This window comes from Peromyscus leucopus, chromosome 7, assembly GCF_004664715.2.
Source record: "Peromyscus leucopus breed LL Stock chromosome 7, UCI_PerLeu_2.1, whole genome shotgun sequence".
Classification (NCBI taxonomy): Eukaryota; Metazoa; Chordata; class Mammalia; order Rodentia; family Cricetidae; genus Peromyscus; species Peromyscus leucopus.
Genome location: NC_051069.1, coordinates 37578082 through 37648925, shown reverse-complemented (window position 1 = coordinate 37648925; position 70844 = coordinate 37578082). Strand labels below are relative to the sequence as shown.

Genomic DNA, 70844 nt, shown 5'->3' with positions numbered 1-70844 from the left:
GGGTGACCCACCTCCTCCACCAAAGCCTCACTTTCTGATCCTTCCCAAACAGTTTCACCAATGTGGACCAAGTATTCAAACATATGAGCCTATGGGGGCCCTTCTCATTCAAACCGCCACAGATGGTCTTGCTAGAAGACTGCCCAGAGGCCAGCTCCACAGAGCGGCAGGGCTGGAAGGCTCTGGCTCAGATGGGCACTACTCTAATAAGAGCCTATGTGTGCCAGAGATGCTGCCTAGTAAACTAAGACATTGTTAAAGGATTATTGCTGTTAAATGTTGTCTCAGGCATCTGGTTCATTTGCTGTCTGAAAGAGTCACATAAAATTGCAAACAACTGCACATAGTAACTATTACCTATGTCTCCCCATCCACTCTTTAGTTTTTTTAAATACAAATGTAACACATGGCCATTGTAAAAGATCCCGTTCAATCACCCTTGAGCACTGTTATGCCATCTTTTTCTTTGTAGCTATTTATTTCTAGGCTAGTGGTTCTCACTAGGTCCCCTAGCGGCATCTGGTGGTGTCTGGAGACCTTTGTGGTTGCCACAGTGGTGAGGGATGCTAGCCTGAGTGAGCAGAACCAATGATTCTACAAAGAGCCCCACACCAGGAAGGATCTGGTCCAGAGCAAGGGAAGCCAGACTCTCACCTGGGCCTTCTGACAGTGAACATGGAGTAGAGTTGTGTATATAGTTGACATGATAAAGTTCATGCAAAGGCAGCCCTGTAAATAAAGAGATGGAGCTGATGGAGCACAGAGTTCTAAACCTGTAGAAAGGGGGAGATGGTCCAGACTCGTAACCTCAACAGTGGGAGGTGAAAACAGGGGGGTAAGCAGTTCAAGGTCATCTTGTTACAGTGAGAGGCGGAGAACAGTCTGGAATAACCTGCCTTCAAGCATCTGTAAAGTCACTGTGGACCATCTCTCCAAGGCTCAGCACTAGGGAGTACTGGCAGGGAAGCCCAGACAGGCGGCCATGTGAAGGGCTACCTTGCTGCCGGTAGGGTCTCTCTGCCTAGTGAATGTTTCCAATGCAGAGCCACATAGGGTACCCTGCAGGAAAGGAAATATCCTCAGAGGAGTCCCCAACCTGTGTGGGTATGCATGTACATGGTCAGTAGAAGTTGTATACATGCATTGTATGTGTGCGATGTGCTACATGCTGTGATGCATGTGTGCATGTGGTATGTGTGATGCACATGTGAAATGGCGTGTGTATATGTTGGGATGTATGTGTTTGCATTAATATGTGTCCTTGGTATGCGTGATATGGTACGACTGCACAATGTGTGGTGGTATGTTTATGTGTACATGCTTGGTGGAATTCAGTGTCTGATGTGCGATTGTGTGTCATGATGTGTGCATATGTATATGTATTTGCGGTATATGTATGTGCAGTATGTGATTGGTGATGTATGCATAAAACATATGGATGTTTGTATATGTGGTATGTGATATGGTATGATGAGCATATGTGGTATGGCGTATGTTTATATGGTGTGATGTATATTTATGTATACTATGGTGCATACACACGTGTACATTGTGATATGATATGGTATCTGAGTCCCTCTGAATATGTGGCTTGTGTCGTGTGCACATGTACAACAGTGATTGTGATGTGTGTGCTTATGTGCATACATGCATGTGATATGTTGCACAAGTGTATTTTTTTCATAGCATGTGGTATAGTGTGTATACATGCTGTGTTTGCCCATGTTGATATGTGTGTATTGAGCATATGTGTTTTATGATGTGCATGTGTGGGTGTGTTTGTAGTGTGAGGTATGTGCAAGCACACTTACCAGTGTGGACACATACTGGTCATATGTTTGATGTGGTGTCTATGTACCTGTATGATAATGTGCTCGTGTGGGTTGTTTATATTTGTGACATGTGTTTAGGCTGGTGATGTGTGGCAGTGACTGTTAACATAAACCTAGCTATGTCAGCATCTTGGAGGGGTGACACCATGGTCCTGGGACCGACTCTCCTAACCCTGCACAATTCGGCAGGCCTGGTCCTGGAAGGAGAATGTGCTGGAATCAGGGACATCAGGGCGCTACACAGTGGAGACGGTGAGCACCGAGGAGGGTGTCATCTCCACGCTGACCATTAGCAACATTGTGCGTGCTGACTTCCAGACCATCTACAACTGCACAGCCTGGAACAGCTTCGGCTCTGACACAGAGATCATCCGACTCAAGGAACAAGGTGAGAACTCCAGGGTGCCCGGGGGACCAGGGAATGCAGGCCAGATCCAGGGATGAGGCATAGTGCTCTTCCTAAGTGCCACACAGTCTTACATAGCTACCTTCTACAGCAAGGGGCACTGGCCCCAGCGAGGGAACAAAAACTGCTCTGAGTGGTGGCCTCTGCGGCTGTTCAGGAAAGGGTGACCTCAGAGTGAGCTGGGTTCACGGCGGTGATAAACACCCAATGGCTTCCAGAGACCCTGGCTTCCACACATTCTGCCCAAGGATTGGAACATGGTGGAAGCTGAAGGGCAGCGCTGCCTAGGTGAATGGGTGGGGGCTGGGCTCAGAGCACTTGCAACCTCCAGGAGACACCTGGAGCTCTGTACCCTAGAGGAGACACTGGCCAACTCTGGAGCGCAGCGCAGCTGGATTTTGAGAGAGAGGAGGAAAGAAGTAAGCTCACCTCACCAAGACCCGTCACTATGACCCCATGTGCCCATTGCTTAGCTCCTGATCTTAGCTAAGAACTTGGTCTATTGCTGGGCCTGGTGGTGTGTGCCTGGACTCTCGGTTACGCAGTCCGCTGAGGTAGCAGGATCCCTGGAGCCCGCATGTTCAAGACCAGCCTGGCCAACACAGCAAGCCCTTCTCTCAGAACAAACCCTAGAACTCCAGGCTCCATGTAACGTTCTCAAACTACCCCACGGAGAGTCCCAGAAAATGAGAGCCGGCCCAGAGAAGTTCACTCAGCACATAGCAGCAGCCCGTTAGGTCCCGAAATGGGCTGCAGATCTTCTGTCTGCCATCATGTGCCCAGCCATGGTGTTCAGGGGTGGTGTTCCGCAGGCCTGGCCCTCCTGATCAAAGGTTGGAAGCCCAGTGAGTGGTCCCAGCCAGACCCCTCAAGCATCAGTCAGTCAGTCATGAGGTGGCCGTGATTTCACCCACAGATCGAATGTCTCAGTATCTCCAAACACCTCTTCCTAATAGGTGCTGCTTTGCATAACGCTTTGCATATAATTTGCATAATACCATCCACACATCATCCAAACCTCCCTGGTCCCCTGTTGCCTACCCTCTTTGTCTTCCCCTTGATGCCCTTACCCCTGTGCCCTCCTTTAGTAGTCTCACCCACCCCCAAAACCTCCCCTCCAGGTTTGGCTTTTCTCTGACCCTACCCTGGTTCAGAGGGCCAAGTCAAGCTGAATGAACTCAAATTCAGTTGGGGGAACCTGGATTTATGAATCAGTCCTAGAGACATGACAGAGGAGGGAATTCACCACCACCACCCCCATCACTCCTCCAGATGACCGATTCCCTGTCCCACCCCACCCTGGCCAGCCAGGCCCTGGCTGTGGACGCTTGCTTTATTTCCAAACAGGTTCGGAAATGAAGTCGGGAGCCGGGCTGGAAGCAGGTACGGAAGGAGCCGATGAGAACTGCCCGGGGATGGAGGGAGGGACTCTTGGCTAGGAGGGGAGGGGCTCAAAAGGGGGCAGGGAGGCTGCTAAGTTCTCTGTCCTCCCCAGGTCAAGCAAGGGCTTAGTGAAGTCAGCAATGGGAGAAGGGGCTTCCAGCAGCTGGCGTCCAGGGACCCCAGACACCTGCCTGATGCCCCAGCCCAGGGCTCCTTCCTCCCCAGGACACAGCTCCTGCTCCTCTCCCACCCTTGTCCTCAGAAGCCCTGGTTCCCACCCCTGCCCTGGCCTCCCTCTGCTTCCAGGCCCTCCCTGACTCTGCTCCTCAGCATCATCACCAGCTCCACACTGCTTCCTGGGGGCCTGGGACCTGTTTCATCCATGCTTGCTAGCTCCTCACCTTCCCTGCTCCCTGGATCCCCCATGGAAGCATCATCTCATCATCGAGCCACGGCTGCTGGACACTGCCCCTTCAGGGCTCCCATGGCAAAGTGGTCATCAAGCTCCATGGGTTGATTTGCTCCATCTCGACAACCATCCCCTCTGTGCCCCCAGGCAGGACACCAGAGAGCAGCAGGATGTGGTGAATCCTACTCCACAGGGCTGGCCCAAGGCCTGAGGGTTCTCTGTCTCAGTTCTCTGCCCACACTGGTTGTCTGGCCCATGTCACTCCTTTAATTAGCTACATACGGAGCCCACATCTCCCACTCCCTGGACACACATGCCCTTCTCAGGGCACCAATCTAGGCCGCAATCATCCCACAGAGGCCCCTGTGGCCCATCCAGAGGCAACATGTAATTATATGCCACCTAAATCTTCGGACTCTCTAGACGTCCAGGTCCTGTGGAGGTACTGACTCTCTCCTATCTCTATTTCATGCTTCTTCCTCCTTCAGTGGCTAAGACTCCCTCATGCCCAGTCCCCTTCCTTAGATGGAAAGAACCAAGCAAGGGAACCCCTCCCCAGTCCCTCTCAAAGGAATGCTCTGTCCAGAAAGAAGTAGCCTTAAAGGATGACCTGAGTCAAACTTCAAGAGGCCAGAAAAGGAGGAGACCTACTGGGACCTGGCGAGGGATGCCACCTGGAGGCACAGATCCCTTCTCCTTTGCCACTGCCTACCCAGAATGCTCTCACCCCCTGCTGTTAACAGCTCAAGAAAATATGGACACAAATCAGCAGTGACCGTCATTCTGCTGCCTCAGCTCTCCGAGTCATGGATGAAACGTTGAAAACCTGGGGGTTTTAAGAGAGTATGTGTTGGTTCTGAGCTGGGATAACTAGCCCTGAGTTTTCCCTAGTAAACCCACTAGGAATCTCAGGAGTGCTAGATCCAACACAAAACAAAGAAAGGCAAACCACAGAACCAATGACATTTCACCAGGAACATCTGCTTGTGAAAGCCAGCTTGACTGAGATCACATTTTTTTTTTTTTCCTCAGTCCTGATTTCTGAGCCCAACCCCAAAGCTCCCCTTTCAATCCTTGGGGTTTGCCATTCTTACCTCCTCTTGGTCACCTCCTGTCACCTCTGCAGTAGTCTTGACCACTAATAGGTAGGGAACAAAAGAATTCATGCGTGAATCCCGGGACGGTGAGATACCAGGTCTGTCTGATAGGTGCCCCCCACTTCACAGCAACAGCTTGGGGACCAGAATTTTAGTGTTTCCTTCTCTTTGGACAAACTGGGGTCAGGGAAGCAGAGTACTCTCACTTAGTATGCATGGAACCCTGAGTTTCATTCCCAAAACAGCAAAAGAAATAAAGAACAATGATGCTCTAACCACAGCTCCTGAACAAACACCTCGCCTTCTGCGGGTCATCCAAGCTGCACTGATGGATGTGGGTGGGGAAGGCGCTCAGGCATTCAGAGGAATTTCCTCTCAGTGAAGGCTTTTGTCTGCTACTGTCCTCCCCACACACAAAGCGACTGGGGCAAATCCTTGATGAGAGCTGAGGCCCTGGCTCTGCTCCAAGACCTTTCCCCACATTCTTTCACCTAAAGCCTACAACAACCTCTGAAGTCACACCATTGCTACTCCATGTTACAGATAAGAGACATGGAATAAGTTGCTTTGGTGTGATGGAGCAGGCGGGCACAATGCAGTCTGGAGCACGTGACATTTGGAGGATGCCATGTGACACAGAGAACAGAGCAGGATGGGCTTGGGAGTAGTATGAGGAGACCTGGATTCACGCACAGTAGCAACACATGTCCCTGAACAAGTCACTTGACTTCTCTGGACTTTAGTGACAAGCCGAAAGAGAGGCTTGGGTTCATAATCACTCTGCCTCAGAATTTCCTAGAGCTGGCCGACTACCCAGGGCCTAAAATCATGTGCTCAGGGCTCGTTCGCATCCATAGAAGGGGCAGAGCTTTTTGGAAAAGCAGTCTTCCTCCCCAACATCTTCACCTGCCATTCTTGCCTGTTCGGCAAGAGCCAGAGACAGGCAGGGGAAAGAGCAAAGTGAGGGACTCTGGAGCCTTTGGGGCTAGAACAGGTGGTGGCTGTCTGTCGGAGGGCTGGCCTTGAAAAAGGAGTTGGGTGTGAAGGTCAAGGAAAAAGAAAGGGTCTTTCTCCTGAGCACCGTGGCAGCAAAGATGCTGATCGGACTCCCTGGTCCCAACACTTGGACATGTGGGTCATGGGTCCTGATTCCCAGTAGGCCGGAAGGGGAAGTTGCTTCAGAGTTGGTTGTCTGTACGTACCCTCCCGGAACCACAGAAAAGGAAGTAATGAACAGAATAAACAAGGGCAGGGACCATCACCATTTTTTTTTTTTTTTTTTCAAAGAAAAGCCATGGACTTATGACTCACCAGTCACTGCATGCATAACAGATCCCTTCCTTAATGCTGAAGAGAGCTAAATTAGCCTAGCCTCGCCCTGCATCTCCAGTTTCACCCACCCACCCCGGCCCTCCACTGTCTGTTCTAGCATCTGCCCCTTCCCCTGGCTCCTCTCTACTCTCCACCTACTCTGTGTCCTCTATCGAGTCTCAACATTCCTAGCCAGAGCTGACCCTTGTTGGACTGTCTGTGCCTGCCCAGGCCCGACCAAGGCATTCCCAAGAGGGGCCCACATGGCAGTAGTCTGGCCCCAGCTTGGCAGGGGCTGCACCTGGGGGACTGGGTAGGATCCCTAGCAGGACAGTAGGCTTCTTTGTCCCTCATCAGCCTTGTCTGTTTCTTTCCCACAGAGTCTGTGCCAATGGCCGTCATCATCGGGGTGGCCGTAGGAGCTGGTGTGGCCTTCCTCGTCCTAATGGCAACCATTGTGGCCTTCTGCTGTGCCCGTTCCCAGAGAAGTACGGGAGGGAGACCCGGGATCTCAGGGAGGGGGACAGAGAAAAAGGCCAGGCTTAGACTGCCCAGGAGAGCAAGTAAGCAGGAATACGATGAACAGGGGCCATAACAGTGTTGTGAGCTCCCGGGGCAGGGATGGGTATGATGTGCTGTTATGCACCTGGAGGGTGTCTGGCAGCAAGTGGGAACTCCACTGAGGCTGAACCAAACTCAGCTGGCCTCCATCTAGCAGGACAGGCCACTAGCACTTTGGGTTGGGCACATAGCACTCTTATTTGGGGTGGAGAGAAAAATCTCAGAGGGAATGGGGTGGTTTGACCCTCCTTGCTCTGCAGACTGGAATTTTAACCTAAAAAGCAAGTCACCCACACAGGGCACAAAAGCATGTGGAGAGTTGCTCCAGACACACTTTTAAATATCTCTCATGATTAGCAATACAGTTCTAGTGTCAACACACTCTTAAAGAACTGTTTGAACACAGGGCTTCTGCCCTGGGCTCAGCTCTGGAGTTACATGTGATTGGCAGGTGTAAGGGAAAGGTAGGATGGCTGAGTTGAGCTGAAGATAGGAGAGGTATAATCTTCTACTCTGTGACCCTGGGCAAGTCACACACATTTAAGACCTCAGTTTCCCCATTTGTGATATTAGATGGTCGGATGGCATGACTTTTATGACTCCCACCAACTCTGAGCTTCTAGGATCAGAATGCACTGAGTCACCAGAACAAGTTACAATCACCTGGCATCCTTTACTGTTAGAAGGAAGTCACTGCTTCCTCTCTCATATTCTCTAGCAACCTTACCAACAACCTTACCCAACAAGATGCAACCTCCCTCACTTCCTCCCCATGGAAATGATAGGAGAGCATATTCCAGTAAGACTTATCAAACAGGCTGCTCCTGTAGTTCAGGGAAGCTAGACCTCTGTGTGCTCCGGATTGGATGAGAGACCTTATGGTCGTTTTATCATTAAGATTTGTGGTCCTAGAAATGGAGAGCTCAAATCCAGGTGGCAAATCCAGGACAGAGAAGACTTCTTGAAGGGAGTGGGGATTCAAGATGACAGGTCCTAGGTAGGTGAGGTGAAGGGATGATGAGGACAACCTCTCCAACCACAGGAGATGCTGAAGTACCTATACCAAGGAGCTAGGCAGTCTGCATGGCTAGCCTTTAAGGCCCATCCAGCCAAAAGTAGATCTCTATGGGTGGGGAACCCTCAAAACTACAAATTCAGAGTCTGAGGGGAGGGTAAATCCTAAAGTGGGGTGGGGGAAGGGGGCAGCAGGGGGCCGTGGGGAAGTTGATGTCTCTTGCCTGAGGACAAGAACTGAATTTTTTGTCTATGCTTTCCTATCTTATGTCCAGATCTCAAAGGCGTTGTGTCAGCCAAAAATGATATCCGAGTGGAGATTGTACACAAGGAGCCAGCTTCTGGCCGGGAGGCTGAAGATCACGCCACCATCAAGCAGCTGATGGTAAGAATGCCGCCTGGGCCCCACTCCATTCTGAGAACAGAAACTCTTTGATGCTCTCCACACTGCCCAGAGGCAACGCATTCAGGCAACCCCATCCTGCTCCAGGCATACGCTCAGCCAATGAGCATTTATTTGTGCATCTGTGAAGTAATATAGGAGATTCATAGACATGTGTGATGCGGTCCCTGACCTAGATCCTGACCATTGAGGTGGGAAAGAATCTATGCTTAAATTTACATGTGGCTACATGCAGTCTTATACACACATACGCACAGCAGGACAGAGTGGGGGGCATTATAGATATTCAATGCATTTTTCTTCTCTTCCCCCTTCACACACACACACACACACACACACACACACACACACACAAAGGCATGCACGCATGTACGCACATGCGCCTTCCAGAAGCACTGGTTCCTTCTTGGGAACTGGATGTCTACCAGAAGTAAAAGCAAAGCTTCTCCATCAACGCCAAGCCGGCACCTCCTCTTCCTGATCCTCCCTTCAAGGACCAGAATCCTCCTCCCTGTCCAGGCAGAAGCCTGATCAGCTATGCCAGAAGCTTGTAGAGCACACTATGCATGATGGGACTATCTGGAAAGAGTGACAGAAAGCAAGGAATAAAGCACACAGGCTTCTCTGAAACCTCAGTCTGTGAAATGGATCTGTGAACGCAGTAATATGCAGGGTCGTCAGCAGGATCACAGGGGGAACAGCCTGAGAACATCTGTGCGGAATGTGGTCCCATCATTCCCAGATACCCAAATCTGAGGATGTGCAAGTCTCTTGTATAAAATGGCATATAACATTTACACAGGAACCACCCGTATTCTCTCATAGACATAAATCATCTCTACTTATAATATGTAATGTAATATAAATGCAATGTAAACAATTACTGTACCATATTGTTTAAAGATTAATGATGAGTAGAATATGCATGTTTGGTACAGGCAATTTTCCCTAAATATTTTTAATGTATGGTTGGTGGAATCCGCTGTGCAGAATCCAGGAATGTAGAGGCCTGTCTGCAAGAGCCCAGAAATTGCTAAATATTGTGTTGCTCTAAATCCACCCACTAGATGGGGAGCAACTGCTGCCTGATTCATCCCTTGCAGAGGCTCACGAATGCCTGGTAAATGAAACTGTCTTTTCTCTCTGCTACACTCTCTCTAGCCAGTCGATTTTCAGATTCACAGAATTCTGCTTCAAAAATATGTCTCAGATATATGAACCACCTCTCCTCCATGCTCACTTCCTTCTTTGGGGTCTTGCCGGTGCTCCCCGGGCCACTGCAGCAAACCCCTCATGGGACTTGGCTTTGGCCACTTGTCACGATCCAGCCTCTGGGGCCCTGCAAAAAGTGTCTTTCTGAAAGACAAATCTGGCAGCACACATCTGTAACCCCAGGTTACAAACAAACAGTAGTAGCTCTGTGACTTTGAGGCCAGCCTGAGCTGGTTAATGAGACTCTGTCTCAAACGAAATAAAATATTAAATGTAAATCTGCTCCTGTGACAATCTACTGAAGTCCCTCGGTGGCTTCCATGCCTGCTGGATGAAGTCCAGCTGCTCAATACGTCACCATGCCCTTCGCTGCAAGGGACCTGCCAATCTTTCTAGTTCCATCTTCCAGGCAAACCGATCTGACCTTCCAGACATAAGAACGGGTTGTTCCTGGTCTGGAAGTCCTTTATACATCAGAGACCCATGTCCCCTTACCCTGTTGACCTGTCTGCTGAATTTCACATCCTGCAATAAGAAGGGGTTCAAATGTCATCCACTCCAAGATTTTCTCGGCTGCCCCCTCCTCACACAACGGCGAGCTTGCACCCTCTGCGGCAGCCCCCTTGAGCCTCTTGGACGGCCGCTGCTGGGGGACAAGGAAGCCTCCCAAGTACTCCGGAGCTTGTCAAGGGCAAAGGTCCTGTATCTCCCCTGGGGCCTCCCCTAACACAATACCAACATAGCAGAGTGTTCCTACACACAGGAGGGAACCCACAACCCAGACCTGAGAAGGAACGATGCTCCTTAAGCTTCATCAGGTCTACCCCTCAGGCCTAATGGATCCTTTAGCTCTCTCTCAAGGAGGCATTTCTTTTGTCTCAAAGTCAAGCCCTCAGGAAGAGGGCAGGTGTCCCTGAGTATTTTGGGATGAGCAGAGGGGGTAATTTGGCAGAAGGGACTTTCTGAGGCTCTGCAACTAGTCTCTCCCTTGGGAAAACATTCACTGGTCCTCCTTCTCCACATTGGGAGATCTTATACCCTATGATCTGGGGAATACTCCATTAAGGGGAAGTAGGTTTAGTTGTTACATCTGTGGAAAAAGAACAACAATCTAGATGGAGCCAAAACATTGATTGGAAAAATAAAGGAAAAAAAAAAAGGAATGCAATTAGTGAGGGAATAACAGGATGAAAGCACATTGGCCCGTTCTGTGGTCCTCCAAGACTGAGATGTAAGAGAGACAAACAAAACACTCCACTCAAAGAGCTGGGTGGGAGCCTGAGCTGGAGTACTGCTGCTGGAGTGATGATGCATCGTATGTGTCCCGGGAAGCCTCCCTATGCTCCCTGACCACTTTACACACTCACTCTGCACTGGGGAAGCTTTGTCCGGATCTTACACCCAGTCATTACTCTCAGTGAGCTGCTTACTTATTCAGAAATCCCAAGCACTACACTCACCCTGGCCAGAAGCATTCCAGCCAGTGATCACAACATACAAGATCCTAAACCAGGTGTGGTGGGGATTGGAAGAGAGCGACATCTCTTCCCTCAGGCTGTTCGGCATATGTTAAGACAGTTGCCCGGTGCATTCGAGTCACTGCTGTAAGGAACAGATGTGACCTACTGTATAGTCAGCTTTTTGTTGCTATGACAGACACTGAGAAAATCAGGGTCAGGGTAGGGGAATGGCTTGGTTGATATGGTGTTTTGACACACAAACATGAGGACCTGAGTTCAGTTCTCTCAAAAGCATGCACCAGTAATCCCAGTCAATAGGAGGATCTGCTGGGCTCACTGACCAGCCAGGCTAGCTAAATTGGTGAGCACTGGGCTCAGTTAGAGATCCTATCTCAAAAAATAAGATGGAGCATGATTTTAAGATACCCAACACCAACCTCTGGCCTAAACACACATGTACACACACACACACACACACACACACACACACACACACACACACACACAACTTGTTCACACAAAGATACATATACAACACACACAAAAAGAAGAAAAAAATGCACAGTGGCTCATACCTCCAATCCCACTCAGGAAGCAGGAGGATTGCCAGGTCAACTTGAGCTACAAAATGAATCCCTGTCTCATAACAGCAACAACAAAAACCAACATTGGTGAGGTGATTCAGAAGGGGAAAGCCAATGATGCTCAAGTCTGACCATCTGAGTTTGAGAAAATTGTCCTTTGATGTACACACACACACACACACACACACACACACACAGAGAGAGAGAGAGAGAGAGAGAGAGAGAGAGAGAGAGAGAGAGAGAGAGAGATTAATTAATTAACTTAAAAAATAAATGAGGAACGGTTTCTCTTGGCTCATGGTTTCAACCCATGTTTATGTGGTCCTGATGCTGGCAGACCCACGTCAAGGCAGAACATTACAGCAAAGCATGCCTCAGAGATGACTGTCTACCTTATGCTGGCCAGGGTTCCAGTGGTCTCTTCTAGGGCACACCTCCGGTGGCCTTACTTCCTTCTACTAAGCACTACCTCCCAACAGTGCCACATGATGGGTACCACACCTTGACCACATGGTCTTTGGGGGGATAGTTCAGATCCCAACCATAGCACCTATGTTGCCAGCATCTCAGCGGGGATTCCTTCCAACATCCCAGCCCTGGTTGACAGACTGCCCTAAAGAGCCTGCTCTGTACCCAGTGTTGATGTTCTGTGATTACTCACTTACCTCTGGTGAATCTACATCTATCTCCCTGAGGAGCAGAGCTCCGTCTTTCTGCATCTTGTTCTGTATATGCATGGCCTGGCCATAATTTTTCAACAAACATTCAAGTGGGAAGTCTGGAGAAGATGTCCTTGTCCAATGGAAGAAGACAAGGCTTTACAGTCATACCAATGCTTCATCCACCCTCCCCTCCTATCTCTGTCCTGGGATGAGAGTTCCCAGAGCATTGCTGAGGTCTGGCATTGTATCCTAACTTTCCCACCTGCCTTTCTGCAGTCCGGGCTGTGCGGGGTACACATACGGCAACCCTTGGAGCTCATTTCTTCGTCTCCTCCTGGGAGGAGGTGGAGTTGAGCCCACCTTCTCCACATTGAGTAGCCATTTTTGGGTTGTAGATGGACCGGGGCGAATTCCAGCAAGACTCAGTGCTGAAGCAGCTGGAGGTCCTCAAAGAAGAGGAGAAGGAGTTTCAGAACCTAAAGGTAGGAGTAGCTGCAGTGGGTTTGGACTACAGGGATGATGGCCCCATCCCTTATGTAAACAAAGCACCGCAGCAAGCAGAATGGAAGGGCTCAAGGCCAGCCTGGGGACAGGAGTCACTGTCTAAAGGGGAGGGGCTGACCTTAGCTTCTCTCCTTGCCCCGACACTAAGAAACCGAGCTAAGGCTGGGTTCCTGCAATTCTCCCCTCCCACAGCCTTGTAACAAATAGATTTTAAAAATAAGAATTCGTGTTCTGGACAAACACATAAAAACAGTTAAAGGCTGCTTTTCCAATGACCTTGCATCGCCCTGATATAAACCAGGTCTGGAACAGCTTCACCTTCCCTCCTGACAAAATGAGCACGTGCCAGGCTCTGCTAGCATCCCCGCCATGCTAACCCTCCCTGCCTCCTAGTCAGTACCCTTCCTCCCCAATCCTTTCCTCCTCCCGTGCCTCCCCCGTGCAGAGCAGGAGTGGTCAGCCCAGCCTCCGGCCACAGCCAGCGCAGACTCCCTGGTGAAATGCCTCTTGTTCTTGCCCTACCCAGGACCCCACCAACGGCTACTACAGCGTCAACACCTTCAAAGAGCACCACTCAACCCCGACCATCTCCCTGTCCAGCTGCCAGCCCGACCTGCGCCCCACCGGCAAACAGCGAGTGCCCACAGGCATGTCCTTCACCAACATCTACAGCACCTTGAGTGGCCAGGGCCGCCTCTACGACTATGGACAGAGGTTCGTGTTGGGCATGGGCAGCTCTTCCATCGAGCTTTGTGAGCGGGAGTTTCAGAGGGGCTCCCTCAGCGACAGCAGCTCCTTCCTGGACACGCAGTGTGACAGCAGTGTCAGCAGCAGCGGCAAGCAGGATGGCTACGTGCAGTTCGACAAGGCCAGCAAGGCCTCTGCCTCCTCTTCCCACCACTCCCAGTCCTCGTCCCAGAACTCCGACCCCAGTCGACCCCTGCAGCGGCGGATGCAGACTCACGTCTGAGGATCATTGCACTGTGGCGGGGATGGGCCAGGGTGGGAGGACGGGGCACATCTTCGTTCTCCAAGGACTGGGGCTACTTTGCAGAGGACCCTAGGACTGGCCGCCTCCAGGGTGACCTCTGGGCACCTCTGCCACCACCACCTTCCTCCGAAGCTCTAATCAAGCACAAATCTGTCTCCCAGGTGGGAAATAAAGAGGATGCAGCTGAGTGCATAGTGCTCAGGGCTTTGGCCCTTGCTCTCCCCTAAAGGTCCCTGAGCCACCCTGTCCTCCCACAGGCACTAGTGGCAGCTAGAACTTTGCTTTCATGAAACTGCCGTCCACTCTCCTCGTTACCTCTTGCTGCCCATAAGCCATCCTGGTGTCTGTGTTCCTTACAGCTGTGGGGAACGGAGGACTTCTTCCCAGGGCTGAGTTGCTCCAGAGACCCCAGCTTCCCCACTGTGCATAGCCCATCCCACAGAGGCTGAGGGCTGAGAAATGACCCTGGCCAGCGGAGCATCGGCCTGGGCGCCCACCCCTGATGTGTCTGGTGTTTTGTGTCTCTATTCTGTTCTTGGACTTGATGCCTCTGAGCTTGGTGGTGGGACTGGCCCGTCAGCCCGGTGTCCTCTGAGCTGAGGAAGGGAAGGAGGGAGAATGTGAATGCCTGGAGAAGACCTGGCCCAACACACCCTGTGCCGGGCTGTACAATGCGGAGCCCTCGCCCTCACCCTCACCCCGATTCGTGGTCTCCCTTCCTTCCTGCAGCACAATCAAGCTGATATAAGGAGTGTGAGAACTTCTCTGGCCAGGGTTTGGTGAGCAGTTGCCGCAGAGTGCTTCCCGGGAGGTGCGGATTTGAGGGCCTGAAGGACAGGCTGGAGGATGAGACAGACTTTTTCAGCTGATGAACACAGGGAACAATTATCCATTCTCCAGTGGACTGGACTCTCTGTGCAAGGCGAAACGTTTTTCTGCACCTCTCCCTCCCATCACTCCCCATTTAAGAATAAATGGTAGGGCCGTTACCTCCAACCAAGCTGTCCTGTGCTTTTGTTCCTGCAGAGCCACAGGAAGACCCCAAGAGTCCAAGCGCATTGTGGGAACCCAGGGGTGTTGTTGGTTTGGTTGGTTTTGGATGTTCTTCACTTAGGTTTTTCCCAGGCAGGGAAGGTCATTGGTGGGGCTGGTTATGGCCATAATAGAACCTATAGGTTGACTCTCTGTGGATGACATCATCCAAATAACAGGTCTTGCCAACCTTGGTCCTGCCAAATGCAGTGAGTCAATACCATCACTCTGGATACAGGCCAGATCCTTCTAGCATTTTGTCTCAGTAATATTCTGTAGGGACGTTTTCCTCCACTTTGGAAATAAGAAGCTGGCCCTCTTGAAAGGCCATAATCCACCAACAACACTCTAACACTCAAGTATAGGACACACACACACACAGACACACACACACACACACACACACATGAGTTACCCTTTTTTTTTTTTTTTTTTTGGTTTTTTGAGACAGGGTTTCTTCATGGAGCCCTGGTTGGCCTGGAACTTGCTTTGTAGACCATGCTGGCCTAGAACTCAGAGATCCACCTGCTTCTGCCTCCCAGTGCTGGGATTAAAGGTGTGTACCACTGCCGCCTGGCCAGAGTAAATTTCTAAACGTCTTCACAGCAGACAGGATGGATAAATGAATTAGTGTTCTAGTACAGGGAGTGGGGTTCAAATGGAACTCTGAAGAACCAAATTGTCCTCAACAGCTTTTGACTCTTCCTCTGCAACTTCTTGGAGGTCCTTACCAATCATGAGATCCTTCATCATCAAGTCTGTGCCTCTTCCACCCACAGTTTCCTTGAATGGTCCTAACCTTAGATCTTATGCCTAGCCTCCATAGCTACTCCACTCAGAGTAACTTTCTGCTTCAATTATATTTCCTATTGCTTCAAAACTTTCTCAGTTTCCTTGATATCTTCCTCTGCAGTCCCCAAGCCAGAAGGATTAGAAACCCATCAGAAATGAAAGTATTCACTGGAGCCCTGCATCCTGCTCCTTGTACCATCTTGGCTTGTCATAGATTCCAGGATTGTTGATCCCTGTCCCCTCTAGGTTCATCTCAGAAAGCTTTCCCTCTTCTCATATGCATTTACCCTTTGCCAATGGAGGACAAAGGCCCACGACTACATGGAAACTGTCTTGATGTGCTGGAATAAGAAAGGAGTGACTTAAGAGGATTGGCCCGTTAATTTCTCCCAATCTTTCCCACTTGGACATGGTGGGATAAACTACTTCCTAATCCTGACCACAGCTCACTTTACCCTATACACCCCCTATCTCTTTCTCCTCTCTCTCTCTCTCTCTCTCTCTCTCTCTCTCTCTCTCTCTCACACACACACACACACACACACACACACACACACACACACACTGAACTAATAGGGTGGAAGTATCCATTCTTTCCCAGAATCAAGGATTATGGCACAATAACCATATCAGGAAAGAAAACTGCCCCATGGAACAGAATGAGCCCAGCACCCTCTAGGACCTTGACACTCACAGAGAAAAAAAAAATGTGGATAATCATAGACAATGAAATGACAGCACCAAGAATACCACAACCAGACTAGGCTGTATGCTGCGGAACTTTCCCGTGCACAAACACATTAAGAATTGCAGAAGAAATAGGTCACCGGTACACAGTGCTTGTAAGAGAGTACAACATGGACAGAAAAGCATACAGTGAACTGGACAGTTTTCTGTAGGTGAAGCTCCCTCCACTTGAGGTTGCGGGTGGGGGTAGAGTTCTCTGGAGCATTGAGAAGGAGCCCAAACATGTTCATCTCTCAGTTGTCTCCAGCCTTGCTGACTCTCACAGGAGTGGAGGTGGAGAAAAGGTAGGAGGGGGAGGAAGTGGGAAGCCCCGAATTCTCCTGTAGGTGTTTTCCTGTGGGACAGAATGAGTGTTCTACACTCGCATTTTACTGAATCCTCCTCACACTTTGATAAAGCATCCTCATCTTTTACATATGTGGGAACGAGGCTGAAAGAAGCCAAAAGACTTGCTCAAGATCACAGAGATAAGAAGCAAATGTAAGATTTGGACACACATGCCAGTGCACGATGTATCCATGACACAGTGCAAGCTCAAAGCCACTCTCTACAGTCCTGGCGGAAGTGGCTAACAGTGCAGGTCACATGCCACTCAAGGGCTGGCTGAACAAAGACTAGCCACAACTCCATCAAGGAGGCCAGCCTCCATCCTCTACCTTAAGTCCCCAGATGACCTGGAAAGACCACAAACTCCCTGAGAAACAAAGACACTCTGTGTATCACCCCCCACTCCAGGCCAGGATCCAGTTTTCTGATAGCTGGGACTTCATTATTGGCTCACAGTCACTGGACAGGAGCCCAGTTTCTAATTCTCAGGCTTGCTATCAGTCTGCAAAGGCCGGGGTTATTTCCATCACCCTTCAACTTCCACAGACAAGGAAGTGCTCTCGAGTGAAGAGCTGAAATGCCACCATGCCGAATCTATTTCTGAGAAGCCTGTTGAAACAAGTCATTATACAGCGCGGGCCTAGAAAGCCACCCTTGACTTTCGGGAATCCAAAACGACAAACAATGTAGACAGACCCGCCAACGGCAATGTCGTAGTCGTCCTTGGATGGTTTCTCAGAACAGGGAAGAGTTAACAGGAAATTCATCCCTCACTTCCTGGATGAGAAGGAAAATATGCTGGGTATGGCATTTGCTATTATGAAGCAGGAAGTGAAACGGAAGGGTTCACATCCACCAGTTTGATTAGAACTTCCCAGGAATGTGTGATTTGTGATGGCATCCATCAAGAAAAAATAAAAAATGAAGGGAAGTTCTGCCCTTAGAATCTTGCTTACAAAATTTCCCCATAAGACAAACTTTTACTATTTTTTTCTTTTCTTTTGTAGTATGAAGGATCAAGCCCAGGGCTTTGAGCAGGCTAGGAAAGTACTCCATCACTGGCCACGCCCTGCTCTCAAACTCTTACTAACTGTATAGCTACTTAAATTTTGTCTTTTTTTTTTTTTTTCCCAGAGCTGAGGACCAAACCCAGGGCCTTGCGCTTGCTAGGCAAGCACTCTACCACTGAGCTAAATCCCCAACCCCAAATACTTAAATTTTAAAAATCTTAATTCAAATATAAATTATTTAAAGGGTCTGTAAGTTTGTCTGTTAGGAAAAAAAAAAAACAAAAAACATTTAGACCTAAGCTGATTGACAAGGATGCGAAATCTCCAATTTCCCTTCTGCTTTACAAAGGTCTTTCGGGAGCCGGGCGGTGGTGGCGCACGCCTTTAATCCCAGCACTCGGGAGGCAGAGGCAGGCGGATCTCTGTGAGTTCGAGGCCAGCCTGGGCTACCAAGTGAGTTCCAGGAAAGGCGCAAAGCTACACAGAGAAACCCTGTCTCGAAAAAAACAAAACAAAAAAAAAAAAAAAAAAAAAAAAAAAAAAAAAAAAAAAAAAAAAAACAAAGGTCTTTCGGAAGCGTCTCAGCTGGGCTGGGTTTAGAAGCGGTAAGTGCACACCAGCCATCGGCAGTTCTAGGATCAAAACCTGCAGCCAACTCCCGCCTCTGCAGATAAGGAAGGCTCGGGTCATCCATTGTGTTTTAGTCTTCCTAGCCAGGTCACAAACAGGGAAAAAGGAGAAAATGTCAAGTTGCCCTTCTCTGCTGGCAAGGATTATTTTCTCAGATGAGCAGGTGTTTGCTCCTGGATTATTGATTCTCTCCCTCCATAGTTGCTGTTCTTCCTGGAGACACCTCCCCTCATGCCTAATCCGGATCTGGCATGCACTGAAAGCTTTTGTCACAAGCCTTGCAGTTTAAATCCTACCACAGCTCTCCTTAAAAGGCCCTTTGTGGAGGATAAGGGTGTAGCTCAGTGGCAAGGTGCTTACTTAACTTGTGCAAAGCCCTGGGTTTGATCCCCAGAACTTCAAAACAAACAATAAGCAAACAAACAGCCTTTTGTGAACATGTATCATTCACAGGATACACCGTTGAGCTGTGGTGTACAACCTTGATTTTATATACACATTATGTGTCCACTACCCTATGGGGGATTTTTTTTTCCCACTTTCCACTGAGCTATATATATATATAAGGGTATATACCCTTAGCCAGCCTGGCAGTAGGTGTGCCTCTGTCAATATCCACTTGTCACGCCCTGTACCCAGTGCTCTTCTTCAACTCACAGAGCGGGGACATCCTGAACCCTGATCAAGAGGATCCCTTAAAGCCAGGCAGTGATGGCACACACCTTTAATCCCAGCACTCGGGGGGCAGAGGCAGTCGGATCTCTGTGAGTTCAAGGCCAGCCTGGTCTACAGAGCGAGATCCAGGACAGGCTCCAAAGCTACACAGAGAAACCCTGTCTCGAAAAAAAAAAATCAAAAGGAAGTTCCCTTGAGCTCTCTGACTGAGGAACAACAGACAAAAAAACAAAGCATCTCTTTCTGCTGTTCCTAAACCCTATGATCCTTGGAATGCAAGGATTCCTTATATCTTGGGATACAATGAGGACATCTGAAGAATGCTCTAATTGTAGTGGTTGTGGTGGTGGTGTGTGTCCCGGCCAGTGGGATCTTTAGCAGAGACCCTAGAAGGGGGAATGGCGAATGAAGGGACAAGAGACACAAAGAACTGACAGCAAGACAGTATTCTGATCAAGCTGCAAAATTTTATTTTTCTCAGGTGGGTTTGATAGTAAGCAGACCAGGAAACTTTCTTTGGGAAAAGATCAGGGAGCTGTTGAATTGCCAAGCAACCCAACCAAGGAACCTAACCACAAAACATTGTTACTATTGGTCACTGTAGCAGAAAGATAAGGAAATGTTAAGTTATTTTCTAATAACTCAGGACTTGTCCAGGCATGTCAAAAGTTTCTGGTTAGTGGCTCAATACTGGACAACAGAAACTTAACTCAAACAGGCAATATGGCATGGCTCTTGAAATTGTCCTCGGCAGGTGTGTGTGTGTGTGTGTGTGTGTGTTGGGGGGAACGGTGAGTCTAAAAAATTAACACCCAAAAAGATTAGAAAATGAAGTCTGGAAGCCACAACTTCATTGGGAGAATGTGAGTCCTGTGAAATCTGTCCCCAGTTAAGCAAGAGGAAAATATTATTCCACGTAAGAAGCTGAATTTAGGAAAGGACTCATCCCCTAAGAGTCACTGCCAATCAGGCAAAGAGGATCTAAAGGGGACTAAGTTAAAGACACCACCTCACCCCTTCGGCATGGAAATTTAAGGACCAGGGCTGTGTTGCCTGGGCACTGAGAAACTGCGTTCTTGACACTAAGTGGGTACTGACTTTCGGAGAAATTCCGAAAAAACGCAAGTGTAGACGAAGTGATGCCGGTGAGGGCGACAGAGGAGGTTTTCAGGTAACCTGATCTGAAAGTTTCTCTGGCTCGCCTGTCACACAAGGGCCACATCAGTACAGCAAATGCGCAGCGGAAGGACCGGCCGGTGTCCCTGTCAGACTCCAACTTCTACTCCCGAGATTCACCTCCTCAGGCAGAGAAGCTCGATGCTTAACACAGAGAAAACCTCACTTTGAGACAAGTGAAGTAAGTGTTAAAGTTCATGGGAGATGTAAACGGTGTTTTAGGAAGTCTCTGAATCACAGATGGTTCTGGAACAACCTCGGTCAGTAATTGCAACTTTGGTCCTCAAGGGGTGTTTTGACATCCGGGCCTCCTCTCATTCTCTCTGCCCAGCTCCACCCAGCTCCATCCTCTCTACCCTCCCCATCTTTCCTAGAGGGAAGACATGCTTCTGCATACTTCACACTGTCAGCCCTCCCCCGGAATCAGATATGAGCAAGCAATAACACCTGCCGCCCAGAGTTCAAGCTTCCCCAACCCTTCCGCCAAACACTAGCTGTTCTTCCTGCTGTCCCTCTAAGTGAAGAAGCTGAGGCTTCCCAGCATCTGGGCTCCTCCCAAATGGGGCGTGAGCTTCAGGATCGTTTCCCAACTTCGCTTTTTCATCCCCTTTCCTTTTTGAAACAGTTTTATGTAACCCAGGCTTGGCTTCAATCTGGCTATGTACCTAAGGATGACCTCGAACTTGGGATCATCATGCCATCATTTCCCAAGTGCTGGGATTGCAGGTGTGCGTTGACCACATTCTATTTGAGTGGTATTGAGACTCGAACTCAGAGCTTTGTGTGTGCTAGGCAAACACCTTCCAACTAAATTGCATACCCCTCCCCCACCCCTCTACCGTATTTATTGTTTTGTTTTGTTTTGTTTTTCAGACAGGGCATCTCTTTGTTGCCCTAACTGTCCTGGAACTTCTCTGTAGACCAGGTTTGGCCCTGAACTCAGAGATCCATCTGCCTCTGCCTCCAGAGTGCTGGGATTAAATGTGTGCCCACCATCATATCTAGTCAGCTTATTTCTTGGGCACAGAAATCCAAAGATCCTAATTGTATAAAGTGAGGATATGGTTGCTCCAAGGTATGATTAAGGAGAAGGTTTTTATTGTAGATATGAAGCACAGTACAGCCAGAGAACAAGGGGAGAAAGCAGTAGACTAAACAAGGCCAGCAGAATGGATGGGGTCATGGGGGGTGAGGGTGGGGGGTGGCAGGGAGGATCCAGAGAGGAAGAGAGGAGATGAGAATAAGAGAGAAAGCAAAGAGTGGAGGACCGATAGAGTGGGGTCCAAGAGAGGAAGATTGAAGAGAGAGAACCAAGAGGGTGCACAGTCGAAATGGCAGGATTCTGTGGGAATGAGAGGCTGGGGAAAGGGAAGCTCGTGACCTGGAAAAGTTTAGGGTCGAGGGCTGGGTGAGAAGAGCAGACAAGAGCCAAAGGTAGTTGTGATGCTGAGGGAGCCTGGAGACCCCAAGCACTTTGGTGTGCTAATGGGCACCACAGACAGCCATTGGTCCCTGCTTTCTCCTTCCTTCCTTCCTTCCTTCCTTCCTTCCTTCCTTCCTTCCTTCCTTCCTTCCTTCCTTCCTTCCTTCCTTTCTTTCTTTTTCTCTGTTTTTTTGAGACAAGGTTTCTCTTTGTAACAGTCCTGGCTGTCTTGAAACTTGCTTTGTAGACTAGGCTGGCCTCAAACTCACTGAGATCCATGCCTGCCTCTGCCTCCCAAGTGCTGGGATTAAAGGTGTGCGCCACCACTGACCAGCTGTCCCTACTTTCTTTGGACCTGACACTGAGCAAGGTTTTTGTTGTTGTTGTTTGTTTGTTTTGTTTTAACAAAGAATGGAACAGAAAAAAAGTAAATGGAGTACACACACACACACACACACACACACACACACACACACCTTGATTTATAATGGGTTATATCCTGATACACTTCTTTGTTGGTAATAAATAGTATAAGTAAAAACATACATTTAAGCTAGGCATGATGACACAATTTGTAATACTAGCACTGAAGAGGCAGGAGGATTGCCACGAGCTCAAGGTCAGCCTGGGTTACATAGTGAGTACCAAAACTAGCCCAGGATATACAGCAAGGCCCTGCCTCAAGGGAAAAAAAAAAAAGAAAAAAAAAAAAAGCAGTAATACACCTAGCTACAACACAGCCCATAGTAGAGCACCATGCCCCCCCCCCCATGGCCACATGAATAGCTCTATGTGCTGTGGGTCACTGTCCCTGCCCAGCATCAAGGGAATATTGTCACACACACACACATCATTAGCTAGGAAGATCAAAATTCCACTGAATGCATCCTGATTTCACAGTGGAATCCTCATTAGTTGAGGGCCATCTGCACACGCTTCCAACTTTTCAGTTCAGATCTAATTTCCTAAAACCACAGCCTGTACAGAACCAAGGTGATTTTGAACTACCAAATCATTTTCTGTAGCTATAATTAAGATTACAAATAGAAAATCAGAAGGCTTAGAGGAGCGTGTGTCAACTATGAAGCTGTGCTTCTCAACCATGTTTAGGAAGCTGCTGTTACATTCCACATACCACTAAAAATGAGTGACTTCACCCTCCGAACTTTTCTCCAAGAATCCCTAGAGGCAGCAGGGATTCTTTACTTAAAAACCACTGCTGGAAAGTGGGTTTGAACTCAGTCCACTGATTATCCAAAACCTTCCTTACACACACACACACACACACACACACACACACACACACACACACTCACACACACAGTCTCTGTATGATTCAAGACACTTTTCTTACCAAGTGGGTTAACTCAGTACGGGGGCAAGTATTTGGTCCCACAAATCTAGCTCACGGGTTCCATATACTCTCCAGCGTTTTCCATTACGCAAGGCTGCTTTACAATCCCATTATTTATAACTCGCTTTACAGTCCACGCAATGTCTTTACAATCGTGCTCCCATTAGATCCTTAGGATTTCATTGTGAGGCAGGCATGGGTAATCGGTATTTTCCAGATGGAGAAACAGAGGTTTCTTCTGCTAATTAAATGACACGGCAGGGAGGGGCCGCTTTCTGTGCGCACACTACACTTAACTGTCTCGCAGACAGTATTGTTTCCAAGTTCAAACTTTTTGCAGACTAGACAGTCTCAGGAGGAAAGCAATTGGATATATACTTATGACCTCTGAAAGTGTTAATCAAAACCTCAAGTGGAGGGGCTCGAAAAGATGGCTCAGCGGTTAAGAGCATGCAGGGCCAGACGACCAGAATTCGGTCCCCAAGGATCCATGATGGGCAGCTCACAACCACCTGTAACTTCAGCTCCAGGAGGATACAACGCTTCTGACCTCACATGTGCACACCATTCACAGATACATTTAAAATAAAACAATTTTTTTAAAAAATAAAAAAAACCCAACACCCTGAAGTGTTTAAAATTAAGACATCATTTAAGTGTGTTAGCTGAAAGACCTATACTCTGTGTCGCCCAGGACGGTGGTCTCAAGCTCCCTTCGTTTGTAGGGCCTCAGTCTCCCCCTCCGCCACCCCAAGAAGGAGGTCTTGGTTTGTAGAATCTAACACAGTGGTGAAGACATCTTTGGCTCCCCGGCAGTCGGTCTGTTCTCTTGGGCCTCGTGGGGCACGGCAAAGCTCCGAGCAGCGATTATACCCCGACTCCCCACTCCCCGAGAGAACAGGGGGACCCAGTACTCAGCTGGATGCAGCGGACCTGGGCGGAGGCCCGCAAAGCGTTTGGAGGGCGGCGGGCCCGGAAACTCAGCTCGATGGCCCCGCCCACTCAGTCCGATGGCCCCGCCCAGCCACCGACAAGGGATGGGCCGACTCAGCGCCGTCGAGCCCCCACCCCCACCCCGCCTGGGGCGTAACCTGCGCGTGCGCCTAATTTAACACCGCTCAAGGGCACCGGAGATTAGGATGGGTTTTAATTGCAAACCAGACGGGAGGGTTAAAAAGAGGCCCATGAGATCTTCCTGGAGTCCAGACTTAAGAGCGGTGGATCTGGATGCTTGTAAGATTTTGATTCCGAACCCCACACCCCTGAGACCCAGGAATCTCCGTTTTTCAGTCACCCCAGGTAACTGAAATACATGGATGCGTCCTTTGGTTTGAAGGCCAGAATTGGGATTGAAGCCCGGAGCGCATTGGCAGGAGTTAACCCGGCCCAACTTGATGTAAACCCAGCTGTGCCCCCATTCTCTCCCCCCCCCCCCCCCCGCCCCGCGCTGCCTTTTCAGGGCATGGTTTAATCAGTACCAGGCAAGCTGGCAGACAATCCATTCACATAAGTTGGGCTGAAAACTTCTTTCCCAGAACACCAAGGAACTCTATCCAACAACTCCACATCAAAGCTCCCCTCCCAGGCCTGACCCTTGCCGGGTATTGCCTCAGCTTGCACAGTTTGGAGAGAGCTAGGCCCATTCCCACCCCCAGCAAAGAATGGGCTGGGTGGATGCCCAGACACACACTTTGCTGTGTATGCAATCGTGAGGGTCTGGATGTCACCCTAAGATGATCAACTCCCCCATGTACATGAACTTGTGGAGTTGGGAGGGGCAGCGTGACCCAGTGTGCTGGCTTCTGGCTCAAGTTGAGGCACGTTCAGTATCAGGCAGTGGCCTCAGTCCAGGGCAGCTGGATCATATGTGCAGACAGTCACTTTCAAAGGCCTTGGATGGAGAAATGGATACTCCCTTTTTGGGATAAGCAAAGCGTAGATGCCTAGAGGCACTCACAAACCCCTACAAAGCCTGCCCAGGACGGAGCCTGTAAGATAGCTTGTCCCAGTGGGAGGGAAATGAGGGGGGGTTTCAGACACTATGGTCCAACTGCTTTTCAGAATCCCCTCAGACCACACACAGCTCTACTTGAGCTGTTCCTCAGGAGTGCCCTGTTGGATGAGGCTGGCTGTTCTCCGTACTGTTCCAATGTGGTGTCATCCTGTTCATTCCCTCCCAAGCCTTTCTGTATCCATCGCATCCCGGCTTGGCTTGTCTCAAAAACCTCAAGACTGCAGCTCTTTCTGAGCAAGCCCGGCGGAACACAGCTGTGAGTTCCAGCACTCCCTCCTGGCTCCAGATGTAAAGGAACAGCTGTGGGGGTGGCAGTGGGCCCAGCTGGCAGCAGAGCAGGGCCTGGAAGGTGGAGAATAAAGGCCAGAGAGCCAAGCAAATGGCAGGACTGAAGATCCAAGGGGCCTGGGACAGAAACAGCCTCATTCCCTGGTCCGGTGACTAGCTCACAGGACTTGCCAAGTCCCGCCAGCGCTGTCCTCCAGCCCTGCCCACTCCAGCCTTGGCAAACCATACCGCTGCACTCACAGGACCTTCCGCCGGCTCTGTTTTATGGTTCCCACTTAATTTGAGAAGAGAAATAGCTTTCTCTGTCTAACCCCACCCTGTCCTGAAAACATGCGATTCCCAGAGAAGAGGACAGGGGAGGAGATGCTGCCACCTCCATCTGGCACCCTGCACCTCTCCTCCCTTCCTAGTCCCTGGGGATGAAAGACACCAGGCTGGGTGTCTGAAGCTAGGGCTGATCTGGGCACTGCTTGCTCATACCCTCTGCCAGGGTGGCAGTGCTCACCTGGGCACCATCTCAGTACAAATTCTTTGCCGAAATGACTGTATCCTGCTATAATCTCAGGTCTGTACGCGATCACACTCCCAGCCATATTCTCCCCAACCCAAAAAGACACACGGCCTCACAGGTGCTTCCATTTTAGGAAAAAAAATATTTTATTGGTCTTTTGTAATCTCTTTTTCAGGTGAGGCCCCTTCTAGATGGAGCCCCCTTGTCAATGCCCTTCCCATGCCTGCTGGGAGGTAGCAAACCCTCTCTGGAGGACAGCCTCCCACTCACTGCCTCCATCCTCCCGGGAGGCCAGCTCTAGGTCAGGGCCTTAACAGGCCAATTTTCTGTAAATCTTATTAAAAAGTGGGCAGAACACTGTGTTGTGTCCCTTCTGTGAATGCCACGGGACCAGCCCATTGCATTTTTCTTCTCCTTAATTAAATAGCACGTTAAATAATCTCTTGTTGCTGGGGCCAGGCGTGTTCGCACACACCTTTAATCCCAACACTTGGGAGGCAGAGGCAGGTGGATCTCTGTGAGTTCAAGGCCAGCCTGGTCTACATAGTGAGTTCCAGATAAGCCAGGGCTACACAGTCAGACCCTGTCTCAAAAACAGAACAAAAGAACAAACAAACAAGCAACAACAACAACAACAATAACAAAAACCCAAACAAACAAACAAAATTTAAAAAAAAGGAGCCCCCAGAACAAACAAAACCTCTTTGTGCTGGCAGAGAGGGGATGCCACAGCAGCAAGCCCCCCCCTCCCTTGGCCAGGCTCCTGTAGCCTCAGTGTGTCCACCCTGTCTGGAGGTGGACTCCACCAGAGGAATCAGAGACACAGCCTCTCCTGAGACCTGACCAGTCCCAGGACACCCTCCCCACTGAGGGTGAGTTCAAGTGAGTTGTACTGGCACCAGGCATCCAGAAGCCCTAGACAGGGGCCACTCCCATGGCAGCGTAGGGAACTGGCGTGTTACAGCTTTCATCCAAGTCAGAAGTAGGTGAGGTTCCTGACGGCTCCCATCTCTAGCATCCGCTTGATGGCTACAGCCTCTTGGGAGACATTGTGCCCTGACCCCTGTGGAGACGGCCAAGGAAGTCAGTGAGGGGCCCCCAGGTAGCTCTCTGTCTTCAGAAAGGTCTCCCTCCCCACTTTCTGGTCCCACACTCCTTGGGAGTTTTTTTTCTTATGTGGGCTCTCAGAAAGGAGACAGAAGTCATGTGGCAAATGCAGAGGATGCCAGCTGGGGTGTCCAGAGGCCCAGGTCCCACTTCTGACACTGAATGAGCACATCCCAGACCACTTTCCGTCCCCGCACCTCCCCCGCACCCAGCATCCCTCTCGATGTGGCTCACTGGACTCCCAAGCAGGGAGGGCTGCTTACCGCCATAGACTTCAGAGTGATCTGTTCGTAGTAGTGGATGGTCTGTTTCTTGTTGTAGGCGTCCGGGTAGCCGAAGCCAGCGATGTGCACTAAGTCGCAGAGGTGTAGGGCCAAGGTGATGGCTAGCAGACCTGTGGTTGGCTTCTGAGGGCAGAGTAGGAGGGCATTTGAAGGAGCCCAAATCCTCTCCTCCACCACCACCCACCTCACACACACTCAGGCTCCGTGCTCTGCCATGGAAATATCCTTTGCCTTAGCTGTCCAAAGGGGCAACGGCTAACCAACTGAGCACCTGAATGCAGCTAATGCAGCCGAGGAAGTGATTTGCTACCCTATGAAATTCTAAACTTTTTGCTGTGCAGGAGCTAGAACCTGGGCCTCCTATATTCTAGGCAAGTGCTCTAATGCTGCTCCACACCCCTGATTATTAAGTTTTAAATTTAGAGATTTAACTATTTATTATTTCTACGTGTACGCGCCTGCTTGAGTTATGGGCACCATGTGCATGCAGAAGCCTCCAGGGGCTGGAAGAAGGCATTGGGTCCCCTGGAACTAGGGTTACAGGTGGTGGTGAATTGCCCAAAGTGGGTGCATATAAGAAAACCCAAGTACTCTGCAGAAGCAGTGAGTGTCGTGAGCTACTAAGCCACCCCCTCGGTTGCTAAGTTTTAAATTGTTGTATGTCTAGTGGCTACTGTGGTTATCTTGTCAACCTGGTTAGATTGAGATGTACCTACAGAATTATTATAGTACACATTTTTTTTAAGGTTTATTTATTTATTACATATACAGTGTTCTGCCTGCATGTACACCTGCAGGCCCGAAGAGGGCACCAGATCTCATTATAGATGGTTGTGATCCACCATGTGGTTGCTGGGAATTGAACTCAGGACCTCTGGAAGCGCAGTCGGTGCTCTTAACCACTGAGCCATCTCTCCAGCCCCCCCTATAGTACACTTCTAAGGGTGTCTGTGAAGGAGTAAGGGTTCACTAAAGAGCGAACACTCACCCTAAAGGTGGGTGGCCACTGTCCGGTAGGTAAGGGACCTGTAGGTATTTTCTCTCTGCTTCCCACGTGCCACATGTGAGTGCCCAGTTCCATCATGTCCTTCCTGCCATGACTGATGGGAACCTCTGAGACCATGAGCAAAATCCATCTGCCCATTTGTCAGTTGCTGCTGTCAGGGATGAAAGTCTGGCCGACACAGCAGCATACTGGTAATTCACCTCCACAGATCTGGGTCTCCAGGGAGGTTCATGGCAAGCAGGATGACAACAGTGACAATCGCCATGATCCTGTCTGTATAATACACCACCCCCTTCAATCCCCTTCCTAACACATATGCCCAGATACTATTATCAGCCTCATTTTATAAATGAGGGAACTGGGGGGCCTGCCCTCCTCCTGGGACCTGACGGGTTGACACTCGTGGCTGTGGGATCTTCCATGGGATGATGATATATGCCTCTGTAGGGCAGGGTCAACGGTACCTTGCCTGCCTGCCCACCTTATGGGCTGCTGTGAGGATCCCATTCCCTCCATCCCCAAGTTATCCACAGCAATGGTCAATTTAATATTCAAACTTCAGAAAGCTTGCCCTGCTAACCTCCAACGACCTGCTTTACAGAACACGTCACCTGCCCACCCACCCGAGAGTCACTTCCTGGACTCCATAAGGCCTCTTAAAGCCAATTTTCTCCCAGCATCTCTTTCAATTGTCTTTGTCCCCTCACTGCTTCTTGGTAAGCCTTCTTTTTCACCCTTGCTGCCTTGTAAGACAGGAGCTCACGTAGCCCTGGCTGGCTTTGAACTTACTCTGCAGCCGAGGCTAACTTTGAAATCCTCCCTCTACCTTTCAAGGGCTGGGACTACAGGCATCTACTGCCACCCCTGGCCACCCCTGCCACTTTAACCACCCTGTGGTCTTGCATCCAGTTTGGGGGCCTGCAGAATCACGTGGCCACCACTTCCTCAGCAGCTCTGCTCCATACAGTCACCACACTGCCCCTCCTCCTGGCATTCTCTGTATTCACTAAGTAGAGCACACTGGCCCATTCATCCAGCAGGAAACCTAGAACTGCTTAATCCTGCTCCACAGCATCTGTTCAGAGCAGGGGCACAGGTTAGTCTCCAAGCACGTGGGCTCAGGCTCACCACTAGGCAGTCACGCTGCAGGCGTCCAACGCATGGCGTTGAATAACATAGATAGTCAAGAATAAGCATATTTATTTAAAATCTGGCTAATATTAGCTGGGTATAGTGGCTCATCCTTGTAACCCCAGCACTTGGAAGGATTACCAAGAGTTTGAGGCCAGCCTGTCTCTAGAAAACGAACAGGAAGACAACAAGGGACAGATGCTGTTAGAGCAGCCACTGTGTTCCAACTTCGTTATCTTAAGTCCTGCCATAGACTTAAGAGGTCAGCACAAATATTATCCCCACCATGCAGATAAGCAATTGAAATCCCCCAGTCCTAGGCCTGCCTGATAACCACAGCAAGTGAAGAACCGTGAGTCCTGCCGATGCCTGCTGGTGACCTCCTTCTGCTTTCTCACATGCCCCCACGAGAAAGTCTAAGACACATGGGAAAACTGTCTGTAAAGCTACACTATGGGGTAAACCCTGCCAGTGACGTACCAGGACACAGAGTGCTGAAATCAAAGCTGAGACTCACAAAACTGTGACAGCTCCCTAAACTGGTTCGCCATCCCCATGACACTCAAGACATCAGATCAGTATGTTCCAAGACAGGCATCTAACAGTAACTCCTCAGTGACTCAGGCTATTCTCAAAGATAGGGCCAGTGAGTATACCGGCAGCTCCCAGTTTACAGGCTCTGACCAGAACCTGCCAAAAACATCGTCAAGTCCAGTGCCCAAGTCCAATCGAGACCTTTCGCTCACTCCTTCTTTCAGGGTGCCCCCATTCAGTTCTCCAAAGTACACACTGTCCATCAGGGCAGCACACTATGAAGCCTGTCTTCAAAGGTCAAGGGCAAGCTGCACCCTCTCAAGAGTTCCTCCTGACTTTCCACCCGGGGACCCCAATCTCCTCCCGGCTTGGTCTCGCTGTTCCCAGCTTCTTTCTCATCACCTGCTTGATCTTTCGAGGCTGCTGTATGGGCAGGCCCAGGAGCTTGTCCGCTGCAATCTCCATAAAGAAGGGGTTGAGAATCCGAATCTGTTTGGGGTTGACATCCCAGATGAGGGGAGGCTGCTTCCAGAAACCTTTGCGCACCTAGGGGGGGAGGGTCAGAAGGGAGAGATGAAAACAGATAAAGACCTGTTTCTGAACTCTAACCCAGTCGGTGGTCTTCAGGCAGAGGATGGGGTCCACAAGTCAAGGCTGATACCTCAAGCGCGCAGCAGAATTGAGGTAACGCTTGTGCCAGAGATGAGAGACCAAAGGAGGTCGAAGGGTCCCCTTATGAGGAAGGAAGGGTAATGTGGAGAGTGCGGGGTTCTGACCACTACCTGTTTCAGAGATATGCAGACAAGAAGGGGCTTGAGCCTTAGACTGTCTACACACCGGGCAAAAAAATGCCAGATCAGACAGTTCAGCCTTTAACCAGATGGCCAAGTGAGGGAGTAGGCTCTTTGTGAGGACCATCAAGAAAGGCACAAAAATACTGCCTGTTCCAAGGTGACTGTGGGACAGCTCCCCTGTTCCAGGGTTTCTCACACATTCTGACAGTGCTGCTATTCCAGGCAACCTTCCAGCCCAAAGGGCCTCTGGCTGCCACCCCAACTCCTACAGGCTCTTCAGCTATAACGCAGGGCAGCTGATCAGCTGCCCTATAAAACAATGCCCTTGGCGAGAGGCCCAAGGCTCTGGCTGTCCCTTCACCAACTCTTTCGAGTCATCACAAGGCACTCTGTGGGTCATGAAGCCCTGACAAGGATAGCATCCCCATAACCATCTCTCTCTCTCCCCCATCAGTCCCAATTTACCCGCTTCTTATCACTCAAGATGGTCTCAATCCAGTGGAAGTCCATTGCCTTGAAAGCTACCAGGACCAAGAGTGTGTCTGGGTTGTTTTCCATTTTGGGGTCGAAGTGGGCCGACTCAGGGTAGAAGAGACGTATGGTGGTCTTGGAGCCCACGTCTCCCTCGTAACCAGCCACAGGAGCATTGTTCAATCTGGACCAGGGGAAGAATATCCATTACTAGAGATGTCGGGCCTCTTGCCAGCCCCGTTTGGGACATCCAGGGCCCCAAAAGAGGCAGGAGGGATGGTCACGCACCTGATGACCACATCGTACTTGTTGATGACACTTCCCAGTGAGCTGTTGCGCAACCGGTGCCCGTTCCCCACCACAACACAGCGACGACACTCGAGGCTGCCGTGGGAAGAGGAGCGGTCAAACCCAGAAGGAGCCCCTGCTCTGCTGAACTCTCGATGCTCTGCATCTGCCTGGGGGCCACCTCGGGTCACCTCTAGGTTCTCCTCGGCCCCTGATGATCTGCATGGATCAGGCATGCTAAGTGGCCCTGCTAATGGTCTTACTGACCTTGAAGTCCTGGGCATCAAAGTGAAGTACAAACAAGCCAGCATGGCAAAGAGATAATAAGAGGAAGGGAAGCATGTGGATTACCACAGGCAACCCCGGGAACAAGAGCTGGGTAAGCTGGCACACATCTGTAACCTCAGCACTTAGGCAGTGTCACAGAAGAAAAGTGCAGAATTCAAATCCATCCTGGGCTACATAAAGTTAAAAAAAAAAAAGCACGAATAGAGAGAAGAGGAGAAGGGAGGGGAGGAGAAACCCTAGGACACAGCTCACTTGCCTGTTGCTCAGGTCTATCTGTTGCCATGGCAATACTTCTGCCTACTCTGGCATCTAGATGCTCAGGCTAGGTTGCTGTGGTTTTTATAATTTTGTTGTTGTTGTTGTTTTGTTTCGTTTTTTTTTTTTTTTGAGACAGGGTTTCTCTGTGTAGTTTTGGTACCTGTCCTGGATCTCGCTCTGTGGACCAGGCTGGCCTTGAACTCACAGAGATCCACCTGGTTCTGCCTCCCGAGTGCTGGGATCAAAGGCGTGCGCCACCACCGCCCAGCTTGCTGTGGTTTTAGAATACCTGTAGTCCCTGGAGACAGGCAGGCTAGGGAGTGTCAAACTGGCCACAGTGAACCAGCGACCGAAGGCTGGTTGACACGGTACTAACCAAGCTGATCTGACACTGGAGCGGGGAAAGGTGCCCAGACTGCAGAGAGAAGAATCCCTCCTTACCTCTGTATGCTCTCAGGGACAGAATAGCTAGTGATGGCCAACACCCGGAGAAGAAGGTCTTCTACAAAAAGAACGAATAGAAGAAACCGAGACTATGGTCATCAGCATTCTAAAGGGCTGCTCCCGCTCCACTCCCCAGATTTTCTCTCCTTGACCTAGGTACCTGAGTCTGGGCAAAGAACCCAGGCCTAGAGCCAGTGGACAGCAATGGCCAACAGTGTGGCTCACATGAACAGGATATGAACGTCCCACGTGCTTGGGTAGGACAACTCATGATTGTACCACTTCCGTTGGTCGCACAGAACAACAACCCACAGGTCGTGAGCTGCTAGTCCACTGAGCTGAGCAATAACTCACCACTCCCTTTGGTCCCAAAGGGCAACTCATAGGCCGATGGTGTCTTCACCCAGAAATAATCCTTAAGCTGCAGGAAGATGGGCTTTTCCCTAGAATGGCTACACAGGGTAGGGGTGAGAAAGAGATTAGTCTGGCTGAACAAGGTCAGGCCTTTGTCATTCCAGTTTCATCTACCCTCCAGCCAGTTAGCAATGAGGCAAAACCCCCTCCATCCTGCATTCCCCCATGCCCTGTCCCATCACCGGGTGCTTACTTGCCGAAAATCTTAGAGGCCTGCCTCTCTGCCTCACCCTGGGAGCACAGCTCTTTCTTCTCTGTGATGGGAAAATAAAAGCTGGAGAGAGGAAGAGAAGAGTCAGGAGACCCAGTCAACTGAGGCCCCGAGGCCAGCATCCCAGGCAGGGTCCACCTCCCCAGTCCCCAGTGATGGCACAGAGCTCCTGTGGTACTGGAGAAGGATTACAGAGTTAGCATCTCCTCAACCCAAGTTCCACTTTGAACCCAAACCATGGAGGGTGCAGAGCTTTCTGCCTCAGTATTTCCTCTGTGAGAGATCACAAAAACCACCTGGATCCCCACCCCTCGCCCTCCCACCCACCCTCATGAAAGGACTCTAGGCTAGCCGCTGAAGAGGAGAGGTCAGGCCGAGGGTCTCCAAAGCTTCCTGCCTTGCTAGGCGCCCTGCCCTTGTATCAGCCCATCTCTGACAAGAAACAACGGAAAGACACAGAAAGCGTACTCACAGTTCAACGTACCTATCTTCTCGGGAGATGGAATACCACACCATGACAGCGACAAGGACCAGAGCCAGCATGGCCAGGAACTTCCAGCCTGCAAGGTACATGCACAGAGGAGCTGGAGGCAGAGACAGGAAGGCACAGCTCCAGGCCACCTTCTCCTTCGCCCATCCCTCTACCCGCAGCACAGCAGTCCCTGGCGGCTCCTGTCCCAGGAGCTGGGACCCAGGTATTTCAGGATGAAAAGAGGATCCCTGGCTCCCAGTGTGCCTGTCTACCACCCCTGAGGGAATCCCAAGACACTGCTGCTGAGGATGGCTGCTGGACCCTCCAGCTCGGGAGAGCCCCTGGACAACACTCACGGGATTTGCTGGTCATGTTTCTCAGCAGATAGCAGGGTTCCTGGGGAGAAGTGTCATCCCGGCTGCCTCGGGCCACCTAGGAGGCGGGAGTTCCAGGTGTCAGTCAGTTTCCACCTGCGCTCCTACCTAGACACTAGAGCAGATCACACCCGTGCCTGACCCTTTCCTCCTCTAGGAGCAGAGAGCCACGCCATGGGGCGGCCAGCCCCAGGTGATCTTCCTCCTCAGCTCTCAGAGGGCAGTGCGAGGGATCTTGGTGGGGCCCTGCAGCAGGAAGTGGAACTGAGGCCCCAGCCCTCTTTCGGTTCCCATGCCAGACTTACTGACACCAGTGTCCAATGAGGTTCTCCAGCACTTTGACTCAAGGAAGAACCAGTTTGGGGGACAAGGAGGTGCATCCACCATTTCCGACACAAACGTTAACTATGCCAGATGTTGACTGGTACTTGGTCCAGCTGAAGCTCATCCCATCTGGGGCCACGGCTGCCTCTGGCCCCATGAGCGATCTCTGCAGACTTCAGCCAGGCAGATGCACCGGGACAGATACTGGGAGTGAGGATGCGGCTGGCTGTGAAGGTCCTCAAGGAACCCTCTTCCCAGCCCTTCTAGACTCTGGCAGCACCCAGGCCTCACCTCCTAAGATACATGGTAAACTCAGGAAGGAAGGCTGGTGCAGTAGGGGAGGGGCCAGGGAGCCCCAAGGGTATGGATTTACAAGGAGCCAAGGGTTACTTCCCTTGTCAGTGCGCAGAAGCCGTAAATTGTTCTATAGACCAACTCCTCTAAGATCACACTTCTAAGAAATCTCTGTGGCTTAACAGCCATAGGTAGATGTAGAGACGCCAAGTGCCCGCTTCTTCCAGCCTATGTCGCTGCCATCCAGTTTGTTTCTCAACCGGTCAGGAACAGAAAAATCACAGAGCCATGCACTGAGCACACGCACTCCACAGACATGGGCTTGATCAGTTTGGATGGATCCTGGGACATGCATTTTCACCTACAGAGCAAATGACTCATGGCAGACTGTGAAGGAAGCACTAGTTTGTGCTCTCCTGAGGCCAAGTAAAACATCTTAGATTATTTCTTGGAGGCAGGATCAGCATCTGGAGGAAGTGTCGTGCATCACAATCATAAATCTATGATTCTGAATACACGCCTATTATGGAGTCAAGGCTGTGACCCCAAGAGGAGACATTCCCCAGATCCCACTATGAGTTCAAGAACCATGACCAAACAAACAAACAAAAAAAACCCCACCAAAACACAAAGCAAAACCCAACAACTGAGTATAGGGTAGAAACCAGACATGCCAGACACTTCCTCATTCCTCTGTAGGGTTATTAGCAGCCATCTGCAAAACACTGAGGGACTGAAGATGCTCCTCCTCAAAAGAAAGAAAAAGACTAATTTTTGTTTTATTTTGTTCTCTTTCTCTCCCCTTCTTTCCTTTCTTTCATGTGTGAGTGAGTGAGTGTGTGTGTGTGACTGAGAGTGAGTGTGTGAATGAGAGTGTGTGTGTGAGTGTGAGTGAGTAAGTGAGTGAGTGAAAGAGATAGGTGCCACCACACTCACTCAGCCAAAAGTGAGATTTGTTATCCTAAATTTTAGTTAAAGTCACCCTTAATAATTCTTGACAGTTCTCCTCAAAGTGAACACACCTTCCCTTGCTACCCGCCCGCAACAATCTCCAAATCACTCCTCATCACACAAGCTTCTTCTTCGGCATGGCTGTCTCCCATGAACTACATAGTCTGTCTCAAACATTAACTAATTAATTACTTCATTAAAAGCATTAAATGGATGAGTCTTCTTTGAGAAACTCACACCAATGCTCCGGGGTCTACCTTTCTAAGCACCTCTCTCTAAGCCTTCATGCTTAAAATTATATTAAACTATCTTTAATAAGCCCCAACTCTGACCACCAAAAGTTAAAAACTAAAAGCATTAAATGAATGGCATGGTAGGTGACCATGGAACATATGTCCTTCTCAGGCTCTCATTCTCTTCAGCTGTCAACATAGGAAGTAAATCAATAGCTAAATCCCTGGTGCTCAAAATGCATTTGTCAGCTCAGCAACGTAAGCACCAAAGGGACCCTGATTAGCCAGGCAGAGTCTTGGGCCTCCTGCAGACCTACAGAATCAGGATGTAGATTTGCACATGGTCCTACATTTAAGTTTGAAAAGCTGTGCTCAGGGAAGAGGTTCTGGATGACAGGTGAACAGGAGATTAGTCTGTTGTTGTAGGGGCAGCAAGACGCTCAGCAGGTAAAGGTGCTTGTGGCCAAGCCTAATGAACTCCCTGTGTTCAATGCACAGGTCAGGAGGAGAGAACCAACTCCCTCTAGTCGTCCTCTGACCTCCATACACAAGTTCCCTCCCTCTCCCCCCCTAAACAAAAGAAATAAATATAAAAATAAAACCACTTAAAATTCTTAATGGGTATTTGTCTGGGTTCCACATGAAGACATTCCGGTTCATTGGTCTAGCCCAGCCCTGGAATTTGCTTACACACGGCAGGTGATTCTAATGTGCAGTCACGGTGGAAAACCACCAGATTAAATAGACAGCCTCCAAAGATGACTACATAACCTTTGATGAGCACATTTTGATTCCAGAGAGTATGGGTGAGGCCTGAGGATCTATGCTCTTACCAGCTCCCTTGGGCCTTGTTAGGACCACACTTCAAGTTGTAAAATTCCATGCCAGGATTCTTCATCAACTGCCTCCTCTCCTACCCTCCTTCCTCCAGAGTTTCCTAAGGGGGAACTTTCCAGTTAAAGCTGCCTACACAGTGCAGTGACCTGAGGGGTTTAAAATATCTAGATGTCCAGGTCTGTCTCTCTGTGACTTTTATCACATTAGTTAGAGGCCAGGCATCATTAGTAAAAAGGAAAGCAAACAAACAAAACAACAGACCCACTTTCTCTGTGACTCTAGCATGCCGCCAAAATGGAAAATCCTGCATAGAACAGGTTCCGGAGTCAATGACAGACAACTACTCAGCCACACTCTGGCACTGACCTTTAGGGAAGAGACTTTGGCAGTCACTGGGAAGTAGCTTGGAGCAAACTCAAACAACAAGACAACTACTCCTTCATTGGCCTCCTTCCCAATGCAGGTCTACACTGGCACATCTTCGTTCCAAATCAGAACCAGGACAGTTGTAAGCAGCCTGGCTAGTCTTAGGGTTTTCTCCAAGGTGTCCAACCTAGGACTTAAACATCCTATTTCCTTTCCTTGCTGGGCCAGGCCCAGAGGATTGTTCTGTGTCCCTGGGTATCCCAGGGGGACAGGGCTTCTTAGACTGGTTGCTACAAGGACAATCTGTTGAGGGGAAACCTGCAACCCAGTCCAAGGCTCAGCAGCGTCTCCTCTGAACCAGCTGCCAAAAAGAATCTATTCACCCAACCTGCTAGGCGAAGCTAGCCGACGTCAGGAAAGCTGTCTGCATCGCTGGTATTCTTCCATGAACCAAGGTGTCCCTGGCTTGAAGTGAGCTGATAAGCACAGTCAGGGGACTCTCAAAATGGCAAACAAGGGACACAGGAAGAAACGGCCCTGTAGAAGCTGGTAACCAGCCAGTTCCTGCTATCCAAAAAGTCCTATTGATCAATATCCCCCAAGGGCTGAGGTTACCCACGGGACTCAGCTTAGTGATACTGCTGAGAGGGAGGGTCTAGGACTGTGTGTGTGTGTGTGTGTGTGTGTGTGTGTGTGTGTGTGTGTGTGTGTGTGTCCAAGGCTTGCTGTTTTGGTTCTGTGCTCTTTAGCTCTTGAATTTCCGTCCCTCAGGATTTTTCTGTTTGGATTGAACTCAAGGCCTTTGGCATGCTAGGCAAGCGCTCTACCGTGGAGCCATATCGCCGATGGCTCTCAGTTCTATAAGAAAAAGAAAACAACAACAACAACAACAAAACTAGATCAGCCTGCCCTTTTAACACCTCTAGACTCACCCATCACTTCTCTCTGCAAACGCTACCACCTGGATGAGGGGTCCCCTTCTATCACCTTCCCAGAATCAGGTCCAGCCAAATTCCCCACCCGTCTGCCCTTCCCACCTCTTCTGTTCTGTCTCTGCAGACACCTGTGTTTGCTTCATCCCCTCCTCAGGCTATCCTTGCTTCAGGCTTTCCTCCAAAGGTCAAACCTCTACACTTCACTTCCGTACTGCCCACTCCACCTCTTGCCGAGAAACGACACACGGCAAACCTTTCTCTGGCTTAGAGGGCTCCGTTCCAAAACCATCTCAAAAGTCACTCTCATAAATGGAAGGATCTCCCATGCTCATGGATAGGTAGGATTAACATAGTAAAAATGGCAGTCTTACCAAAAGCAATCTACAGATTCAATGCAATCCCCATCAAAATCCCAACACAATTCTTCACAGACTTGGAAAGAAAAATACTCAACTTCATATGGAAAAACAAAAGACCCAGGATAGCTAAAAGAATCCTATATGATAAAAAGTCACTCTCATGACCACAATGTTGGCACTGAATCACCAGGAAGCTACAAATGCAGGTATACCACCAATGTATGTGGGAGGATTAATAAATGTCAACTTGACAGGACCTAGAGTCACCCAGGACATGTCTGAGTGATCTTTCAGAATAACTTAATTGGGAAAACCAACCATTCCATTGGCTGTGGCCAAAACTGACTATAAAGTGAGTGGAGAACCAACTCCGAGGGCTCTCTGCTTCCCCAGTCTGAATGCAGTGTGACCAGCCGCCACCTCTCACCCTGGCTGCTGCGCCTTCGTCACCAGGACGGACTGGACCCTCCAACTGTGAGCCAGAACAGATCCTTCCTGCCTTCAATTGCTTGTTCCAGCTGGTTTGTTCCATCAACCAGAAAAGAAACTAAGATACACGGAGTAGCTGTACCCCAAGCACACTAACAGAACACCTACTTCCACACCCCCGACTCTGCCCAGGTTGGTCTGCATCAGGATGCCTCCTATGGTTTAGATGTGAGCCCTAAAGTTCATGCAGTGCACACTTGATCCTGAATGGGGTGGTACTCGGAGATGGGACCTTGAAGAGGTGGGAAGGTCTCCACAGTAGAACACTTGGCTAGCGTTCAATTCTCAGGACTTTGTGGAGAGAGCTCTGCTCTCACGAGTGCTCAGTGCTTTAACTCGGGAATGGACTCCATAAGATGGAACTAGAGCCAGTGTGAAAAGACAAATTCAGCCTCTTACCCGCTCCCCTACTCCCACTCTCTGCCTTTGGTCTGGGGATGAACTAGCCAGAAGGCCTCACCTTGGACTTCACACCCTCCAGAACTGTGATCCAAATGAACTTGTTCATTATACATGATCCTGGCTACAGAATGTGGTTAGAGCCGCACAGAACAGACTAAAAACGACCTAGTCTTGATAAGTGGGGCTATCACTGTAACAAATACCTGAAAATGTGGACTTCCCTTTGGAACTGGGGAGAGCGGAGAGGCTAGAAGAATCGGTATGTGTGGGCTAGGAAAAGTACTGTTAGGATGAACAAAGGTTCGGGTAAGGGCTCACACCAGAACCGCAGGCAAAGTCTGGACTTTCTGATTACACAAGTGTTGTTAGAAAGAGAAAAGACCGTCCTGGTAATAAAGTGGCTGACAACTTGGCTGAATTGTCTGTGCCCTAAAACTTTGTGGAAGACAGCAGGATGAAAGAGGATATTTGGTGGACCACAAAGCACCTGGGATGCTGTGTGGCTTGACTGTAGACTGTGAGTATAAAGACATGATTTTAAAATGGAATCTATAATTAAAAGAAAACAGAACTTAGGGATTTGGAGGATTCTCAGCCTGGACTCTGTAGAGAATTAAATGTTTCATGGGAGGAAAATGCAGGTGTGGCCAAGTAATCATCTGATAAGATTAGTATAGACAGAATGAGGTCTGAGGCTATTCATCAGGACAATGGGAGAATGACCCCAAAGGCCCCTTGGAAAAGCCTATTGAGGTCCCTCCCATTTCACACCCAGAATGCCAAGCTTAAGAGAAGAAAATAAACAGAAGAGAGGCAAGACCTTGGGGGCTCGCTGCCAAGGGCTGTGATACGCCTTTACTCCCCACATTCTTGGGCAGCCTTCTGCTGTCTCAGCCCCCACTCTCTGGAGCAGCTTGGCCCATCCCTCCACAGGCGGCAGCAGGAGGCAAGCAGCGGCAGTGCCCACAGGGTGCCAGCCCTGTAGGTACAGCATGTAAGAGCAACAGGACATGACTTCCTCAGCCTGGATTTCAAAGGATGTCACGGCAGCCTGGGGCCAGGACCTAGGTGGAGCCGGCAAAGAAAACTCTTACAGAGGCAAGGCCTGGCGGCGGCGGAACTGTGGAGTCAGAACACAGCGGGGTCCTAGGAGGCCTAGTGGGACCATCTACATGTGGGCAAAGCCTTCCATTGAGATCCCAGAATGGAGGGCCCCAGAACATAGCATCAGTCTGAGAGCTGAGGGCAAGACTTGAATCTGCAGGCCAAAAAACATCATGGGGCAGGGTGTCTAGGGTACCAAGGCCCAACACCTCTAACCACTGTCTAGAAACAGGAGACGGAGTTAAGGACAATTATTCTGGAGAGTAATTGTTTTCCTTGTAGGGTTTTAGACCTCCACAGGACCAGTTATCACTCTCTTTTTTACCGATTTCTCCTCTTACCCTATCCCACTATTCTAATTTGGAAGTGGCTTGTGTAATTTCACAGGCTAGTGACTAACTAATTCAAGGGTCAAAAATGAATTGCTATGAGAATGAGGGAATATCCCAGAGTTAAACAACAGAAGCATTTTTAGTATGCAGCTACAGTGGGAGCTAGAGGAAAATGTATAGACAAATTCAAATTAGTAAAGAAAACCTATCATTAACTATTCCACTCAAAATATTATTAGTGTGTGTTTGAGACAGGATCTCATTGTGTGGCCCCTGGATGGTCTAGAACTCACTACATGGACCAGGCTGGCCTCAAACTCATAATAACTCACCTGCCTCTGCCTCCCAAGTACTGGGATTAAAATCATGTGCCATCACACCCAGCTCAAAAATACTATTTTTAAGTTATAAAATAAACCATGGAAAGAAAGGAGAAGAAAATACAGTAGAGGAAGAAGTGAAGAGAAGAAAAAATACAGTATAAAGAAAATCAAACACATAGTCTCTGACTAGATAAATCTGCCTTGACTAGGTCTCTACTCACACCTGATTTAGAGACTCTAGACTTTGGATTTTTAAGATCCAAATTGAGAGGTGGGACCTTTAAGATGTGTTTAGGTCCTGAGAACCCTTCCCTTATGGGTGGAGTTATGGAGGGAGTGGATGCCTCATTATGAAATATGAGAGAATGAATCCTCGCTGTCCCCACACATTTGCCTTTGCACCTTCTACTATGGCATGAGGCAGCCCCCGGCACCATGAGCCAAACAACTTCAATCCATCATGAACAACCCCACCTATTGTATGCTATTACAGGGCCATGACGGTACTAAGACAATAACCTCACCCCTCTCTAACCTGAACGGCTGGACAATTCCATTCCTATGACACCTAGCTCAAATGGCCCTGCTCTCTCTTATGAATCTTTGCAGGTATCTCTGAATAACTGATGCTTTGTTCCCACAAACTACTGTTTATACATTGATTCAAGCACTAAACAGATCATAGAATCTTACGTCTTATAGTTACTGGTTTATGTTATATAGTTACTAAATGCCTTGCTCAATATCCTTTGACTTCTGAAACTGGAGATTTAGAACGCCTGAATTATATATCCCAAACTGTAATTTCATATTATAGAATTACAAGCTTTTATATTTTTGTCCATGAAATAATAACTTCTGATCAGAGATTTCTTTGTGTCTCCGGACCATATTATCACAGCTATCACACCATATTATAGAGTAGATGTTTGACCAAAAAAGTGGTAATAAAAAAATTAAAGACTGTGTGTGTGTGTGTGTGTGTGTGTGTGTGTGTGTGTGTGTGTGTGTGTGTTTTCAGGGGTTCAAACCCAAGCCTCGCATATGCTAGGCAAGAATTTTATCACTGAGATACATTTACAGACTTTGATTTTTAAAGCTGGTCTCATCAGAGAACCTTGCAGTAGACAGTGTTAGCATAGAGGCTCACAGTGGTCAAGGACCAGGATTGCAGAATCTCAGCCCTAAATGGGACATCTGCATCACATACCCTCCTACCAAGGCCCAGGGATTATTGAGGAAGAGCAGGTAGAAAGGGGATAAGAAGCAAAGAAAGGAAATGACAAGATGTCTTCAGGATACATCAGGCAAGGTGCACAAGAAACTCAGAGAGACGGTGACAGCATGCATACGACCTGTGCAAGGTCAACACAGACCGCATCCCGGTGTCAAGAGGTGAGGTGGGCATGGAGTCCTGCTCCTAGCTATGGAGATGCTGGCAACTGACCGCTACTGGGCGAGGAAGAGTCCATTTTCTTTTCTTTCTGTAGCCCCCGGTAACTCAACCGCATCCCAGTGGAAGGCCACATATCCAAGAATATGCGGAGAGTATAAATTGGATGTGATGGATATTTTTTTAAAATGACACAAAGTTTGGTGCAGGGAAGGAGGAGTGGATCTGGGAAGGGTTTGGGGAAAGGGTGAAAATGATCAAAACACATTGTATGAAGTTCTCAAAGAACTGATTTGTAAGAAATTAAACAAAATTTAAAAGTAAAAATAAAGCCAGTCTTACTACTTTGCTGTGGCTGACTTTAAACTCACTAGGTAGCCTAGGTTGGTCTGGAACTCCTGACCCTTCTGGAGCCTCCAGAGTGCTGAATTATAGGCACATGCCACCATGTGTCTATGAAAGATGTTCTATGTCTTTTATTAATAACTGAAATTCACGGCTACCAAAGGCAGGATCTGGTTCTCTCAACCTCTGCACTGTTGGTTTTAGGAGTCAGGTAACTCACTGTAGCAGCATCTCGTGTACTATGGGACACTTAGCAGCATATTTGGACTGTAACTACTAAACTCCATTAGGACCTTTCCCACTTTACCAAGGTGAGTCTCCATGGTGTCAGTTAACGCGCAGTACTTCTTCTTAGCTTAGTATGATTGCCACTATCCCACAGCGGATTCAAGGAGGACTGAATATAATGTGATTAATGCAACCTCATAGGCTCTTCTTCTCAGTAAAGGGTCAATACCCTGGTTCTGCTTTACAATGATCCCCATTTGATGACTTACCTTCCCATGCCACAAAGATCCACATGACCCACCTCTGCTGAGCTCCAGGGACCCACATGACCAGTTCCTCTCTTCCTTATCACCTAACTCTTCTCTCATGTGTCCTGCCTCCATGCCTTGGTGAGGGAAGCTAGGCATACACCTCCCTTCAGCCTCTGCACTTGCTGTATGTCAGGTAGGAAGGCTTGGACACAGGCTTGGATATCTATGCATCTAGCTCTTCATTCACCTTTCCCACACTTCCCAGCAGCAATCCCCCATAGAGCTAATGCTCACCTACCTGCAAACATTTTTAAAAATTGTTCTGCTTGCTGTTGTACCACCAATAATTAGAACTGTGCCTGGCACACAGCTCTCTCAAAACAAATTTGTTAGATTAACAAACGAATCTGGGGGCTGGAGAGATGGCTCAGAGATCAAGAGCACTGACTGCTCTTCCAGAGGTCCTGAGTTCAATTCCTAGCAACCACATGGTGGCTCACAACCATCTAAAATGAGACCTGACGCCCTCTTCTGGCATGCAGGCAAACATGCAGACAGAACCCTGTATACATAATAAATAATTAAATCTTAAACAATGGGTCTATCCATCAGGAATCACTGTCATAATGTAGGTGGTACAAGAATGCAAAAAAGAGCAGTCATAGGTCGAGTCCCTTCGGCACCCGTGGCACATCCCCCAGCAATGTCCTGGCTGGATGTCGGTCCCCATCCCTGTGTAGTGTGATCACAGGAAGCCTGCGGGGAGACTGTTCCTCCAGGCTCACTGAGAGACTGCAGAGGACAGAGAAACTGACCAAATGCTTCAAGGCGACCCGTGGAAGCGGGGGCATCCTCCAAGCCACCCAAGCACAGATGAAAAGGAGGCAGACAACCTTCCCAATGTAATCACAAGGCTCTGGTGCTCACCCTTGGGCTCCATACACATCCTAATACCCCAGCCTGGAAGACATCCGGGTAGAAGCATCGGATCATCCAACGATACAGTGTCTTGATTGATAACAGTGCTAAGTCATCATCCATTTGATGTCTTGCCAGTCACAAGACACCACAAGGAGCCTTCTGAAAATTATACTTCTGGTGTTTGCCTAGAGGGGCAGACACCAAATTCCATGAATTCTCAGCGTTGGAAATCTGAAGCCCATGTGACCAAGTGGCCACTCTGGAGGCCAGGTCAGGGCCAGGATACATAAGGGAGAAACGGTTGCCAATAGTGACCTGTCCCAGGTTTCTCCCAGCCATGGCCTCCTGAGGACAGTTCTCTTCCAATACTGCCCACCCAGGAGGCTAACAACACTGCATTCTGGGGCTAGCTCACCACCAGCACAGCCAGGCCCTTTGGCTCCCAGAAGCCTTATCTGAAAGCAGTGGGCTATGGTAGCCCTTGCCTGGCCAAACAATACCAACAAGGCCAGGTGGCTTAAAATACTGTGTCAGATGACAAGATGGCTCAACTGAACTTGATCCCCAGGACCCATACACTAGAATGAAAAAAAAAAAAACCAACTCTTGAAATAAGCTCTCCTCTGGCTTCCATGAATGCACATGCACGCACGAGCGCACATGAAAATAAACAAATAGAAAAATATTTAAAGTGATTAAGTACTTATATGGCCTATCCACACTGGCAGGGGTTCTAAGTAGAAGCATGCACTGACTTCACAGACATACCAACTTTTAAAAAGTAAACTACCACCTAACTATAGTAATTACACATTGAAATTGTAACATTTTGATAATATTGCAATACTAAAATTAACTTCACCTCTTTATTTTTGCTTTTTCAAACTGTGACCCAGAGCTTGGGAGGCAGAGGCAGGATGGTATGATCAGGAGTTTAAGGTTATCCTCAGCTATACAGCAGGTTTGAGGCCAGCCTGGGAAACACGACACCGTTTCCAAACAAAACAAAGACGGAGGAGACAGCTCAGTGGGGAAATACGATTGCCACCAAGCTTGATGACCTGGGTTTGATCCCCCAGGATCGACATAGCAGACAAACAGAATCCACTCCCAAAAGTTGACCTCTGACCGCCACACGTACACTGTGACAAAAGCATGCATACAAAGATAATACTTTTTTTTTTTTTTTTGAGACAGGGTTTCTCTCCCTAGCCCTGGCTGTCTGAGGGCTCACTCTGTAGACCAGCCTGGCACTGAACTCACAATAATCCTCCTGCCTCTGCCTCCCGGGTACTGGGAACAAAGGCGTGCACCACTTTTTATTTTATATGTGTATGTGTGTACTTGTATGTGCACTGAATGCTTGCAGGTGCCTGCAGAAGAGTGTCAGATCTCCTGGGTGGAGCTGCAAGCAGTTGTCAGCTACCCAGCGTGGGTGCTGGAAACTGAACCTGGCTCCTCTGCATCAAGCACTCTTAACCACTGGAACCATCTGTTTAGCCCCAAAAACAAATACATTTTTTTTTAAAAAGGGACTAAGGCAGATGTTTTGAGTTTTCAATTTCTGGGTGGCTTGTGATTATGGCTCCCTTTTTTTATTTACTTATTTGTTTGTTTGTTGTTGTTGTTTTTCGAGACAGGGTTTCTTTGTATAGTTTTGGGGCCTTTCCTGGAACTTGCTCTGTAGACCAAGCTGGCCTCGAACTCACAGAGATCTGCCTGCCTCTGCCTCCCAAGTGCTGGGATCAAAGGCGTGCAGCACCACCGCCCGGCTCCATTCTATTTCCATAGGAGAGCACAAGGCCAGACAGTTTGCAAGAGTTCTTCTAGTTCAAATCTGTGACAGAAGACCGTGGTGCCCACCCCTGAGGGCCCACAGGAAGCAGGACAGCCGGCTTCCTACGCTCTGCTTCAAAAAGGAAAAACGAGGGGGAGCTGAGATGTCTGGGAAGGGGTGCCATTGTCATTGATAATCCCGATGTCTCAAACACATCGGAGTTGAGAAGACCGCTCTCCCTGCCTCTGATTTCTCCTCTTGGGCCAATTCAAGGTGACATTGCCACCTTGCCCCTCAGGCTCTTCTCTGTCCCCATTCAACCTTTTTCTCACTTGGCATCTTGCCCCAGTGGCTTTTTTTTTTTGCAAACTTTCCCAGGACTCACCCTGGCAGCCATGTTTGGGTCAGACGGAGCTATCTGCAGAGGGCCTTGTGTCTTCTGGCCAAGAGCTGTGCGTTGTGGGCAGGCTATTGGGACTGATCGCTCCCTCTGCCACCAGCAAGATGGACGTGTGACCTGCAGATGAACTGGTTTCCCTAAGCCTCGGATCCCTGGTCTATAAAAAGGTGGAGTCCCTTTTCCACAATTTCCTCATGGCCATAAACATGTCTCTGTGGCCCCAAGTGAGGCACAGGGATGGCCATGAGTAGTAGATATGCCAGCAGCAGGGCCATCTATTGTAAGCCGTCACCCCGAAACTGAAGCCATGTAAAACAGGAGTGAAAGGTGAGTGAAACTACCCTTAAACTCTTTTACTTTTTATTTTTATGTTTTTATGGTTTTGGAGACAGGGTCTCACTGGGTAGCCTTGGCTGACCTGGTGGAGTTGACTGTGGAAACAAGGCAGGGCTGACCTCACAGAGATCCACCTGTCTCTGCCTTCTGAGTTCTGGGATTAAAGGCATGTGACACCATGCCCACCCTTAACTCTTTTTTTATTTGATGTGCTTGTCTGTTTTACACGTGTGGGTGCCTGGCAACCACAGAGGCCAGAATTGAGTATCAGATCCTCTGAAACAGCAGTTACAGACATATGAGCTCTGGGAATTGAACCTGGGTCTTCTGGAAAAAACAGCCAGTACTCTTAACTACTGGGCCATCTCTCCATTCCTGAGTTAAAATAGTTTGGGTTTTTTTTGGGGGGGGGGCGGTTCGAGACAGGGTTTCTCTGTGTGGTTTTGGTGCCTGTCCTGGATCTCGCTCTGTAGACCAGGCTGGCCTCGAACTCACAGAGATGCACCTGGCTCTGCCTCCTGAGTGCTGGGATTAAAGGCGTGTACCACCACCTGGCTGAGTAAAAATTGTTTGGAAAATACTATTTTCACCTTGTGTTCTTTTTTTTTTTTTTTTTTTTTTTTTTTTTTTTTAGGGATGGGCAGGGGGAGCTGCTTTTGAGGCAGGGCCTTATGTGCAGCTCAGGATGTCCATGAACTTTAGATCCTTCTGCCTCAGCTTCCTCCATGCTGGTGCTTCAGATCTACAACGCAAGTGTGGCCTAGTGTGGTGGCATACTCCTGCAACATTAGCACTTAGAGGAAGCCCAGACAGGAGAACGGGACAGGAGTTCAAGGTCCTTGCACTGTGCACCTCGACTCATCCTCACTGTACACATCTTCCTTCCCGCAGCGAGACGAACTTTGGCTGCATGCCTCCCACCCCCAAGCTGCGCACCGAAGAATGGAGGCTGGGTGGCTGCAGAGGCAGGAGTCAAAGCCGGCTGCTTCGTGTGTGGGTCTGTGTTAGGACAGGGGTCGGCAGTGCTGCACACGTGGGATCTGGAATCAGTGGTTCCGACCAAAGACCAGACTCCCCGCCCTGCTCTCTCTCCTTCCTGCCACAGCACCCTCCAAGCCACCCAGCTGCCAGCAGCCTCCTCACTGCCACATCCGTCCTCATCGCATCGGTCTGTTTCAGTTCCAGTGTGGCGGTTATACCACGCTATCTCCAGTGTCCACTAGACCAGCCTCCCAAACACCAAATGGATATACCAGGCACATGGTAAGTAATTGGCACATTTTAAAATAAACAAATGTCTAAATCATTATCATTTGTTCACTCAAGCAAATAAGCAAAAAAAAAAAAAAAAAAAAAAAACTATGAGCGGAAAGTTTCATCAAGTTAAAAATTCCAGACCCCCTTTTGTGCTGACCTGGACATCCAAGGTGCTGAGGCTTGCTAGAGTCTCACACTGGCAACTCTCAGGGCCAGCAGGAAGACCACTATCTGCTAAACGGCTACTTTCAGAAGGACACCTTTATCACCAGGCACATGTGGTTTCTGCAGATAGGGCAGTTGCCATCTTTCCCTCAACTCAACCACTACCCGTTCCAGAGTGCTGGAACATACCAGAAGCTCAAGACAGCAAACTCTGGGTGGCCCCAGGAAAGACTGGGGCCCAATGGCACCCTATTTCTCTTTCCTCCTCACATGTGCCTCAAGACGGCCAGTTTGGCACAAGATACCAGGACCCAGCTGAGGGGGAGCTCAAAGCCCTGACTGCAGATAGAGAAAAGGGCTATGGACTTGAAATTCCAACTCAGCCTCTGCGGCCACCAACTGAAAACTCAGCCTCAGATTCCTCCTCTGAAAAAGCACACCTTTAGTTCCAGCACTCAGGAGGCAGTGGCAACACAGGGCATACACAGTAAGAGTCTGTCTCCCTCCACCCCGCAAAAAGTCAGTGGTGAGATTGTGTGTGTGCGTGTGCGCGTGCGTGTGTGTGTAAAATCCCAGCACTTGGGGGGGCAGAGTTCAAGGCCAGCCTGATCTACATACCAAGTTTCAAGACAGCCAGGGCTACACAGTGTGACCTTGTCTCTAAACAAAACACAAACAAACAAACGAGCAAAAACACCCTACATAAAGACCCCAAACAACAAAATGAGAGTACCAAGGCTAAGTCCCCAGAGGTGTCACAGACTTAAGACACATCATGCCATTTAAAGCCCTCAGTGCCAGGGCTGGCCCCATACAGAGCAAGCACTTGGCAAGGCATGCAGCAGCCCCTCTCCACTCCAGAAAAGGGAAGCGGGGTTCAGCCACACCTCCCAACCCACGCCACCACCTGTGCTCACCTGTCCTCTCCGTGGCTGGTCTACTCCTGCATCTACACACAAGGCTGCAGCTGCCTCAGGAGCCAACAGGGACACCACTACCCAGACTCCACCCAGCACTCAGCACAGATCTACCTATTGGCCCAGATTCATGGGAACACTGGTGGGGTGGAGCAGGCGGAAAGGCGGCAGCCTGAGGACGTTGTTCCCAGTGTCTCCAGGCAGCACCCTGGGGCTCCAGAAGGGACCTTTCCAAGCCACTGCCTGCCTCACGGTGGTGCACAGAGCTCAAGATTCAGGCTCCAAATGAGTCACACACAATGCATGTGATCTCCGAGTATCCACAACCCCGAAACATTGGAAAGAAACAGCAAACCAAAGAAAAGCAAAGGGCAAAATCGGATCCAACAATTCCACTTCTGGGTATGCACCCAATGAAAGAGAAACCATGACCTCCTCCAAGAGATACGTATACACCCACATTCACCACAGAACTGGTCAGTCACAAGATCCCAAACGCAGAGGCAATCCGAGTGTCTATGGAAAAACAGAAGTGATCAGCAACATTCGGTACCCGTGTATCGTGCGCCATTGTTCAGCCACACCAGAAAACTCTGACAATTGCTGCACAGCGGATGAACATTGGGGACCATATGCTACGTGAAATGATGCAGTCCCAGAAAGATACACACTATACGATTCTACTTAAAGGAGGCACTCAGCAGCCAAGAGCACAGAGACGGAAAGTAGAAAAGAAGCTGAGGGGACAGGGTGGGCAACGGGAAAAGGAGCTGTTCAGGGAGTCCGAAGTTTCTGCTTCTTTGTGAAGAGTTCTTCAGTTGGATGGTGGTGATGGCTGAGCACTGTGAATGTACCTAATGCCCTTGAACTATGGTAAGAAAGGAGTCAGGGGGGTGGCTCAATCCAAAAGGTACCTGCCCTGAACCCTAAGAACCTGAGTTCACACCCCAAAAATCCATGTAAAAATCGTGGGTCAACTGGATAAACCTAAAAATGCAAATTTAACTTGTGGACATGGTAGTACACACCCAGCCAAGTATGACAGGGTGAGCCCCAGACCAATGACAGGTCCTATCTCAAAAAAAAAAAAAAAAAAAAAAAAAAAGAAAAAGAAAAAGAAAAAAAAAAGAAAAAGAAAAAGAAAAGAAAAAAAGGTAAACAGTGTTCCTGAAAGTGACCCAAGGCTATCTCTCTCTCTCTCTCTCCTCTCTCTCCAATATTTTTAAATGACTAACTAAGATGGAAAATATAATGTTATGATTATGTATTTTCCCATACTAAATCAGGGAGACAGGTTTGACGGTGCATGCTTGTAATCCTAGCCTGTAATTCTAGCACTTGGTTGAGGCAGAAGACACAAGTTCAAAGCCAGCCTGGGCTATATAACCAGAACGTATATTTTCAAAAAGAGAGAGGGGTGGAGGGGGATCAGGGAAATAAGAAGGAATACCCACTATACCTGAAAACATGCTGGTGCTTGGTGGCCATGAATGCAGATTAAACCCCAGTATCTCGTCACACAAGCATGTCGTTGGCTGGTAGAGGAGACGCAAACCGATACAAAGGCTTAGCAGAGCACTTCACAGTATGAGTGAGGTTAAAGCCATGCATACCTTCCAATCTAGCAATTCCAGTGCTGGGTCCACTCCAGAGTAACCTCCCTTTCACACAGACGCCCCTTCCAAGAGCACTTGTTTAACACTGCTGCTATAACAGCAGAACAGAGAACTAGTGCCAGGCAGGGAGCTGGCTAAGTAAACCGTGGTCTAGTTACACAACCAAGCACTACTTACACCAAAGGAATTCATCCATGTGCATCGATTTAGATAAACCTAAAACTACAAGTTTAACTTTTTTTTTTCCAGTTTTTTTTTTTTTTTTTTTTTTTTTTTGAGACAGGGTCTCCCTCTCTCTCTGTGTAGCCCTGGCTGTCCTGGATCTCGCTCTGTAGACCAAGATGGTCTTGAACTCACAGAGATCTGCCTGCCTCTGCCTTCCAAGTGCTGGGATTAAAGGCAATTGCCACCATTGACTAGCCCAAATTTAACTTTTATGTGTTACAAACAGATAAAGTACGGATCAGAAAACAATACTGCTTGTATTGTGTGTGTGTGTGTGTGTGTGTGTGTGTGTGTGTGTGTGTGTGTGTGTGTGTGTGTAAATTATGAGCATATGATAAAAGAGTAAAACAGAGGTATGCCCAACTTTAAGGGAAAATTAAATTCTGGACATATGAGAAGAATAGAATAGAAGATTGTGAGTGTAAATCTTTAGCTTTACACTTGTAATGTCCTGTCCCACTTTCCTTTTCCGCTCGCCTGCCTGCCTCTCTCCATCCCTCCCTCCCTCCATCCCTCCGTCTCTATGCTGGGGCTCATACCTGATGAGGAGTTTGACCCTCTTCCTCTCCCTCACCCCATTTCCTCCTTCTTTTAGATGGGAGCTCATGCACCAAGGACAGACTTGCACTCCCGACCTTCCGCCCCCGCCTCACCCTTTCTTTCTTCTCGGGCAGTATAAAGGAATTGAACCTAGGTCCTCCTCTATCCTAGCTAAGTGCTCTGCCACTGAGCTACAACCTTTTACTCCTCCACCCTTTTCTTTCTTAAAGGGAAAACAAAGTCTGATATAACGTGGGGAAATGTTCACTTTTACTAATTTGATGGTTTGGATGGTTAACACCGGTCCGTCATGTTTTTAAGGTAAGGGGCTGGAGATGCAGCTCAGTAGGAAGAAGTCCACCGGGCAAAGCCCCAGGTTCAATCCTCACCACCGTAGGTACCGGGTGTGCTACCTGGTGCCCGTTATCTCTGCTCGCGACACATGAGAACTGAAAGCAGGCAGATCAGGAGTGCAAGGTGATTCTTGCCTCCATAGTGATTTTGAGGTTAGCCTGGGCTACATGAGACCCTACCTCAGAAAAATAAAACATAAAATTGAAGTAGAACAAGGGTGTGAACATACAGCTACTCTGAAGACTATACACGGCACATATGGGAAGATACTCATCTGCATATAAAAATCCCAGCCTGGGTAGAGCTTGTCTCGCATACACGAGGTTCTGAGTTAGAGCCCCGGCACCCGAGTCAGAACTCCAAACTCCAGTATGCTTGGGGCACCATCTTCTCACCGATTCTAACAGAGGTCTGAGGCGCACAGTGACGGAGGAGTACAAGGGAAATGGGGGCCCCTTCAGTGGAACTGAAAACAGAGTCAACGTTGTGGGTAGAGATTGAGCAATATCTATCAACATCCTTGTTCCCCAAGAATCCACGGCCAGAAGTTCACTCTGCAGAGAAGTCTTGTGTTTGTACAGAGACCTGTCTATTAAGACTCTTACCGAGCACCTGTATTGTGTGTGTGTGTGTGTGTGTGTGTGTGTGTGTGTGTGTGTGTGTGTGTGTGTGTGTATGTGTTGGTTTTTGGAGACAGGGTTTCTCTGTGTAGCCCTGGTTGTCCCAGAGCTCGCTCTATAGACCAGGCTGACCTCAAACTCACAGAGATTCACCTACCTCTCTCTGCCTCCCAAGTGCTGAGATTAAAGGTGTGTGCCCCCACCGCCCGGCATCTGTGTGTACTTTATTATTGTTTTTCTAGACAGGTTTCACTGTACTGCCCACACTGTTATCATTATAACCACCCTTTCTCTTCATTCTTTCTGGGGCTGGAACTATAGGTACTTGCACAGCACTGGACTCCTCCCAGCACTTCATATATCAGCAAAAAGTGGGAACAATGTAAATATCTAGCCACACAGACCTGTTTAAATGGGTATGACGCCAGAGATCACAAACACTATGACAGCAGCTGAAAGAGAATCTAAATCTGTATGTTCTGCCATCAAGTGATTCCCTCGAGTCCAGTATTAAATTCCAAGAAGCAGGTAGAAGTGTTCTGGGTATCTCCAGATCCACTTACAGCAGAGGGTCATATTCGTGCATTCGTATGTCTGCAGAAGGCTCATTTAAATGGAAGGATGCAGGAAACAGTGAAGGAGGCAGCCTTGAAAGGCGGCAGCTCAGCAGAACAGTTTAGAATGGAGGACACATTTCTTCCTTTGGGTTTTTTTTCCCAGTTGTTTTGTTGTTGTTTTCTTTAATTTTTTAAATTTTATTTTGTAATTTAATTTAATTTTACATTCAGCCACGGATTCCCCTGTTCTCCCCCCTCCCGCCCCCCTGTTTTCTTTAATTTAAGTGGAGGTAGGATCTTACCGTGTAGTCTGGGGTGGCTCCAAACTCACAATCCTCCTGCCCCTCTGGGGCTACAGTTCTAGGACTACAGATGTGAGCCAGTATATCCAGTTGAATCTTGTATGTGGAGTGTGTGGGTGAGTGTGTGTCCGTCCATCTGTCTATCCATCCGTCTGTCTGTGTTTAAGGCAGGTCTCACATTGCACAGGCTGTGTGCACAGCGGACAGCTTTTACAAGGGCTGCAATTACAGGTGCGTACCACCACACCTTGCTTTCACACACCCGACGGCTGTTTAGCCTTTTTAACCTGTACAATATACTTTTAAATTAAAAAAAAAAATCAGCAGGAAGAAGACAGAGATAAAATAAAGTACTATAATTAAGAATACAGTGTTAGCCGGGCAGTGGTGGCGGATGCCTTTAATCCCAGCACTCAGGAGGCAGAGGCAAGTGGAGCCCTGTGAGTTCAAGGCCAGCCTGGTCTAAAAAGGGAGTTCCAGGACAGTCAGGACTGTTGTACAGAGAAACCCTGTCTTGAAAAACAAACAAACAAAACAAAGCAAAAATGACAACAACAAAAGAATACAGTGTTGGGGTCTCACATACCTGGACCTGAATTCCGGATCACCTATCGGTTAGGAGACTCCAGGCCAGGTCTTCTGCTATGTGACTGAGGATGAAAGCACAGCTCTGTCTGGTAGAGTGACTCAAAGTGGCAAAGAGCAGCGGCTGTTTGGGATTATTGCTGAGGTGGAAGCAGCTGACCTTAGTCCACAGGACATGAGTGCAGCTCCTGCCTTGCTCATGAACCTCCTCCTCCTGTTCCTCCTGCTCCTGCTCATCCTCCTCCTCCTCATCCCACTCCAAGGACAGACACCAGCACAAATACACACCGGGTACACGAACACTATCTAGGATGGAGTGTCCAGCCTTCTCTCCGATTGGCAGGCCATATGTACTGGGGCAGGGCCATGCCCAGAGGGAGAGGTTATTTCTAATGTGCACAACAACTCTGTATAGGCCAGTGATACCACACATGATAGCAAAGCTTTCTGCAAAGACCTGGGAGTACAACAGACCAGGAGTTTGCCAGAGCTCCCCGGGAGCAGCTGGTAAGGACAACGTAGCTATGGTTATCTGTCCTTCGAGCATCACTTCCTCATACTCTCACACTCATCAGAGGTTTCTGAGGAACTGACTCCTGCACCTGCTGACCAACCCTGATGCCTCTGATTCTAGGGCTGCTTGCCAGAACCCCCAAGTAAGGCTGTAGAAGAGCCATGAACAATGCCTCCCTTACCTGCTCCTCAGAAGAGCTGGTCTGGAACAACACTCCTGTCCCACTGCAATACCCCTAGGTTTCAAGACTGCAAGGGCTGGGAGGTGGTGGTACACACCTTTGATTCCAGCGTTGGGGGCGGGGGGGGGTGTGTGTGTAAGAGGCAGATGGATCTCTGAGTTCAAGGCCAGCATGGTTTACAGAGTGAGTTCTATGCCAGTCAGGGCTACACAGAGAAACTCTCTTAGGAGGAAAAAAAAAATTTGGGCACACAGCATAAACAGAAGCCCTCTCTTCCTACATACCACAGCTCCCTACATCCACGGCACTGTCAAGCGCTATAAACAGACAACTGACCCACACGTATAGAGTTTATACGTGAGTAGAGACAGACATGACAAATGGAGAAATAATGAAGGTACTGTAATGATGACTCATATTACGAAGCCGCTGACCAAAGGCAGTGATGCAGAGAATAACCAGGCAGGTCCTCTGCAATCGAGTTAGGACTATCCCTCTCAGAAGCTGGTTTTAACCAGAGATCTACACGGGATAGGGACAGAAGGTTCTGGAGCCCGCCTTTGTCGGGTGTAAAGAACAGAAACAAGCCCGATCCGACTCTGGTGGTCAGAGATAGCCAACTCAAGGATGCCATGGGTACCAGGTGAGCTAAGACCCTGCACAGGCCACCAGAGGAGCACGGGGTTGTCTAGATGTCATAAAAAGTCACGGTATTAGTAAAGGAGTGATAGCACGGGATTAAATTTTAAAAGATTCCTGGAACAATTCTGCAGCTTATGTGAGTAATTTCTTTTAATTTTTAAACCACCTCTTGTGCTCCTGCTCTTTCATTCTTATTTAATGACGAGGAGTGTCCATTTCCTCCTGCCTGAGATCACAACCCCAGGACCATATTCACACCCACACCTGACAACACAGTTGGTCAGTCTAGACAGTTCCCAGGCTCTACTGCGGGAGGGACGGGTGGGCCAACGCTGGGGAGGTCACCCCACTCTTTCCTCCCTCTCCAAGTGCAGCACCTCTGGCAGTTAGCTGATTGTCAGTGCCCAGGCTCTTGGCTGGTTCCAGCTGACGCAACCAGCCAGCTAGACCATGGACAGACCCTCATAGCCTGGGTGGTACAGGCACCAGCCCTCCGGACAGTACAAGTACTGAGCAGCCTCTTCTAGAGTAATGCTCCTTCTGCACTGAATGGCCCTCTCTAGCTCAGGCAGAGGTACCCTGACTGACAAAGAGGCTATGTCCTAAAAAAGCCTCCTGAGTTAAAAACACTACAACTCTAAAATGCATCTGATATCCATGATCTATACGCTGAACACCCTATCTTAACAACCCAGGGTACTGCTGGGAGGGCAGCAATGTTCATCCTGTGACTGTATGGCTGGCCGGGGTGCCGGGGCTGCCTTCTGCCAACATCACAAGACAGTCATCCTGCATATCACCGGGCTGGTAAGGGGCAAAATTCACAACTCTCAGTGGGCTTGTTTGTAAGTCTTCACACGCCATTATAATTCCCCTTTCCCTTAAATCAAACCTTTGTAAGTTGAGAACCCTCTGCGCTACCTACGACTCCAAGCAGATACAAGGTAGAGAACTGTGTAGTCCAAGAATGCCCACAGAGGTGAATAAAGGTTTGCTCAGAGCGCCACACCTGTTGCTGGCCGTCAGCTCTTATTTGGAAGTCCCCGGGAGCAGCATCTGCTGTCGGAAGCCCCTCCCCGATCCCGGTCATTTCTGTAGGACCCTTCTCCCCCCCCCCTTCCCCAGAATATCTAGTCAGCTCTAAGTGGACTAAAGGCCTTGAACGTTCTTGAACCCTAATTCAAGAACAAGGAAGTCTATATATCCATAGGGACAGCCCTTCTGAATTCCTAGGAAGAACTCAGGGTTAAAGGTACAGGGAAGTGTGAAAGGCGAGGCTGGAGAGAGGTAGTGCAGTGGTGTGCGAGCCAAGGCCCTCCCAGAAAGGATGTGCAGAATGAGGAAGGAAAGTCAAGCCCTTCCTTTCCTATATCAGCTTGTCTGGACATGGACACAGACACACAGACACACACAGACACACAGACACACACAGACACACACAAACACACACACACACACACACACACACACACACACACACACACACACACATTTTCCTCAGCCTAGAAGCAGATGATGAGGGCAGGGGATGATGAGGGCAGGGAAGGATGGCTAGTGTTCTGGGTGCTGCTGAAAACGACCAGGCTTTGAAGTCCTTGAACAACAGATCCTCTGGGTCGACAGGCTGGCTGGTACTCAGGTTTTCAGAGACCACCCAGGGTATCTCTTACCCACCTAGGCCCTTGTGGGGAGGGCAGACATGACTGTGTGAGCACCGGCGGCTCCGTCACGTCAAAGAACCCCGCGGCACGGGTGGCCCCTTCACCACCCAAACTTGCTTCAGTAACACCTACACTTGGCCTGCGTGGCAATAACTTGTACACACCTCTCGTACTAGCTGCTACTAAACACACACACACACACACACACACACACACACACACACACACACGAGCATCACAGGGGACTCCTACATACACCACACACAAGCGCTCACAAACACAGCTCTCATTCCTTCCCCTACCCTTTTCCACTGCCACCTACAGCGTCTGAGGTCTGCTGGGCCCCCTCGGCGGGGGAACTCTCTTCCGCCATGCCTTGGTGGTGCATGGCCCTCTGGTTTCTTCAGTTTCAGCCCTGACTCCTGCTGTTTGTTTGTTTGGCTGAAGGTCCCTGGAGCTAACCGCCAGGGAGCCTGGAGCTTCGAGGAGCAGGGAGGGGCTACATCTGCTCTCTGGGGACCTCTGGAAGCTGGATAAAGGGAATCCCTGATCCTGCTGCCTCTGTCTTTCCAAACCCAGCTTTCAAGAGGAAAGAGCACCTCCTGTCATCCTCAGAAGCAGCGGGAAGGGGGATACCAAAGGGGGGGGCTGCAGGAATATAAACAGAAGGAAGACACAGGGCAGAAGTCCTGGAGAGGCATTTCAGCCACACTAATGGAGTCCTTGGGAGTGTCCCTACAGGGCTGGAGGTGAGCCTGTGCCCACAGCCCTGCACAAGGCAGAGGTTGCTGTTCAGTGGAGGGCTCTGCCTGGCCTGACACCCACCGTTCTCCAGGACTATTCAGTCCTCTCTCTGTCTGTGCCTAATCTATATGAAGGACTGACCTCTCAGCTCCCTGAACACCAAACCTAGAAAGTTCCAGGTCCCCTAGGTTTTCCCCATTTGCCTCCCCCTACTCTCGTCCCCACCCACCCCTGCTCAAACAGAGTGTGGGCTCAAGTCTGAGGCTTCAGCATTTCCAGGATCATGCTGGCACCCAGGCCTGAAAAGGAAGCAGTTAAGGCATAAGACTCCAGCCAGTCAGTGCCTGGGGAGAGGATTCTAGAGTCTTCAGCAGATCTAGGCTATCCCACCCCCCCACCCTCACCCCCCACATACACACCATACTTCCCCCTGGAGCAGCAGGCCCAAGTTTCCTCCAGACTACCTCTGGGCAGAGACGGATCAACATACACTAAGCTCCCATCTATAAGTCCCAAATGCATGCTCAGGGTAACTGGCATCTTGGCCAGTAATACTTCTCCCTACCCTTTTAGGAACCATACTTTCCCACAGGTTGAATGTGCATGGCCTTTGCAACATTTTTCCAGATGCAGAAAAAAAAGGTTGTTTGTAAAGTGAGAGAATAAACAAAACGGGTACCAGAAAAAAAAAAAAAAAAAAAAAAAAAAAAAAACAGAAATCGAGGGACAGAGAAGAAATAGCCCAGGAGATAATCTAAAAGGCTGAATCCCCATAGGGGTGTAGGCATCCGGGTAAGGCAGGAGAAGCCAGAGATCCCACACATTCTCCAGGCCTCTTCTAGTGTTCATTAAGTGATCAGGTCCCAGGCTCAGCTCTGGTCCCCACTCCTACTCCGGGGCACACCTAGCACTGGCCAGCTCACCTGGCCTTGCTGGTCTACCAGTCCAGCTGCTCCTGAGAGAGGATATTTTCTTCCCTCTCGATTTGGACAGCTGCCGAGAAGAGAACGGGCTGTTGCAGGGGACAGGGCCACAGGTGGAGTTGACCAGCAAGCTGAGTGGAGTGGGAAGGGGCCATGGGGACAGCCTGGCACGATGCAGGGATGGGCTAGGAGAAGGAGACAGAGCCCAAAGGCAAGGGAAGAAAATGAATCACTTCTTGTTTGTTTGTTTGTTGGTTTGTTTTTGAGACAGGGCTTCTCTGTGTAGCCCTGGCTCTTCTGGAACTCACTCTGTAGCCCAGGCTGGCTTTGAACTCACAGAGATCCACCTGCCTCTGCCTCCTCCCGAGTGCCGGGATTAAAGGCGTGCACCACCACTGCCCGGCTATACGGAATCTATTCAGTTAAAGGGTGAGGTCAAGGACCAGCTTCTCAGGCATGGTTCCCAACCCTACCTGGCCTCACTCCCAAACAGGTCCCAGAGCCCCTCCTTAGCTGCCACTGACGATGAAGAGGGTCCAAGGGGAGGAAGACAGCATGGAAAGGAAGGGTACTAGACCTGGAAGTCATCCCCTACCCTCCTCTGGAGGCAGGAAATGGACTGCGGTGTCCAAACCTACCCTCTTCCCCCTCAGTCTCCCTCTCAGTGCTCTCACCAGCTGCCCTGCCTCCCAAGCCCCTTCCTGGTGTCTCCTGGTCTCCATCTCCGCCGGTACCTCCCCTGCCCCCACTCCAGTTACATAAGGGGCCTGGGAACACACAGAGGGAGCTTTGTTGTCAAACCAAATCCATACGGAGCAGCCCGCCATCAGCCAAGGCAGCTGTTCCCCATTCCCTCTGCCTTGGCAGGATTGAAACTCCGGGCAGGAAGCCCCTACACGCCTCCATTTAGGAAGATGGGACAAACACTGGCCCCAGGGCCCCTGGGCAAGCTGAATGGGTGGCCGGGGATCAGTCACCACTGTGTGGGACCATAGCAAAGAACCAGCTGCTCTCTGAGAGAGAACAAAGCCTCAGTGCAAAGCCAAGGTCACAAAGACAACAAAGAGGCAAGCTCTAGACCAGGAGCAAGCCCTGGTAAGTACCATGACCTAGGTAAGGAGTGCAGATCCACACAAATGCATGCCAGGTTCTGCTCACACACAGGCCCCTAAACTCTCTTGCACACAGGTAACCCATGCACACCCTCACCCACACATTTACAAGCACACACACACACAAAAGGTATGCTCACTGGCAGGGGGCTGGCCAGAAACCTCCTGACTCTGGCCAGCTCTCTCCAGTAGGTGCCTCTGAGGCAAGACTGGGAGCTCTGGAGAGCTGAAAGAGATGAAAGAGGGGACCAAAGGGGGGTCCAGAAAGAGAAGAGGCAATGAATCGGGACAGAGGAACCACAAGGCGGTAAGGACAGTCCCCACACTCCACCAACGCATCCTCTTCCCCCAGCCCCTCAGCTCTTGCTCTGTCAAATAGACATGGCCAGTCTAGTCTAGTCCAGGCCACTGGGCATTTCCAGACCATTCATTTTAGCTCACCAAGTCCTAGGGGCCTACCATGCCCCTGGAGAGATTAGCCTTAACAACTGGGAGCATGTAAAGCAGATGGGCTGAACAAGAGTGTGTGTGTGTGTGTGTGTGTGTGTGTGTGTGTGTGTGTGTGTGTGTTTTGCCGGAGGTGGGGGGGTGGGGGTTCAGGAATGAGAAAATCAGGGTCACACCTGAGGCTAGGCCCTGTACCTTCTCGCCCTCCCTTGGGGAGAGATGCTCTTGAGACCTTTCTGTGCTTCCATTCTATCATTTGCAAAAGGAAATATGGAGCAGTTACTGGGTACCCACTGGGTGCTAGTGCTGGAGATAGGATGATAACAAAGTCCCGACCTTCCAGCAAGTTAACACTAATGCCTACCTCTGAGGTCTCTTCCAGGGGAAGAAATGTCCATCTCACTTGTACATTGCAATGCTTGAGTGAGGCAGACACGAATATCTGTACCTCAGTCAACAGACTTCTAATCTAGAAAACCAAATCAAAAGCAAGATCTGCCTGAACTCACTTGGGTGGACAGAGGGCACAGAAAGGGCCCTAGCTCCTGACCAGCTCAAGGCTCTTCTTCTTCCAGGGCCAAAGGCAGTCTCCCTGGAATAAAAGGCCAGCCAGCTTTTGTGGCATACTACACTCCAGGCACTGAATGTTATCTGAAGTGCTATCTCATTAAGGAGTGTTAATTTCTTGGAGGTGTAAATAATGCTAACAAGGTAGGAAAGGAGGGAGACTGGGCGAGCCTACCACCTGTCCCTGTGGACACAAATCCCCTGGCTTCCCAACTCCTGCCTGCCTTTGGCTCAGCCCACACTCAGAGGTCCCCTCTGAACTCAAGCTCACAGGAATGAGATGCCGAGTGGCAGAGGGACTCAGGAAGCCTTCATGGAACACTGGTTCAAGGTGACCTGAGGGACAAAGGCGATTCAGAATGGTCATTACCCAAGATGACCAAGTCATGTGACAAGACTGGGAGCAAAGGCTGAGAAGTGACAAATCCATATGGCATGCTACCAGGAACAGGAGGAGAACACTCTTGGTGGAGATGAACAGGGGCTTGGGGGAGGGCGGATTTTTTTTCTTTAAGCTAAGAAACTCTCTGTCCCAGTTTTAGGAGAGTTTACCTGGAACCCCAGTATGTAGAAACGATACTAAACCCCTTACTCCACAGACGCCACCCAACTAAGCACTCAGCCCCCAAGGCGCCCTTCTTGGGCAAATAACAAGAAGTTGACACAGGAACAGGAAGTGAGGTTATGACTAGTCTGTGCAGAGATCTGAAAGTTATTAAAAGGAGTGACTAGCTGGACTTGGAGTGGGGAATGGGGTATGTTCTCCTAGGGAGGCTCCTGACCGCCTGTGTCCGAATACAGGACCCTCATGCCTATCCTAACACAAGATGGGCCTGGGCAGTGTAAAGACAAGCTAGAAAGCCTGAACTACATTTTCCCACTAACTCCTCAAAGAAACGTTTACTAAGCAATTATTTGCTAGTCATCATCCCAGGCGATAAGAATAAAGCAGTGAAAGCCAAGGGTAGTTAGTTAGTGGCTCACACATCTAATCCCAGCACTCTACAGGCAGAGGCAGGCAGACCTACGAGTTCAAGGCCAGCCTGGTCTGTATAGTGTAAGGCTACACAGTGAGAGCCTGCCTGTCTCAACAAACAAGTAAGTATACAGCAGTGAACAAGGCAGACAAGTTCCCAGAGTTTGAAGTTCTAACCTGCAGGGAGGAAAAGGACTTAAAAGAGTTCAGATCCATTCAACACCATGAACACACCTCCTGGTTCCTGGTCTTCCTCTCCTCTGTACGGCCTTTGTTTCTGTCAAGGTCACTGGTAAGTCTCAGTGACCTTCAGGGGCCATCAAACACATGCTTCTAAAACTTTGCATGTGGCCATCTGAAGATCCCTAGCTGGCTTCTCTCCCTGCCCAGCTGGTGCAGTCTTGGACAAGGGAATGAACAGAGGCACTTCACGCCTGTGCATTTCATTTTATAGCAAGGTAAAAAAACCACGCCTTTAATCCCAGCACTCGGGAGGCAGAGCCAGGCGGATCTCTGTGAGTTCGAGGCCAGCCTGGGCTACCAAGTGAGCTCCAGGAAAGGCGCAAAGCTACACAGAGAAACCCTGTCTCGAAAAACCAAGAAAAAAAAAAATGCATCTCTTCGCCCCGGTTCACTCGGAATCAAAGTAACTGTAGCTGTTATTTTCCCATTCCCAGCGGAATCAAAGTAACTGTAGCTGTTATTTTCCCATTCCCAGCGCTCCAGGGCCCTCCAGGCTCTGCCACCAATAATTCCAAGGATCCCCAACACCAAGGTATGCCCAGCATCCCTCCTCCTGGGCCAGGCCAGCGACCTCAAAGATGGGGTCTTTGGGGGGAGCCCCTATGGCACTGAGCCCAGAACCAGGCATCATGGAGCACCGGATGGCAGAGGTAATCCTTTGTAAACCAGACACTGCCGGGAGCTGTGACCTGGGCGGGTTCCCGGGCTCAGACACTCGCAGAGCCCCTCCCCTTCCCCACGTGTCCCGGCGGTTGCCTGAGGAGGACTTTCAGCGGCCGCAATTGTGGGGCGGCGGCCGCAATTCCAGGGAATAGGAGCGGGCAGGCGGGGCAGATGGAAGCAATTACCGGCGGGAAAGCGGAGAGGCGCGGGGTTGGGAGGGGCCGGCAGGGAAGGAGGGAGCTAGGGAGGAGAGAGCCCTGGCCTGCCTCACTGAAAGGGATGAGAAGCCCAGCTCTGGGCTAGACTTCAGTTCAGGCAGCATAGAGAGGCCCGGGTTTGTATTTCCCCCTTTCACAGTAAATCACCGTGACCCTGACATCTTTCTTTCCCCATCCCTGATGGGACTGGTTAAGACAAGCTCCAGCTAGGAAGTGGAGAAAACAGGGCTGAAAAGTGCAGGCGCTGGAAACGGGTCCCACTCCCAGCTCCACAGTTTATGAGTGGTGTGACCTTGGTAGAGTAATTTTCATCTTCCCCAGCCTGTTTCATTTACAAGCGGGCTTCATTTACAGAGGCTTACAGGGGGTGGCACAGAGTCTACTGGGCAGCATCCCCTCCCCTCCTTGGTTCGAAGTTTTCCACTAAATGGCGTGACTTTGTGTCTGTGAGCATGGGCAGGTGCACACGCCGCTGTGGACACATACCACAGCATATACGTGGAGGTCAAAGGACAATCTCAGCCTTTCCCCTTGTTTGAGACAAGGTCTCTTTGTTGTTCACTGCACATGCCAAAGCTAGGTGGCTCTCCGGCTTCTCAGCCAGGCTCCTGTCTCTAGCTCCCACCTCACTATAAGAGTACTTGGATTACAGAGGCACACTACCCAGTCTGGCCTCCCACAAGTCTAGGGGACTCACTCAGGCCCCTCATGCTTATAAGTAGCAAATGCTTTATCCACAGAAGCATCTTTCTAGCCCTAATTTGTTGGTTGTTTTTTGTTTTGTTTTGTTTTGTTTTTTTTAGACAGGGTTTCTCTGTCTAGTTTTGGTGCCTGTCCTGGATCTCGCTCTGTAGACCAGGCTGGCCTCAAACTCACAGAGATCTGCCTGGCTCTGCCTCTCGAGTGCTGAGATCAAAGGCGTGCGCCCGCGCGCCCCCCCCCCCTACTGCCACCGCCACCACCACCACCCGCCTCCTAATTATTTTTTTGAGTCAAAATCTCATGTAATTCAGGCTGACCTCCAGCTTGCTGGTCCTCCTGCCTCCAACCTCCAAAATACTAGGATTACAAGGATGAGCCACCATGTTTGGTTCTAAGTCCCTTTTCATTATAACATTATGCTTTGGTGGGAGAGGACACATTACTACAGCTACAGTAGAACTCACACCTGGAAGATTTGGGTCCAAAGCAGAAACACTGTGTTTCGGCCCAGCACTTGCAAAACTGGTCCCTGGACTCTTCAAGCTGCTTCCCTTCAAAGATGAAAGCAAGATCCTAGAGCCCCTGACTCCAGAACAGGCCTGAGCAAAGTTGCAGCCAGGAGGAAAGGACTATCCTCAAGCTCCAACCGCTCACGCTCACCAAACATCTAATCAGACCCATGCCTCACCTCATTCTTAGCAGCAGCACCCTCCTCCCTGGCCGGCCTGAAGCAGATCCCAGGGCTTCAGAATCTAGACAATCATATCAGCCTTCCGCACAGCAGCTTTGGAGGTCACAAGCTGCACTTGTGGACACCCATACCCTGAAAGCCACAGCCCAACACAACCTTTGGGTGGATCTCAGAACGGGCTGTGGCTGAGACTTGAGCAGTCTCTGAGGCCGCATGTGACCACCACCTCCACCTGCATTAGTCAGACACACCTCAGGAGTGTAGAAGGTGTCGGGGGGTGTCAAGGGGGACACTCTTCCCCTCCTAGCGGGGCTCTGAACACTCACACAGATGCGCTCAAGCTTCTCTGGGAGAGGTTGATGAAGGGAGGTGTAGGCTAATGACTATAACCTCGTCCTAGCCATTTCCTTGTGGAAACTAAAAACTTCCGGTCAAAGCCAGGGGTCTTTAGGAAGAAGGAGGGCCGTGAGGGCCGGAGGAAAGAGGGAGCTCTGTCACCCAGCACCAGCTCACTGCAGGGAAGAGGCTGCAACGGTGCTACGGGACTCCACACTAGGGAATGGAGAAGGGAGAGTGAACCCCACTTGCCCTGCCTCCGATGTCCAATATCTATCTCCCAGCGGCTGCAGCTCTGCTTTGATCAAAACCTGTAGGTTCAGCCTTCAGACCTTCCTAGGGCCCCATCCTCGCTCCCAAAGCCCGAGCCTGACAGCTTACAATTGCTCGGTACCATCTGAAGCAGAGTGGTGTCCTCTCTCCAAGGCATGGTGCAAGCCCTGGACCACTATGACAGGAGGGGTTCTCTACTTCATTGGGCAGTCTTGGAGCAGGGACTGTGAGGAGAGACCAGAGGCCCAGAGTAGCCTGCAGAGCAAGGACAGAGGCCAGCCCCGTGGAGTAACTGCAGACTGACTGGCCATGACTCAAGAGGGTGCTAAAAAGTGGGACCGACCTCTCTGTTCCTCCCTACCCAGGGAAGAAAGGAGGTTCTTCCCAGGAACTTTGACAATTCCAGAAATGGGCAGATTCTTAGTTCTACCCGGAAAAATGAAATCCCATGAGACCGAAACAGCTGGCAGGGTAGAGGGGCCAAGGCACTCCGTGGGTGAGTCACTGCTGCAGGGAAGGAGCAAGGGAGGGAAGAAGGGAAGACAGCCTAGAAGGCACCAGGGGCTTCCTCACCCCCAGCCTCCAATCCTAGGGCAACGGGGGCTTCCTCTCTCTGAGCAGCGACCCACAAGATGCCCTTCAGTCTAGAGGCTATGCAGGCAACTTTGAAAAAAAAAATGTGTATGAGTGTTTTGCCTGCATGTACTTAGGTGCACTACATGCACGCCTGGTGCCTGTAGAAGCCAGAAGAGGGTGTCAGATCCCCTGGAACTGGAATTAGCTATTCTACAGGTATCTGAGAATGGAGCCCGGGGCCCCTGCAAGACCACCCAGTGCTCTTAACCACTGAACCATCTCTCTAGCCCCAGAAGGGGGTTATTGAGACAGGGTCTCATGTAGCCTCCTTTGGCCTCAAACTTCATATGGAGCAGAAGATGACCTTGAACTGATCTACCAGCCCAGTGCTGGCATCCCATCTCCTGAGTGCTGGGATTATAGGCATGTACCACCATGGTAAGTTTAGACAGCATGGGGGATCAAACTTGACAGGTTTAGACAGCCAAGCACCTTAACAAATGCATCCTTTATCTCCCTCCCCCCTCCCCAGTACTGGGATTGTAGGCAAATGTTCCGCCACACCCCCAGTTCCTAATTTACTTTTATGACTTCGGTCTACATCCCTCTCTTTATCTCCACTATCACCTTGAAGTCTTTGGGGGCTGGCCCCAACTCCTGGCTTGCCCTGAAGGAGTGCAGGGTTTCACTAAGCAGCCAAAGGTGCTCTCTCTATGCAACAGGATAGGCCATGAGGGGTGCTCAGAGGAGGGGCAGAGGCAGAAAAAGTTCGGGGAAAGGTGGGTGGCCTCAGCTTTCTCAGAGGGCATTTGCAGGCCAACTGCCAACAAAGCAAAACATGTCGAGTTATTTCCCACACTCTAAGTAACTGGCACCCTCTAGGCAGCACTCTAGGACTGCCTGGGAAAGTAAGGTTATAGATGTCGTTTCAATAGCAAATACACAACTCTTCCTCTGCGCCAGGACTTTCCAAAGTACTTACTTTACACATATCAGTTTGTTTAAAACTTCCTGGGTAGAGGCCTGGAGGGGCCAAGTAGATTTGTAGAACTGGTCCTGCCCTGTGGTATAGGTTCATGCCCCTGTGAGAGACAACCTATACCCTTAGCCTGCGGGCAGTACTAGCCTTCTAATTCTGGTCCTGGGGTTCCAGCCCGGAGAATGAAGAACACAGCAGATCGAGCCTTATAAACCAGAAAAGTCTACCCCCCGCCTTTTTTTTTTGGACTGGGAATGGCAGACACGTTGGCATCTAGGGTCTGCCCAGAGGTCCCAGCCAGCAAGGATCTCAGAGAGGCACCCAGAACAGACATGACAAGGGTTTTGTCGTCCCGTTCCCCCCCCCCCCCCAGCTCTAGCTCAACCTATTCAGTCCTATTCCTTCCCAATGTCCACCACCCAGACAACTTCGAAGCACAGCTGCCTAGGCCCAAAGACGCCCTCATATCTCGGCTGACTCCTTAGACATAACCAGCCTGCAGTTGGCAAGCCCACCTTCGGGCTTTGCTCAGCGACCTTGCGACTCCAGCACAAGGCAGACCCTGCAAAGCTTGTCACCTCTAGCAAAGACAGCCCACATGTCCTGGACTTCAGAGGATGCTAGAGGTGGTGGACACCTATTCAGCCTGGGCGCAGGAGCGACAGGGGTAGGGGTTAGAAACTTTGCGAAGGATTGTCCTGTTTGCTCACTCCAAGAGAGCGAGACGAATCAGGCTTCCCGCGAAAATCCAGTCTAGGAAAAAAAAAAAAAAAGACCCAGCTCCCCGGGGCTGTGGCCGCCCCACATCGACCCCGTGCAGCGTGGCGTCCACGTGCCGGGCCCGACCACCTCCCCAAGCCGTGGCGCGAGGCTGGCGCCCCGGCCGCCCCGGCAGCCCCGACGCTCCCCGCCCTCCGCCGCCGCGGGGCCCCAGAGCCGGGCCGCCGCGTACTCACCCTTGCGGGTGGAGCGGGGCGGGGCGAGGTAGATCCGCGCGCAGCTCCGATCCGCTAGGCGCCCGTGCTGGCGGGCAGCACTGGCGCAGCGGCTCCGCTCGGCCCGGTCCCTGTCCCGGGAGCGGGGCCGGCCTGGGAGCGGGCAAGTCCTCCTGAAGGGGAGGCGGGGCCGGGGCTCGGGCGGGGGGCGGGGAAGGGGCCGGACACGCTTGCGCACACGGCCGGGAAGCCGACTGCCGAGAACGCGGCGCTGGAGGGAGGGCGCGCCGAGGGAGGGAGGGCGCGGTGGAAGGAGGGCGCTAAGGAGGGAGGGTGGGCGCGCGCAGGAGGGAGGGCGGGGGCGCGAGGCCCCCAGACGGCTGGGGTTGGTGTGTGGAGGCCTCCGAGGGTCCGGAGAGAAGCGCCCGGGGTGCCCGGGTGCGGGAGGCCGGATCGGGTGAGGGCAGGCCCAGGGCGAGCGCTGCCTGTGGCTGGCGCCAAGATGAGTATGCCCAACGTCGTGATCCCGCACTCTCCTGGGAACAATAAGGCCCAAGAAAGGCTTCTTTGCTGTCCCCGCGCGGTGAAAAGTGTCCTTTTCTCTCTACTGTAACTGAGCTACAGGAGTGGGAGTCCGTCCTTCCAATATACCCCCATGCCCTCATGGCAGTCAGCTGACCTAAACCGATTGGCGGGCCTTTCCTCTGTCCCAGGCTGGCCCAGGCGCCCCAAACTGCCCCCTCTGCACCCTCCCTTGTATAGCCTGCCTTAGCCTCGGATAACTTCTCAGTTTCCGTTCTTGCTGAAGGCGCCAGGCATCCTGTCTCCAGGGGAAACCCCATCAAGTCTTTAACCCTGATTCCTTGGGCTCTAGAATTGCCTGGACTCAAGAACAGTGCAGAAACCACCCCGCCTGCAGGACTGACCTCTTCAGGAGTCAGCAGCGTTAGCCAGTTTCTAGCACCAAGGAAAACCTGTGGCACCAAGGAAAGTGTCAGATCCAGTCCTTGTCCTCAGGAAGCTTACTGTCCAGCTGCAGAGAGAAGACTTAGGCTGGACTCCCTTCAAGAACCAGGCGTCACAGGATGTGACTACATTCAAGATATGAAAAACTGACAGTAAGTGCCCAGGGTTCCAGTGAAGTATCGGTTTAGTCATCTTCAGGGGAAGCTGGAGGTCTTACGTGATGGGAACCTCCAGTTCACAAGTTCTGCTTTGTAGAAACAAAATGAAGAGTCAGCTTCTAGCTTCTTCCATTGGTGACGGTTCCCACCTAAATTATACCTTGCACGGGCAGAAGCTCTTTGGCATCTCACCAAAGCCTAGTTTTATTTGAATGGTGCCTTTGGCCTGCCGGTCACGTATTCATTCAACAAATATTTATTACATATCATGTCCTGTAACTAAGCTGGGAAGAGAGAACACAATAACTCTGTCTTCTGTGTTGGGCAAGTCAAAAAGAAGAAGACGGAAGATTCCTATTTTGCAAAAGAAAAACTGCCCCAGGAGAAACAGCAGCTGCCCTGAGTGGATAGATGTGTGTAACAAGCTGATCCAAGAAACAGCCCAGCCTCCAAACTTAGCTCAGTCTTCACCAAAGTAGGTTCGAAGACAAGTTCACACTTCCTGCTAAGGACCATGGAAAAATCCTCATGCCTTTAAAATTGAGCTGAAAGGAATCGGCTTTTTTTGCTCCTGGAGACCTGAGTTCCAATCTTGCCTCTGCCACTAAATACCTTTCCTTTTCTTACTAGAAAAAGAAAAATCAATGGAAATAACTGGGCTTATTCAAAGGGCTATTGTTAGTACTGAATGAGGCAATGGAGGTGAACTTGCCCTGAAATCACAATATGATATGTATAGTTATACTCTTATTAAACATGCAAAAAAAAAAAAAAAAAAGCCAGGCAGTGGTGGCGCACACCTTTGATCCCAGCACTCCGGAGGCAGAGGTAGACAGATTTCTGTAAGTTGGAGACCAGCCTGGTCTACAGAGTGAGTTCCAAGACATCCAAGGCTACACAGAGAAACCCTGTCTCTAAATAAATAAATAAATTAATTAATTAATTAAAAAAATATAAATATAAATAAACAAATAAATAAATAAATGCAAAAGAGTACTTTTTGTTGTTGAAAAAGTATTTTTAATAAAAATACATTTTAAAATTTTATTTTACTTAGTTAACTTTTTTTTCTCATTTATTTTACATATGGACCACAGTTTCCCCTCCCTCCTCTCCTCTAGTTCCCCCCATCTCCGGTCTACCCCCTCCCTATCCATTCCTCCTCCGTCTCCAGGCTGAGTGAAGTAATCCAGCATGGGAAACAAGTTCCCAAAAGCCAGCCAAGCGCCTGATCCCACTGCTAGGAGCCCTACAAACAGACCAAGCTACACATCTGTCACACACATGCAGAGGGCCTAGGTCGGTCTCATGCAGGCTCCCTAACTGTTGGTCCAGACTCCATGTGCTCCACGAGCTCAGGTCAGCTGTCTCTGTGGGTTCCCCCATCATGACCTTGAACCCCCTGGCTCATATAATCCCTTCTCCCTTTCTTCAGGAGGACTCCCAGAGCTTGGCCCAATGCTTGGCTGTAGATCTCTGCATCTGCTTCCATCAGTTACTGGATAACGGCTCTCTGATGACAATTAGGATAATCACCAATCTGATTACAGGAGAAGGCCAGTCAGGCACCCTCTCTGCTATTGCTAGGGGTCATAGCTGGGGTCCTCCTTGTGGATTCCTGGGAGTTTCCCTTGCACCAGGTTTCTCCCTAACCCCAAAGAAGAATACCCTTTTAACTTATAAAATGCATTCCAACCACAACCTCCTAGCCTATCCCAGTCCTGATCATCTACTTTAGGTCACTGTGTATTTATGACATTTCCCTTCCACTTCCATTTTTTTAAAAGATAGTCTCACTATCCTGGCTGACCTCAAACTTGTGATCCTCCTGCCTTAGCCTTCTGAGAACCAAAATTACAGGTGTTCCACCATGCCAGGCTTCCCGTTCAGTTTCTTAACAGTATAGATAGAAGCTGAGTCAGTAATCTTTAAAAAAGCCCCTGTGTCTTTGGTGGAAGAGAAAGGAGCAATTCTCCCTCACCCAGGGGGAAAAAAAAAGGTGGGCTGCCTGTCCTAGAACTCGCTTTGTAGAAGACCAGGCTGGCCTTGAACTCACAGAGATCCGCCTGGTTCTGCCTCCTGAGTGCTGGGATTAAAGGTGTGTGCCACAACCACCTGGTGAGGGGGAGCAATTCTAATACACAGGTACTCTTTCATCCTAGACCCTGGGTTCTAGGTCCTCACCAATCCCCCTGCAAACCCTTAACAGGACACTACAAGCTGCTTACCTAGAGGCAGGAGGGTAACAATCAGGGCTCTGGCCTGGAGGGACTGTTCCTCAGGTTAGCTGTGCCGAGGTGGCCTGAGACGACCTTCAGAATAACAGCAGGGAGTCCTACTCAGCTGGTGAACATACCACCTCCAACCCCATGCCTTTGCCTCCTTTACCTCTTCTGTTCTCCTACAGTAGACATGGAGAACACCTGACTGCTGGAACAACCATGGGACTCTCAGAGGGAGGAGACAGAGGAGGAGGGGTGTGAGAAGGGGCAGGTGCATCTGGGCCTGGGAAGCTCAGTCCCCAAGGCTCCTCCTGGACAGGCAGCTGCCTGAGAAATGTGCCTGCCAGACTTCCGGCTCCTGTCCGTCATATGTGCCACGTTCACATCCTGCCTACCCGGAGGAAGGGACAGCAAGATACCGTTTGAGGAAGAAATAAACCCAATAAAGCATCTCAGCCGCTTTTAAAAATAGCAACCCCAGGATGGTATTTCA

The 70844-nt window shown here is 49.9% G+C and overlaps 2 protein-coding genes across 13 annotated transcripts in view; one reads left to right on the top strand and one right to left on the bottom strand.

Moving 5' to 3' along the window:
* Positions 1-14825, top strand: part of Kirrel3 (kirre like nephrin family adhesion molecule 3) — a 559151-nt gene extending 544326 nt beyond the window's left edge. Inside the window, exons 12-17 of one of the 3 annotated variants that reach the window (XM_037207646.1) lie at positions 2022-2220; positions 3586-3621; positions 6819-7001; positions 8289-8398; positions 12730-12816; positions 13365-14825. In XM_037207646.1, the coding sequence (XP_037063541.1) occupies positions 2022-2220; positions 3586-3621; positions 6819-7001; positions 8289-8398; positions 12730-12816; positions 13365-13808 (1059 nt within the window). In that variant the 3' untranslated portion in view covers positions 13809-14825. The remainder of the gene's footprint in view (positions 1-2021; positions 2221-3585; positions 3622-6818; positions 7002-8288; positions 8399-12729; positions 12817-13364) is intronic. The other 2 variants (XM_028879069.2, XM_037207647.1) reach the window with 2 other exon arrangements.
* An 11105-nt stretch (positions 14826-25930) lies between these two features.
* On the bottom strand, positions 25931-68113 carry St3gal4 (ST3 beta-galactoside alpha-2,3-sialyltransferase 4). Of its 10 annotated transcripts, none has more exons than XM_037207644.1 (11): positions 67932-68113; positions 33867-33942; positions 33511-33622; positions 33021-33101; positions 32768-32865; positions 32411-32471; positions 31424-31519; positions 31130-31319; positions 30273-30416; positions 27179-27322; positions 25931-26871 (listed from the first exon to the last, which is right to left on the bottom strand). In XM_037207644.1, the coding sequence occupies exons 2-11, from the start codon at positions 33880-33882 to the stop codon at positions 26785-26787; spliced, it is 1029 nt and encodes a 342-aa protein (XP_037063539.1). In that variant the 5' UTR covers positions 33883-33942; positions 67932-68113; the 3' UTR covers positions 25931-26784. The 10 variants fall into 10 exon arrangements, with proteins under 10 accessions (XP_037063539.1, XP_028734900.1, XP_028734898.1 ...); XM_028879067.1 differs by lacking the exon at positions 67932-68113 and adding an exon at positions 67027-67187 and having other exon boundaries at positions 33511-33598; XM_028879065.2 differs by lacking the exon at positions 67932-68113 and adding an exon at positions 67027-67179.
* Positions 68114-70844: the final 2731 nt, after the last annotated feature.

Excerpts from the sequence above, each read along its gene's own strand:
- St3gal4 (XM_037207640.1), bottom strand. The coding sequence starts at position 34,264 with ATGCACCTCCTTGTCCCCCAAACTGGTTCTTCCTTGAGTCAAAGTGCT. Across the intron at positions 30,417-31,129 it reads TCTTGAGTGATAAGAAGCGG|GTGCGCAAAGGTTTCTGGAA; the intron begins GTAAATTGGGAC and ends CTCCCCCCCTAG. Across the intron at positions 26,872-27,178 it reads TCACTCTGAAGTCTATGGCG|GGGTCAGGGCACAATGTCTC; the intron begins GTAAGCAGCCCT and ends CCGTCTCCACAG.